The 71,798-nt window shown below is 43.0% G+C and overlaps 3 protein-coding genes and 1 pseudogene across 3 annotated transcripts; 2 read left to right on the forward strand and 2 right to left on the reverse strand.

Annotated features, from left to right (window-relative positions):
* Positions 1-1,076: 1,076 nt before the first annotated feature.
* Positions 1,077-9,011, forward strand: NMS (neuromedin S). Its single transcript, XM_074901119.1, is given in 10 exon segments — positions 1,077-1,182; positions 1,350-1,405; positions 1,799-1,849; positions 2,977-3,036; positions 5,787-5,822; positions 6,254-6,295; positions 7,296-7,326; positions 7,616-7,650; positions 7,652-7,756; positions 8,910-9,011. Coding segments are annotated over 10 exon segments (591 nt in total). The 5' UTR covers positions 1,077-1,109.
* A 15,429-nt stretch (positions 9,012-24,440) lies between these two features.
* LOC141958278 (late histone H2A.1-like) lies at positions 24,441-24,850 on the reverse strand (annotated as a pseudogene).
* Positions 24,851-28,543: 3,693 nt separating this feature from the next.
* On the reverse strand, positions 28,544-28,945 carry LOC141958289 (histone H2A-like). The gene has a single exon (XM_074901134.1). The coding sequence runs from the start codon at positions 28,943-28,945 to the stop codon at positions 28,544-28,546; it is 402 nt and encodes a 133-aa protein (XP_074757235.1).
* Positions 28,946-34,696: 5,751 nt separating this feature from the next.
* PDCL3 (phosducin like 3) lies at positions 34,697-41,728 on the forward strand. Its single transcript, XM_074908810.1, has 6 exons — positions 34,697-34,826; positions 36,284-36,413; positions 37,097-37,187; positions 37,847-37,990; positions 38,835-39,043; positions 41,311-41,728. The coding sequence occupies exons 1-6, from the start codon at positions 34,821-34,823 to the stop codon at positions 41,451-41,453; spliced, it is 723 nt and encodes a 240-aa protein (XP_074764911.1). The 5' UTR covers positions 34,697-34,820; the 3' UTR covers positions 41,454-41,728.
* Positions 41,729-71,798: the final 30,070 nt, after the last annotated feature.

Below are 71,798 nucleotides of genomic sequence, written 5' to 3' on the forward strand. Positions count from 1 at the left end.
CTGGGGTCACTAAGCTGTTCCTGCGCCTCTTTACATACTCAGGACACACAGTTGTGGAGCTGACGGAGTCACATGAAGCCTGGCTTCTCTCTTCTCTGTGAGAAAGCAGGCGTGTCTCCTCTCTGACTGCTCTGAGATGCTGAAATGCTCCCCACCAGGAACAGTCCTGCTGTCACCCTTTTAGTGTGCAGTGCAGCCATTGAGGGACATTATGGGATGAGGTGGGTTGCTGTGCCAATAATCCCTTCTGCAGCTTTTTATGTCTGGTATCCCACGTTGGGACCATTGCCTCCCTAACATCGCTACTACATATGTTAGAAATTGGACAACAGGATATGTATTTGCCTCAGCGGGCCCAAAGTCTATAAATACAAAGAGGCTGGGAGGACTCTGCCTTTCTCAGTCTCAGATCTGATTAGAAAGTGTTGCCCTTAGATCCAGCACAGAGAAAAGCGGGGGTCATTTTCTGAGGTCAAACCCAGTGATTAAATTGGGAAGAACAGAGAATCACCTTTCTGTTATGAAATCTATGTCTTGTCTACACACTTACTATGAAATAATACAAAGAGGTGGATGGCTTTCCTTATTTCACATGAAGGTAAATATAATAAGATGGGCTGGGACTTGTTCGATAGGAAAGTTCACACCCCTTCTAATTAGAAGGTAACCTTAATTTCCCGAGCTGCTACGAGGAGAAGTATTTTCCGAAGACTCAGTAAACTCTACTCCAAGCCTGCAGTTTTTGTCTGAAATAAAAAACCCCAGCAGCGCCGCCGCTTCCCCTTGCACAGCCTCTTCTTTCCTTCCCTTCCTCCGTCCTTTCTGTCACCTCCCTCTAGAAAACCAGCTTTGAGGGCGGTTTCCAAAGGGCGGAGGACGGGGTGCCTGGAGCAGGCGGACCCCGGGAGCCCCCCGCCCGCGGGCGGCGGTGGGGCGGGTTTCTCGGTCCCGCCGGGCCGAGCCGGGCCGGGGGGCGGCGGCGGGGGGCGCCGTGCCTGGCAGCGGGGCCGCCCCGGCGCCCATTGGCTCGGCGGCGGCCCGGGCTCGGCGCGGCCCCATAAAGGCGGCCGGGCCGCCCTCCCCGCCCGCCGGCCGGCCGCTGCCCCGCCATGCCCTCCCCGCCGCCCGCCCTGCCCTGGCTGCTCGCCGCCTGCTGTCTCTGCGCCCTCCCGCGGGGCTCAGGTACGTCCCGCCCCCAGCACCGGCAGGGGGGGGAGGTGGGACCATACACACACAGAGACACGAGAACCCCCAAACCTTGGGGAGGGTGGTCGCCCCTCGAGGGGCGCCGTCGGGGCTGGGCTCCGCGGCGCCCCCCGCACAGCCGTGTGCCCCCCGTGTCCCCGCAGGGTTCCCCCAGCCTTTCTCGCGCTACAGGGACGGCGTGGACCTGCCCAAAAGCCAGGTAGGTCCCTCTTCGCCTTCCCCACCAGCCCCCCCCCGAAAGCTGATGAGCGGTGGCGGGGCCGGACAGACCCGGCCCGGCCCGGGCTGGACGAGGGAGGGTGGGAAACGGGACTCGCCCGTGGCGGGGAAGTGGGGTAGGAAATGGGCAGCCGGCTGGAAATGAAATCCCTGGGGTGGGTGGTAGAGCGAGTGGGGAGGCTGACGCCCTTTGCTGCCCGGGGAGGTGGATGGGACGGGTGTGGGCAGGGGTGTGATGCGCAGCGAGGTGCAGAAGAGGACACCAGACTCTCCGGGCAGGCTAAAAACCAGCTGGTCCCGACCTCCTGAGCTACAGTGCAGGTCCCAAGGTATGACAGACCCACCGTTAATGTCTAACCTTTACTTTTTAAAGCAACTGGCACTGTGTTTCAGTCAGTGGATGGAACTGTCTGACCAACCCCAGGTAAATTGACTTTGGAAATGTGTTTGATCTGCTGGGACTCTCTCTTCCAGACATACTAATTGCCCCGTGTAAACCTGAGCATCAGTGTCTGCAGGTGGCAAAGCCTCCTCCGGAGAGCCGGTGGCTCTGAAGAGCAGAGCGAGTTTGCTGGTGTGTGTGCTCTCTTCCCTGCAGAGTTAGCTCGGACCTAGAGAAAGAAAAAGCTGTGCTTTTCTTCCCATCACAGGGGTAGCTAGCTCTGAAGCAAGAAGTGCCAGTCGGTGCTGTAGGAGTTATAGGCAGGGTTGTGCCTGGTCCCAGCTCTGTGGTGGTGGGTGGATGGGTTTTCTCTGGGGTGCTCAGAGGAGAGGGGTGCGAGGAGATGTTTTCGTATCTCATTTCTGCTGTGGTGTCTCTGACCCACAGCTTGCAAACAGTTTAAAAACTCACTGGCTTTGAAAGATCAGCCCGACTGCATTTGATACTGAGCCCAAGGGTCATCTTCATTTTCAAAGGGGAGAGAAAAATCTTTGCAGGATCAGGAATTATCTGGAAATTTTGAACATTTTGTGCTCATTTTTTTTTTTCTTTCTGATTTTCTTTCAGTTTTACAAACCAAGACTTAGGGAAGATAGTTCCCAGAGCCAGTTATTCAGGTGTCTTAGATTTTACTTCCTTTGGAGGTAGTAATTTCTCATCTAATGTGATTGCATGCATTAGCAGATGCCTGTCCTGTGGCAGTGAGTATGGGACAGTATATTTCAGTATATGTTTAAAGATTATAATACTGATTGTCTGAAATGCTGGTAGATTGAAATCGGTGTAGACTAAATATGCCAAAACCCAAAGCTATTTCATGAATTATTAGCATAGGAAAATGTATTTTAAATAGAAGAAACTGATTCAGATCTCTTTATAGCACAAGACGGTGTTGACAACTTTAGTGGTATTGTGTCTACTCTCCTCATATAAAATATTAGTTTTTCATCTCATAATAGCATCAGTAAGTCTTGACCTGCTCTGAGTGGTTTTAGTGGAACTGTGTTCAATCTAAATTGTGCTGGGATCAGAATCAAGCCCATTCTCTATCAAAGCATGTATATCGCATCCTCTCAATAAATGTATCAAAGTACTGTTTGTTTTTGCAGATCTCCAGCACTGTTTTGGATCTCTGTTATTCCATATTCAACAGCATGCATACAAATGAGGTAAGGTGTAATCACTTCTTTTATTTCAAAGCACCCCCTCCTTAAACTTAAAAACCAACCCCTCTAAAACAGACTTTCTGACACTTCTCTCCAAACAATAATGTATAATCTAGTAGTGTCATGGTTTAGGAGATGTAGGAGATTATATAAAAGATTATTCTTCTCATTAGTAGTTTGCATGTAATTCTTAATGCCATTAAATATGAAAATGATGTTTTTCACCAATTTGAAGCTCAAGAACCAGATCCACTTAGAGCCAGAGTCAGTATTTTAACCTGACCCCAGTATTTAACCTGACATTATTTTGAATAATACAGGGTTAAATATGCTAAAATTGTACATAACATTGGATCAACAGCATACTTAAGATCATGCTGAACATGGAGATGTATGAGATGCTCTACTGATTTTAATACTCGACTTTAATTTATGTTTCTGACTCTGATCTAAAAGATTAAGTTGAGGAGTTATTGAGTATAGCTCTTCCTCATTGGTGTAGTCATATTAGGACTTAGCTCAATGTCAATTCTGCTTTATATCACTTTTTTTATTATTGCCAGTTTAAGAGCCTTTCCCATAAAATTTACTCAGTCCCTGGGTATATTAGAGGCCAGTGTACTTGCGGGTTCTTTGAGTCCTCTGTTTCAAATCACAAGTAGTTCCTTCAAGACAATAATAGAAAGTATTCTGACATGCATTTCAATATCTCTTCTTGCCAGTGTGTTTAGCTTATTATAATTCCAAGCATGCTTTCCTAAAGCAGCCATAAAACTCAACAAAACTGAAGTTGATTGTATAAAAAAATTCTAGCATTTCAGTCTTAAATGTCTCATAAATGTTTTTGAGTTCAGTATTGACTCCCATGCTTCTGCAGCTTAGCTGATGAGGGGACATCCAGAATCATCTGGTAACTTTGAATGGAGCCCTATTTCTGGTTACTATTTTAGTTACTAACTTTGCAAAAAATTCACCTTCTGTTATGCGATCTCAAGACTGGTAGTTGAATCTCATACAGTATTCTTTCAAGAGATGACTAATACCAGCTGCATATCTGCAATGTGATTTCTAGGTGTGGTCTGATTAAGTAGCAGATCAGATATAAATGACAAATATGGAAAAGGAGCTATGCAAAAATTCCAAAATGTTACCCAGCTGGTCAAATCTCATATGTGAAGTTGTACTTTCTCAGCCTATGAGGAATCTTGAGAAGACACTGCAAACATGAATCTTTGTGGTGCACCCAGTGAAAGAGTTATGAAATCCTACTGATTTGGCTGGGCTTCAACTTCCAACATGATACTATATTTGTGTGGATTTTTTTTAAAAAATAAATTATTTGGTCAGATTATGTAGAGAATGTAGATGGTGTTTCAAGAGAAGTGAGGCTTCAGCGCCATGAAAGGCAAAGTCAGTGACAATTTGGGCATTAATGGGACTTGAACTTTTAAAATCTTTTGAGAGAACTAATAGAGTATTTAACTTCAGTGTCTAATCTTTGGGTAAATCTTGCAGATGGTACTTTCAAATGACTCAAAAAGAGCTATCTACACCCAGCTACATTGCAATCACCTCCTTGAGAGTTTGAAATTTCTGTCGTAAAGTCAGACCAGAAGCTCAGTTTTTGCCATGTTTCTTCCACATAGTAAACTATTGCCTGTTATAAATAAGGAAATTTGAAACTGCAGGCTAAGTTATGAGTCAGTCTCTATCTTTGCTTGGTATGTAATACCCATCTAAGAACAGAACTAGCATTCACACTGTCTCTTTGTTGTAGTCTCCTCATTTGCATCCTTTAAGGTTACACCTTGATTGAGCAAACACTTTTTTCCTCCATAGTATTTCATAGCCCTGTAAGTTGATATCAGCTGCTTTATAAATCATTGTCTTGAGACTTGAACCCAGGAAATCCTCACCTGATACCCTGAATTGCAATTCCCTCCTTGCTTGTATATTTCATCTTTTTTAATTCCTGCTCTCCAGTTTCCCACCCACATGCTTTTCCTGTGCTCATCCCCTGTCTTCATGTCCTTGCTCATTACTTGTCCTTGTTTTTCAAGCCCACCCCAGGTAACTAAGTCTGTTCACTGATAATAACTGTGGCACTGATATAATGTGGCATACAGAGCTGTCCCATTCCTGGCTAGTTGGGAGCAGGCAGCCCGGCAGCCGTGCCATGGGCAGGAGGGCTCCCAAACCTGGTCTGTGTGCCAGACTGCAGGTCCAGGGCTTTGTTAGACCCTGAGCTTAGTCTGTTACCATGAAGTCATGAAGGAAGTTTTCTACTCAGCCTTACATCAAGGAATAGAAAATGAGCAATTTATTGAAGAATAAAGGCTGCAGAGGAAGGCTTAAAACCAGTAATCATGTCTGGGTTAAAACCAAGGGCAGTCTGAAAGGTGACGATCAGCCACATTTTAACAAGGTAAGAGCTATGGGTACAATTCAAGCCTGTGGAATGGAACTGCTGCGTTTGCTCCAGGTTGAGCTCTGCTCCACTGCCCAGAGCATGGCTGTGCTTTGCTGTACAGTGAGGGAAGCATGTTGAATGATGGGGTAACATTGGTTAAGGCAAGGTTTAAAACCAACCTTTGAAAAGATCTGTTTGCTGCTGTTCTTGTATCTGTCTGTGGTAAGTGTAAGAATACCTCTTTTCTCACATGGAGTGCAGCAACCTCATCAGTGATGGAGGATTACTGTGACAAACCAGACAAATGACAGCATCTTGTTTAACTTACACTGTCCACTTGCAGGAATCACAGATTGCTGCTACAAAGTTTACAAAGAAGGTATGTAAATGTGAAGACAAGCAAGCAGCAATAGACAGGGAAGTACAGCCCTTCCCCCGTGTCTTTTGCTGCTTTAAGTCAGCTTGTTTTTTCAGTGGTTGGGAAGAGATATATGCTGACCCTGCTTCTGCAAAGCAATTCACCATGTCTAAAGCTTTCTTTTATAAATTTTCTAAAGCTTGTGAATCTTTAATTATGGTATATTTACGCTAGACAGAATGAATAGTTATTGACAATGCCCTTTGGGTATTAATTTTGAATCGGCATTCCAGATGAATGGGCATTGGGGACTATCAACATTTTGTTGTTTGTATGCTGCTGAAAAGGGCCTGAATTATTGATATTCTGATGGAATGTCACTGAAACTTGTCAACAGATCTATGGAATGGAGTTTAAAGTATTTTGTTAATGGTTTGTGTTTTATCTTACAGGATAGTCATGGGACTCTGGGACGGCCTTTTTTCCTTTTTAGGGTATCTGAATCTCTTACTACTTAAAGATTCTGAATCACAGACAATGTTACATATCCATAGACAAGCAATTGTTTGCCTTCACAAATTCTTGCTGCACTTGTTTTGAGTAAAAGCCAAATATCCCTTTATTGAAAGCTTAGGGAGTTATTTGTTTAAAAAGCTCTGGTTCAACTAAAAGACCACAAAATAATGAGATCTGGGGTAGTAATGGATTAAACATTTTTTTGATTTGAAGAGGTGACTGCAAATGTTTTGTCTTGAGCCAAGTCACCCAAAGATAGAAGTAGTACGTGGCTTGTATCTCGGAGACTTCCAAGGTGCACTAATGCTAAATTTGTGAGATAAAACATGTACATGAGCTGAATGTCCACTTGGTCTGAAAGGTGTGGCCAGTGAGGGATGTCACACTGCATAACAGGGTGAAAAGCCAAAGCAAAATTACAGACATTATTTCATGTTTTTCACCTGATTTTCACTCACTGGCTTGCTTAACTATGGCATGGCCTAATGCAGAATATGCTGGTTTAGAGACACTGTATGATTAACACCAAACTAGTTTTTAGGAATATCTTCAATACATTACAAAAAATACTGAAGTATGTTGTAGGAGGTAACCAGGGTCCCAGTTCAGCTGTCACTTACATTTTGGCTCACCTCAAGTCTGTCTGGCCAGGTACTTTCTGTGCTGGTACTTATATGTTCTTTCTTGGGCATCTACATAGTACTTCAGTGAATTGGGACCAAGACCCTTAATGAGAATAATTGAAGTCAGACTGTTTATTTGTTTGGGCAGAGGATGAATTAATATCTTAGACTCAAAGGCAAACCCTCCCCTGCATGGATCCCCTGGCATTTGACCTATTGACCCTTTTAAAGAAATATTATTGCAGCCTTCTTATGTACTTTGTGTATGTCTGCATGATGGGAGATGTATTTTGGTGTGCTTATAAATTTGGTATCTAATACTTCTGCACAACCATATAATTATTATGTTTTTCAGCCTCGAAATGGAAGAACTATTGAAAGCAGTGGTAAGTAGGCATCCAAAAGTGACAAGAATTTTCCTGATTTTTCAATAAAGATGACCCTTGTGGCAGAAGGAGCTACTGAGAAGTATTACAAACCTACATAGTCATGTGGATGTTTCATATGGTGACTGAGAAATGTCTGGGCAGAAGTGCTTTTTATCATGTTTGGAGACTTAGAGTGTATGCTCTGACAAAAGGATTGTTTTCTTCCCTCTTTAAGGTTAAGTAAGGAGGAGTTTTCATCCTCTGCAAAATGATAGAAATGATGCGGAAATTAGAAGTTTAAAAACAGAGGGTGTAAATTGTACTTGGAACATGAAAGCTAGCCAGGTCCTTCACTGTGATAAATGTGGACTCCTCTCTGCTCCAAGAGACATTCAGTGACCTAATCTTGTGTGAGAACCCACTAATGCAGATCTCTGCATGTGGGTGGGTATTGTTCTCACATCAGAATTAGGATCTCTTTTGGGGTAAACATTGACTAGGAAGAGCAACGGTGGATATGTAAGAAAGGAGAACAATGAGATCTAGTCATATAGCTCTTACGTATCCATCTTTGAAAGGGTCTATTAAAGGCCTTAGTGAACTTTAAGGAGAGACAGTCAATGTACATGAGTCTCCTCCTTCCATCTCTTCCTCCAGTCTTACCCCAGAATAAAAGATCACCATTTTCTGTTTGCAATGTAAGAATTATTTCCAACTGTTAACTGAAAGGATTGGGTCTTTTGGAAGAGGAGAGAAGGATAGGATAAAAAAAAAAAACCTACAAAGAAAATTTTGCTGTATATTCAGCATTCAACCATTTCAGAAAGAAAGGAATCAAAGACTGGGAGAGTGTTGTAGAGCAGCATCTCTACTTGCTCTGATCTTGGGCACTGCCCTGGCCATCCATTGCTTCTCAAGGATGAAAGGAAGATAAGGAACTAGATGGATCTCTGGTTTGAGACAGTATAGTGTTCTTGTGGTGTTAGGCCCACATACATGTGGGAAATGTTTCATAGCTATCACAGGTAGGGGCAGGTACTGCTGCCCAGATTTGTTTAGAGTTAACTGGAAGCGTGAGCCGACAACCCCAAAGATAAGCCAAAAAGAGTTCCTGTAGTTTCTGGGTAAAACAGTTCAAAAATAGAGTAAGCTTGTATCAAAGTACTCTATGCAGAGTACTCTAGTGTTAGCAGAATTGCTAGATTGTCAAACAAATTTCATTCAAGTGCTGGTGTAAAAGCCATTACTCTACAATGATGCCATAGCCTTACATACATCAGTAAATTTTATCCACATCTCAGTACCCTGAGCCAACCCAGCTGCAAGATGCACACCATGCCTCCATAACTCTAAAAGAAGGACAATGGAGTTAGGAATGATGGAGGGGGAACTCTATGAAGAGGTAGGATTTGTGTTTGAGTACAAATGATAGATCTGGGCACACTTACTGAACTTTCATAATTTTTTTTGTTGTTGCGCTAAAATTTGAGGCTATTTCATTTCTGACTTTGGGAAGGACCAGACAATACATAACTGAAGACTAAGTTATAGCCAGATCAACATCTCAACATAAAGTATGATACTGTGTTAATTTGTTTCAGAGTACCAAGGAGTATGAAGTTTATGGGTCGACTTACCAGCTCGATGACTTGGTTTATACAAAGAAAAGAGACTTTCTGTTGCACTGGTGGTCTGTTATGTGACTCAGTTGTCTAGAATTTGCTGTTCCATGTAATAAATTTGCAATCATTAATTCTAGTTGTCCTCTTTTATTGAAGCAGGTACTAGACTCCATTGGGCTATAGTGTAGCATTGCATGGTTCCAAATGTATTCAAAGGAAATCAATCATCTGAATATAAAAAATTTTCAAATCCAACTGTGCATTTTATATTTATAATATCTTTAATAGTGTCATGAATTAATATCTTGCCCTTTTGACAAGATAATATATTTTCCTAGCATTTCAAAATACACATCCCAAACTATATTAAAATCATCATGGATATTTTAATGATTTAATTCTTGTCTTGAATAACTAAGGCAATGAGTGTGATAACTGATGAATCCAAAGCACTTTGAAAGTAGTGAAACAAGTACTGCTCTTACAAACAGGCTCTATTTGATCAGATGATGTATCTTTACTAGATATCATAAAGCACAAATGAGTCACTTGAGAGAGATACTCTGAACATCTGTTGCTTTTACTGAGATAATAAATTTAAACCTGTGGTGCAGCCAATTGTGTTTGCACCATAAGGAGTGGGGTGGTTTGTTTTGGTAGGTGGAGACATCTGTGGGCAGAAAATTTAAAGTACTAAGCTGTTACTTCCTTAGGAAGAGCAGAGCATAATAAAAGCCAGGGTCTGGGGATGCACACCAGTTTGGGGTTCCTTAACACAAAGTGTGCCACAGCATTGGCTTCCCCAAGACCTTTGTTACTGCCCTTTCCCCTTTATGGCTACTCAGTCTTAGTACCATGGCATGGTACCATCTCAGTTATGCTGGCACAGCTGTTGTGAACTGGATTTGGGAACTTCTCTGTCTTTGAAAACAAACCCTGAGAAACCTGTGGGGGTATTTTTGTGAGGTTTGGGTTTTTTTAACTGGATTAAGTTCCCAAGTTAGGCTGTATTAACTGAAGTTTGGCTGGGAGATAGAGGGAAGTGATGAGTTATTTGACAATTGTTAGACCACATCTAGGGTAGTGTGTCTGGTTGTGGGCCCCCCCAATGCAAGGAGGGTATGGACAAACAGGAGGGAGCTCATGGAGGGCCTCTGAGGCAGTGGGGACTGGAGCACCTGCCCCACGAGGGGATGCAGGGGCAGCGGGGCTGGTTCAGCCTGGAGGGATGCCTTTAGGGACACCTAACAGCCCCTCCAGTGGCTACAAGGGGTTCTCAAGGAGACAGTCAGGCTTCTGATGGTGAGGGGTGGGAGGAAGATGAACAAGATGTATAAGTTGAAACAAGAGAGGTTGAGACTGGCTATAAGGAGAAACTTTTCCCCCATGAGGACAGCCAGGCAGTGCAGCCGGTTGTCCAGGGATGCTGTGCCATCCAGTCCTTGGAGGTTTTCAAGACCAGAGTATATAAAACCTGGTCTGAATTCCTGCTTAGGATCAGACCAGAGACCTCCTGAGGTCCCTTCCAGCCTCAGTTAATGTGACATGGGTATAATTTCATGCTACGTATTAGTATTCAGCCTGTAACAGGGTCATGTCTGGGGATGCACTGTGGTAATACAAATAAATATGAGATAATGATACAAAAGCACAGTAATGGCACTTCTGGCCTGTTTCACTTCAGAGGCCAAAGCCATACAGCATCAAGTTTTGCTCAGTTCTGCATAAATATTTGTACTGATTTGGGCTGGGATAATTTTCTTCATAGTAGCTGGTATGGCTCTGCATTTTGGGTCTGTGTCCAAAACAGTGTTGTTATCAACAATGTTTTAGCTATTGCTAAGCAGTTCTTGAACAGCGTGAAGGCCTTTTCTGCTTTTCAACCTGCCCTATCAGTGAGCAGGCTGGGGTTGCACAAGAAGCTGGGAGGCGACACAGCCGGGACAGCTGGCCCCAACTGACCAAAGGGATATCCCACTCCATATGATGTCATGCTCAGCAATAAAAGCTGAGGGAAGAGGAGGAAAGGGGGAATGTTTGGAGTGATGGTGTTTGTCTGCCCAAGTCACTGTTACATGTGATGGAGCCCTGCTTCCCTGGAGATGGCTGAGGACCTGCCTGCCGATGGGAAGTGGTGAATGAATTACACATTGTGCTTTCCTTGTGCACGCAGCTTTTGCTTTACCTATTAAACTGTCTTTATCTCAAGCCGCAAGTTTCCTAACTTTTCACCCCTCCAATTCTCTCTCCCATCCTGTCCAGGGGAGTGAGTGAGCAGCTGAGTGGGGCTGAGCTGCTGACCAGGGTTAACCCACAGCAATACTGAAGCATAGGCAGCTCATGCTGTGTGCTTACCATCAGCAGTGATTTCTATCCTGGTTTCAGCTGGGATAGAGCTAATTTTTCTTCTTAGTAACTGGAATAGTGCTGTGTTTTGCATTCAGTAGGGAATTTCCTATGAGAAGAGTGTTGATAATGTACTGATGTTTTTAGTTGTTGCTATGAAATCAAGGACTTTTCAACTTCCTCTGTTCTGCTGGTATGCAGGTGCCCAAGAAGCTGGAAGGGAGCATAGCCAGAGCCCTGGGCCCAAACTGACCAGTGAAATATTCCGTATCATATAATGTCATGCTCGGTATATAGATGAGGGTATATAGATGAGGGTTGGCCAGGAAGCTCTCTCTCCCAGGATTGCAGTGTCAGGATTTTCTTTGCTCTGGGATAGCTAGCTGAAGTACTAAGGCTTGGACAACTGGCCCAAGCCAGAGCTGACCTATAGATGAATCCTGTATATTTTATAACTGAAAAACATTGTGCTAGTAGGTATTGTACTAAATTATAACAACCCACTTATGCAGATGTAAAAAGTGCTACAGCATTGAAATACTGAAGCCTGAACAACAGGCCCCAAGCCGAAGCTGCTAATTTAGTATGTAATCATTAGCAAAGTATGTAAACTCACTAGTGAAAGATGTGGCCTAGAATATAATCAGTAGTGAGGAGAGAATGTATCCAACTTCCCTTGTTTAGCCTTGTTCAAGGCTGAGAACCCAAGTATCTGGCCTTGTTAGAAACTCCTTTTGTCTCTTGCCCCGAGCCCTGGCCAGGCTTTTGGTGGAATCCAACAGGAGAATGAAACCAGAAATTTTCCACTCAAAACAAAGGTGCCAGCTATTCTGGCTTGTCGATCTCTGGTATATAAGGCTGGGCCTGGTTGCAGTGACTTTAGATGCCTCACCTATGGGTGGATGCACTGCGTAGGATTTCCCCCTTGCCGGGACAGGCTCTCCAAACCCTCGCTGTGACCGGGGCTCCCCAACCACTGCGGGTCTGGGTGATGGGAACGTATGCAAGTGGTGATGGATCTTTCTTAATCACTATTCTCTCTCTCTTGTAGTAATGATTTAATGCATTACCCTGTATTTTCCTGTTTGTTGCTTTAGGTGCACTATTCTGCCTTTTCTTACTGCATGTCTTCTGTATTACTCTGTTACATTATTGGGTTATCACCAGTAAAACATGCCTACTCTTTTCACTCTGGTGTCCGAGTTTAATTGGTATCCTTAATAAGCAAAACACTAGCCAGGAACAGGCTGGGCATCAGTTAGTGGGTGGTGAGCAATTGCATTGTTCATCACTCATTTGTATATTCTATCTCAACCTATGAGTTTCCTTACCTTTACCCCTCCAGTTATCTCCCCCATCCCCCAGACAGGGGAGGGAGAGCAAGTGGCTGTGTGGTCTTTGACTGCTGTCCAGTTTAAACCATGACAGCTTCCTCCACCCACAACAGGTTTCAATAACATCTAATTGGACTGGTTAATGAAACTGATAAATACATGGTAATCTGCAGGTGAGGACCTAGCTTAGGTTCTTCTTCTATATTTCTGTAGTAACTGTGGTTCCTCTGTAAAATGCCCAGGAGAGATCTTGTTCACCGCCCAGTGGAAACCTTTGCTCCCAGGAGCAACACAAACGTCACCTGTGGAATAATATAGAAATGTGAAGGTCATCGCTGGCCTGAAACTCTTTCTGAACACCCCACTACAAAACCCACAGGATAACTGAGGACCCCTGACACAGGTGACAACAACAATTAGAAACACAGAAAAATTTCCACAAGAAAAAGAAGTGAAAGCTCAGTTCCCAGTGCCAGCAAGAGAAGACACAAATCAAGAGTGACATGACAAGATATACAAAGTAATGAGTGTGTTTAGAAGAGTAAACCTGATGCTTATCCATCCTCTTGTAATAAGGAGCAAGGAGGGAGACTCAATTACACTGAGAGGCAATACATTTAAGCTGCAAAGGGGAATTTTTTTCCTAACAATCAACTCCTGAAGCTAGTTGCCATAGCTTAGAGCGAGTAGTGAGAGACAGCTCTGCTGGCTCTTGAGAAGGAAGGCATGTTCAGGAGTGCACACCTTCATGCTGCCTAACTTGCCTCGGAAATCACTTCAGGCTGGCCCAGGACCTCCTGCATTAAAAGCCTGGCCTGTTCGAGCTGGGTTCAGCAAGGCATTGCTCAGCAGAGCACACAGCGCGAGACCTGGAAATGTGCTTGCTAGTGGGGGAGCAAGTACTGCCACTCACCAAAGAGCCAGAGCATGAAGCATAGGGGGAAAATCCTCTTGGTGTTTCACTTCACTCTTTCTGGTCCCTCCATGATTTGGTGTCTCGGACAGCCTTACTCTGTTTTTGGCTCCCGCAGGGAAGAGCACACTTACTAAATCTCCAGGAGATGGCAAGCTGGGAGGGACAGCAAGTGCAGGAGGACAGAGTCAGCATTCAGCATGGTCTTGGCAAAGATACATCTGGAAAAAATACATATGGCTCGCTGATGATGAAAGGAAGTTATTACGCATACTGAAGAATAATCAATTGCAGCTTTGCGGCAAAGGGAATGGGTAACTGTCAAATATCACAGTTTTGGGGAGAACACAAAAATACAATGTGAAATGAATAAGAAGTGGTAGGGACTATGACATGGGAGGTGTCACACTGCTGATTATAGGGAAGTTCTCATGTACAGAGTAGCACTGGAGAAGAAAGAGGGGCATCAACAGGACAGAGCCCAGCAGAGAGGAAAGGCAGAGGTCAGGGAAAGCTGGTACGCTTAATGAAGTGGAGTTGGTTTGGTAGAAGGAAAGTTTGAAGAGGGGAATGATGTAATGCTTAATTTTAAACTCATCACTCCTGGCAGTATCTACCATGTCCATAGATGTATACTGCCAGGAGAGGTAAGTGTAAAACGAAGAAAGATTCATATTGAGAGAATGAAGCACTGACTGATAGGCAGAGTTAGCTTTTCTTGGTCATAAATATTCTCCAGGGGGGGCAACACCTCACTTGGACTCTAAGTTACAAAAGTTCCAGCTCTGAAATAATTGCAAGCAGCATTTTCTCTCTTCAGTGTTACATCATGGTGCAATGTTTATTCCTAATTATGTTTCATTTAATGAAAGTTTAGTACCATTGTTTTGTTGAATACCTAGCATACTTCAGATAGAAGTTGCTCTGGCTGCTTCTGGAGAAGTGCAAGGTTTAATCTTAGAGAGCCCAGCACTTACATTTTACACACTTCTATCTCATGGTAACACTTGTTGCACTAACAGCTGTGACAAGTGGCACCTGACTCCCAGAGCTGTAGGGCAGCCCTGAGAAGGATGCTGTCTTTGCTTCTGGAACGCTTGCATAAAATGAGAGAAAACATCCCAGCAAGGAGAAGGAAGCATATGAATTACAGAAAAAATGGAAAAGCCCATTTGTGACCTGCGAACTCAGCCTGCACACAAACTAGAGTCCGCTGAAAATGCAACGGAAGGATTCAGACGACTGACAATGAGGGCTGACCAACAGCCAGTACGATAACTAACTGGCATGTACACATGACATGAAATACCATCTAGGAACTAAAAATACATCAGTTGGCTGCTTGTCTCATCCTCACAATTCTCAGCAGGTAATGAGACAGAAGTAGCTGAAGAAATTGCAAATCTACCTGTTGGAGATTTACATAGCCACTTGGGCAGAACTGCTTGACAGGCTGGCCAAAAGCTGCCAGCATCCCATTCCAGCTTTCCTAGTGCATGTGAGGGTGAGGCTGCCAAATGAACTCCGGCTACAAGATGGATATGCTTATTATTGTAAACACAGCAACAAAATACTTATTTCTTTGCTGAGATCCTAGAGTCAAGCACTGATTGCAGGATCTCTGCTGGCAGCCAAGACAGATGCTTATGTGGAGAACGCTCTGAAGACATGTCTTACTTATCTGTTCCAGGCAACTTACAGATTGCAATTGCCACCCCTCTACCTTATTAAGCAGGGTAGCAGCATATGTTTGACTGGGCTGGACTGCATAAACTGTCTTAATCTATACATCTGTCACCCTGATAGGTGTTCTGCATTGAACGACTAAAAGTAGCTTCCAGGTCTCCAGTCATTTCTGGATTTACTTTTTCCACAGTGCAGAAACAAAAATGTGACTGATCTCATACGTGGTTGTGATTCACCATCTAAAATTTTGACATTTCTCTGGGGCAAAGAACATAGTACACCAAACACCATTTATCTATTAGCCTTAAACTTGCTGAGTGATCAGTAGAGAAAGTCTGAAGGAGAACATATGGCAAACTTGAAAGAAAAAAGTCCTGAATACCTTTACCACAAACCTCTTGCACCCAGGGGTTTCTACACAGCAGTTCAGATAGTGTCTGATTAATTACTGCATGGGGGAGATACATGCACAAAAATACATGCTTCTGGAGTATAGCTATCGAAACATCAGTCAGAACAAGACCTAAATATGGACTAGAACTTCCAACAGAAAAAGCAAAAATGCAGAACACAACATGAACTGACCTCAGAACGCAAAGGACTAGCGATCATGTATGACTCATCAGAAAAGGACCAAAATCCACGAGCCTCGTGCACCATAGGACTGAGCCCACGTTTCCTCTCACAACCCCAGAGTGAAGGGCTATGCCACAGCCACCCACCCTGCTGGGCAGTGTGGCATCTCCTGGGAATACACCACAGATTCTGCTACGTAAATAAACACCAAAAATAGCCTTTGATTATAACTTGGTAGTCTTGTATCACATCTTTGCCTTCATTTCCACAGCTGTGTATAGTCTGTACAGTTCCACAATGTATAATGTAAGATAACCCAAAGTCACTATTTTGTGACTTAAAATAGAGCACGCAGTTGATTTCCAAGAGGACGAGGACGTTTAGCATTGCAATATTGGGACCGGTCAGCAGAGGGCAACGCCAATATCAAATTTGTGATGCTCAAAGCAGAGGCAGGCCGCTGGTGCTCCTTGCTTGATCTGCTCCTAACTCAGGTAACGAATGAGGTCAGACCTTATGCATCCCTTGTGCTCACCTGGACAAGGCTCTCCAAGGCCATAACTTGGGATGTTTCCTCTCCTTATGAAGAAAGTGGAGGTGACAGAATATGGCAAGCTTATAAACACACAAATCTCAGCGCAGAGTGAACGGCAAGCAGTCTGCACAACAGAGACATCCATCAGCAACATCAGTCCTCTAGACAGGTAAAAGAAGAAAAGCTTTTCCAGGCATCATTTCAGCTCCATGCTTCCATCTGCCCACAGCTTCATTGAATTGCGGAGCACCATGTACATGCATTTTCTAATGTGTGTTATTGAAAACATCCATTTTCCTTGACAGACAATTGCACCATGCCACAACTGAGTTAGGAAAGTAATGCTACATCAAGATAAACGTGTTTTGCAGCATCAATAACAAGAGAGGTGCCAGAGGAGCTGTATTTTAAAATTTTTCATTGCTTTGCTTTGCAACTAAGTCATGTACCGGCCTCAGCTACCGGTGACTAGACCTAAGCTGAAATCTGTAGCATGGGATATGGGAGAACAAGTCATGTGCAAAACTACCCTGCAATTAGTGTCCTATTTTACAAGTACTTCTGTGATCAACAGAACTAGCAAAGGTGTTTCTATTAAATTTGTACTTGGAGGAGGATCTCCTATATTGTATTTAATGGAAGATATTTTTTATTACCATTTCATTAGTTTAGTTTCATGCTGTGGCCCTTATTTCAGTCAGGACATACATCAGTGTTCTTTCTTTTACAGAGCTATCTATTTCCATGTAACTGATAGGCATCAGCTTGTAATTTCAGCTCTCCATCATATAGATGCTCAGCAGATTCAGAAATTAATAAATGAGGACAGATGGATAAGCAAGAAAATGGTGTGCTGCCATAAATGTTTTCCTAGGAGGAAGGGCAAAAACTGAAGGGATTAAGGCAGCTGCATAGGGAATGCATAAAATGGGAAATCGGATGTCTGAGCTCTAGTTCTGACTCTCTTGATGCATAATGGTACACCTACATTTCAGTGAACCACCTATGGGCATGATTTTCATACTTACCAAGCACTTTGTAAGAAGAGGGGCTTACCTGTGAGTATGAAGTTAAGCATGTACCAAGATGGCACCTGACTCAGCTTCCCCCTTTGTGAAACAAGGGTATGGTTACTTAGCCTCAAAGTTTTGCTATGATACCTTGTTAATTTCCGTTCAGAAATAGCTTCAAAATCCTCAAGAGTGTCTATTAATCAGCCTGGATAAAAACTCCAACCTTCCAAGGAAGCCAGATGTTGCTGGTCTGGATATTTGTCTGAATTTATTCCCAATCCCTATGTTTAGAATAAATAATGATATTAATAACTGCAATAGGCTAGTAATATTTGTTCACAGGATTTACCTTATAATCAAATGAGAGAATTTATCCTTATATTTAAATTTATCCTCAAATAAAAGCTGTTATCTTATTACCTTAATGCATCATTATTTATCAGTGTAATTAGCCATACTCCAGTAAATGTTTAAGTACTCCTCAATGTACGTATTGCAAAACCAGGTGCCAAAACACAGTTCCCCGTTTGTCCCATTCAGACTGCTAATACCCCTAATGAAAAAAACTTTTCTTGTTATTCTATCCACAGGTTTCTGAGTATCTAACATTTCTCTGCTGATGTGTTGTAAGGTAGCAGTGAAGTGTCATAACTATGTTTGTTTCCTCTTCAGCAGCAGATGTTTGATCTGTTGGTGGCCCCTGCCAGGGCTGGTGCAAAGCTTAATGATCTGCATTCACTTTTAGCAAGTGCTGTGGAAGGAAGAGTATGTCTGGAAAATATCAGTGGTCCTGTTGAGTAGGTAATGGGACAGCAGTTATAAATGCACAGCCAGAATGGCCAGAATGTACCCTGACATTCATCTTGCTTGACAACCTTTATAGCATAAATGAAAGACTATCACCCAGTAATTCCTGCCACGAAGGGAATTATTCTTTGTTTTGTTTTATTCTGTCATGAAATGCTACTTCCCACAATAAATTTTACATTCACTTCCTGATGATGTTTATGCTGCTCTTTCCTTCACTGTCTATGTCTCTATTTTTACAGAATTTTCATCTCCATTCTTCCTTTCATATCTGCTCTTTCCTTCACTGTCTATGTCTCTCTATTTTTACAGAATTTTCATCTCCATTCTTCCTTTCATATCTTCTCACCACTTCATTACTATTTCTCCCAACAACAACTTCTACTTTAGCCCTTCCTCCTCTAGTTGCCTTGGCACAGAGTATCCTGGTACAGTTGAAGGAGGCAATGGATATGCTCTAAGGAGCAGGTACCAGAGCAAGTTTCCTCTGAGAGGAACTGTAGATTGCTAATGTAGTGCAAGTTAGTTAAACTCCCCTGGATGTGGAAGAGTCATTTTCCTATTTTAAAAATGACAAACATTACCATTAAAAAAAGTTTATGCATCCATGGAAGAAAAGAGATGGATTACAAGGGGTAGGAGGGAGAATAGATCCCTTCTTAAGTTTTAATAACTTGCATACTCATTTCTGCCATGGACTGAATTTGTAATCTGTGTTGAAAGAGAAGATGTAGCTTCACCACTTTCTGGATCTTTTGCCATGATTTCAGAGGAAGGAACACTAAGTCTATCTGAAGAGAGAGTGATCTTCAAAGAAAACAGCTTAAAGACATGAGGAATCCCAACATGCCCATCTTTGAATTTCTTCGAAGAATGCTTCAGTTAGCAGGATTAACTGATGGTGAAGCACTCAGTTGTTTACAAGGATATTATTTTACTAGGATTTAGTATTGCTGCCATTGTATTGTCATGAAAAACAGCCCCTTACTTCCATCAGGAAGGCACAAGGGAAGTGCTCAGCCAGAAGTAGGCCATGATCCACATCTCAAAAGAGTTTCACGCCAGTTTCTCCACCAGTCCAAATGTGGAAACATAGTGAGAATTGAGCCTGTGTGATAACATGTAGAAAGAAGCTCCCAGACTTGCAAATAGGAAGCACGTTGAGGCAAGCTTCCTGGTCTACTACTGAATAGTGGCCCAGTGAGCAGGGTACACATATAGAATACCCTGGACAGGTTGAGTCCCAGGTCTGTTATCTGATGGGCTACAATGACCCGATAGGAGAGATCAATAAGGGAAAAGTAAATCTGAAATAAGTAAGGATGTTAAAACTTGGGATGGGAGAGGGACTGGGATATGTGACAGATGCTTAATGTTTCCTTGACAGATGAACGGGCTATGCTTGAGTTCCCTTACAGCAGCGAGCGCCTTCCTTGGTGAATTCAGCTAGCAAAGTATGATTTAGCCTCATCAAGCAACGGCATGATGTTTGAATGAATAGAGAAGCTCAGAAGAAAATCTGGTTCCTAGTTCAAGCAGCAATCTTTGCTGTCTTCTGGGCATGTTTGAGACTCAGCCCTAACTGAGTTTCAAAAGAAAAAGTCGGACAAGTGCTGTGACAGCTTGACACAACCCCTCACTGTTTTGCCCTTAATTCCAGTTTAACCAGTGCCCTGGATTCAGTGCGTGCTACAAGGAGAAAGAGCCAAGTTTCTCCTCTGACCTAGATGAAGGACAGCTATTATCAGGTTACTAACTTGCACTTCTGTTGCATTCTGCATTACGAGGCAGGCCTGTTGACTCTGTCTTTATCACTATATGGCATGATACCTAGAATTGTATTCATGGGCTGAGATCACATCTGGACTAGACATTGCAAAAAAAAGGAAAAAATAAATGTCAGTATTCTTGATGATTTATCTAACCACTGAGTAACAGTCAGGCTACCTCTTTCTGTTGCTGTGCTGGCTGGCTCTGTGTGGTACCTTCACTTACCATGAGATCTTGCTGGCTGTTCAGAGCCCTAGATTCAACGTGCTAAGCACAGTGCTGGGGTAACGTGGCTCCAGGGCAAACTGTTAGCAAACAGAGCTTGCTAATGCCTTGGGCCGGCAGCAGCAAGTCCAAAAGAAAGTACAGTGGCCAAATCAAACCTTAGGCATCTTCATGAAAACCTCCTGGACCAGGGGCACGTGTGAAAAGACACCTAAATTCTGGTGCTTAAGAAGAGAGGTACAGCCAGAACAGGCAAAGCCTGAGAACACGTGTGTGCCTTCCTTGGCTTGGCAGGTAAAGAGCTTGCACTCTGACTAAGCATGCAGCTAGCAAGTTGATGCAGTAAATACTTTTTCTGGGTCTGCCACTTGACAAATGCATTTAAAATCTAACTCAGCCTAGTGATCACATCTCCCATTCCCTGCTTTCAAGCAAGATGAGCGTACACAGATAATGCAGGCTCAGCTTGTACATTTTGCTAGTTTATTGGTTACATGTTTCTAAGATTATGACTGACTCCTCTCCCCAGCTACCAAGATGTGGCAGGCATAACAAATGTTAAAGTGGTTACTCGCTGAATTTAAGTGGACTTGTCTTTTTCTGGGTAGAATGATTCAGAAACCCCACCATGAAACTGCTGGCAAAAATATTCTCACAGATGCTATGCACAGCACTGCAAAGAAAGCCACGCATAGTTGGAGCAAGCTGGAAAGAATACATTTTTCATCACAATGCTGGAGAATGTTGTACTGTTCTCTCCCACACACTGTCTTCATATAAGCCCTTGTTTGGGAGTCTAATGAGCTGCTTGTATAAGCAAACCAATTTCCAGTAGTTCTATCACTCAACAGCCTCAATATAGAAAATGAATATTTGTCCCCGGAAGTTAAGGACGTACACAAGTTGTGCCATGAAGGAAAGCTGAGGAATCCAAGAAAGAAGTGAGGCTGGCAACAGGAGCAGAATCTGTCCCCACTGCTAGGATAGCCTTCACAAAACATATGCTTTACATATTATCAAGGTATTTATTTAGGCTAGAGTAGTGCACAACCTGGTAATGAACAGAGATGAGGATACACTAGAAGACTGAATGTATGTTTTATTGTATGTTTAAACTGAGACTGGATTTTTAAAAATCAAAGATTAAAAGTATCCCGTTGAAGCATATGTAATGTATCTTCAAAAGAAAGACATAATAGGCTTTACAGCTGCAAGAGAGAAACAGAATTGGGAGAATTAACGAGTTCCTCAAAATTAGTATCTTAACATTGGACATTATCTTTTCAACTGTCTTGAGACTTCACAAAAAAGGAGGAGTGAATGCACTGGTTGTTCTACATTTAGAAGTGCAACTGAAAGACTGTAGTCATGAGCACAGGGAACAAGAGAGCCACAGCAAGGCATATTTCAGGGACCAGTATGTCTATAGGTCAGCTCTAATTATTAAAGACAGAGCAGAGCTGTATGATAGCTGCTAGGACTCCTGCATACTTCAGGGATGCTCTTTCCCTGTGGTTCTCCCTGCCCTCTCCTTGTTCCAGTATTCCTCCAATTTGTTCTTATCTGTTGAGTTCTGCCAAGAAAGGGAGGGTGAGCCACTGATGAAGGTGATGCCTTTCCCCCACCTTGCAGTTTAGCAGATGTGAGCTGCAGGATCCCAGGGCACCTATTGAGCACTCAGCTGTGACAGTCCACATCTTCCCAAGCTTGCTGCTTCTGGAGCAATGGGATGCCTTGAGCTTGCCAGCCACCTTGCGGTCACACTTAAGCCTATGTAAACTTTCTGTTAAAGCTAGATGAGTTTAATATAAGATGTATTGAGTTATTTGTTTGGCAACAGAGAGACTAACCAGCACCACTCCTGATGGCTGCATTCCCTCTGACCAGGTCCCAGCACAGGCCATACAGTTCCTTGAGATGGGGGCATTCCCTTACACAAGCCAAGGTCAAGCTTTGCTTCCTCTGCAGAAAAGCTGAGACTTAGAGAAAAGTCTCCATTAATTTCTACCTAGCCACCCTCCCCTTCCCCCCCCCCCTTTTCTTTTTTTGGGTAGGATTTCTATAGGTACAGGGGTCTGATGAAACCTCCTGTTCCATGGGTCATAGCTCATGTACCTGTTATGATACAGCTGTCACAGGCCTCTGACATTCCCATGGGGCTTTACAATCACAGCCCACATTATCAAGGTATTGAAAATCCTCTCCCTCAGTAGCTCCAGCCACCATCCCCTCCTCCATCTCTTCTTCCTGCCCCCATGGAAACTTCCAAGTTATGCCAACACCACTCTAGAGGGTGGTGTTTTACTTCAAGAAAGAAAAGAAAAGAGGAAAAAGACAAAGTTTGACACATAAGCCCAGCAGTCTGGTTCACAGTAGATGCTGTGAGCGGCAGAAGAAGCAGTACAGGATGGCAGGAGCTACACAAGCCCATGCTGCTGCAGGGGCACCCATGCTGTGGGCAGCTGGCTTGGACAGGCCAGGAGCAAGCTTCTGAGCCAGCACAGCATGAAACGTAACTGTCAACTTGACGGGAGAACAGGGGACTGTTTTTCTTAAAGCACAGCTCGTATGGTCAATGTTGATTGAAACTGCTGTAAAAAAATATCCAGCAGTCCCCTAAAGAGCCACTGTTGCTCTCCAAGATAAAGTGTTTTGCTTGTGGTGCAAGTCAGCAGCATTTCACCCTCTAGATCTCAAGCCAAAGGTTGCCATGTGTACAGATAGCAACAGCTGATCTGATGGCTACCCTCAAAACATTTCTCTGTTATCCACACTACAAACTACTACTCTCCAATGCTCATTGCAGACAGTTATAGAGGTACTGACCCGATACCAACAGACTCTCTTCCCTTTGTCTTCTCATAGACTAGCCTCTAGTAGGTGTTTTCAGCTTACACACATGCTAGAGGTTTCACATACAGAAAGTCCTCTGGCTACACTCCCACAATAACTCATTCCTGGCTTCTTGCCCTTCATTTAAATTACCTAGCCTGCCTATACAAAAAGAGAGGAGCTCTCTGCAGCCCGTTCTTCAAAAGGTCTCAATTCTCACAAGACCAGAAAACCGGGGAGATATCTGAGTTACACTACAGAAAGCAGCAGCATAATCCAGATTATTATAGGTCAGATATGGGAAACAGAGTCCCAAAACTTTGCACTAGTAGTGTCAGTCTTGAGCTAGTTTTCTAAATAGCTTTTTTACCTGGGATGAATACATCTGAAGCTGGTGGACACTAGAGCATTTCTGTTGTTGTGAATAGAAACATTCAAACACCTAATAATGCAAAAACCTAGTAAAGAGTTAAGGCTCTTATATTTGAGTGGCATCCTGCTGGCAAAGCTGTTAAACAAAATCTTCTGCAGGACAGCAAACAAATTAATACTAGTGTGTGTCCAGCATAACATTGAAATCCAGAGTGCAAATCTAATAGTGCTTAGGTAGTCTTTCAAGCTGCACAGGTGTAAGATAAGAGTTTTGGGAGGTCCTGGAAAAGGCCACTTCCTGGATTGTCCTTTAACTCACAGGTTTCCTTGATCTGGATCCTGATGGAACAAGCCTCAAAGCAGCTAAGGAGATTCTCAGTACCGGAGAGGTAGAAATTAAATTTGGATTCATTCTTAAGGGTTTCTAGATGATCTTTAAGGCTCAAGAACTGACAAGGTTTATATACTGATTGTAGAAGGCTCCTTGGATTGCACTCCAAGGCAGAAACTCAGAGGACTAATCCAACACCATCTTTGAACCAATGTGTGTGCAATGATACTCTGAAGTTACAGCACAGCCCCGCTTTCATAATACAAATGTTAGACAAGATAACTCATCAGCTTTACGATCATTATAAAGCATTCCAGTTTAAGTTTCTCAGGTGTGTCTACTCACACTTAATAGTTAACTGTGCTCATGAGATCTGAAGCAGACCTCTATCCATACTGAATAAGGAGATTCCAGCCACTCACGGAGACACAAACTTTAAAGACCATAAAGCAGGTTTCCTTCGATAACTGCACTGCCAAAGAAAATCTTCTCTTTGGTGCAACAAATATTTTCTAGAAGGGAATGATGTGGACACAAGTCCTCTGCACACTAATTTATTCATAGAAGTAGCCTGTTGACTTTTTTTTTTTTTTTGAAGGACGTAGCTAGGGAAATCTAACTAGCAACCCTGTCTTTAGCAGCTTTTTAGACATGCACACAGGTAGACATACACATGAATTTAGGCCAGATACACCAACCAGCATGAAAAAATCTGAGCTGTGGAAAAAGCCTGTGTTACCACCACCACCAGATCAGGACCCTGATGGCAGCTAGAACTCCTGTGACTGGACATATTCGTTTGGCAATTTAAGCAAGACAGTCTTCTTAGGAAGAAGTTTGGGAAGAACATTAGGCAACACCCCTCCTTGAGCAATGGTCACAGAGGAGAAGAGCTTGTTCAGCTCCTCATCATTTCTCACAGCCAGCTGGATGTGCCTGGGCAGGATCCTGGCTTTCTTGTTTTCCCCTGCAGCACTCCCTGCCAGTTCCAGGACCTCTGCAGTCAGGTACTCCAGCACTGCAGCCAGGAAGATGGCAGTGCCAGGCCCAATCCTGGAAGCATAGTTCCCTTTTTTAAGGAGCCTGTGGACACGACCTGGAACTGCAGACCAGCCCTGGCTGATATGGTTTTTTCTGACACAAGGAGGAGCTCTGTGGTTTTCTTTCCATGTCCAGACATTCTAACATCAGCCTAGCATAAAGAGACAAAAATTAATAAACCAACACAGACAGACATAGAAACTGAGCACTTAAGTCCTTTCTTCCTCCCCATTTCATTGCCTTTCTAATTCCCTTACAAGTCAGTTTTCCCCTCTCAGAAAGTTTGCTAGTTGTTCATACTTTTGTCTGAAGGAGCAGATGGGTCACACTGCTGCTCAGAGAAAGTCTGACAAGTTTTCAGCCAAGAGGCATCTACAAGCTCAGTCAGAGCCATCTGCTAGACTTCCAAAACTTTTCAAGAGAGAAAGGTAGAACTTAGGAGCAAGGTCTTCTGACCAGGTATCAAAGGAGGACTGTTGTCAAAGAGAAAGGTTAAGTAACCTAGGCTTCAAGATACTTACAAGCATTCAGAAACCCTGCAGGGAAGCTTCATTGAACTTACCCCTGGTAAGAGCCTAGGCAGTTCCTGCAATAATAGCCTTGTGAGACCCAGAGCTAGTAATTCATAGCTTTGTCTGAAGTAAAAACAACAGAAAAGAACATCTACTGGAAACTATTTCAAATGCATTTTTTGTCCTAGAGGTGAGGGGAACATGTTGCTGCAAGATAACAGGCCACAATCAGGAACAAGACTTATGGGAAGAAAATAAGCTTTATTTTACATCAGACAGTAAAATTGCTCTGCTCAGCACACTGTGCAACAGGCTACTACAAATGCACAAGTACCATCTTCTGGTATGGTGTTGCATCGATTCTAACAAGCCTCATTGCTTATTCCTGACATGAAGTCTCTGGTACTGAATAGTACCAATTACTCTTCAATACATAACACAAAGCAACTGGGAAACAAACACAGGAAGATTCTGTTCTTGTATACAGAATTATTCTTAAGTTTTAATCATGTTTTCAAGTAATGAGAAGCTCTACCCAGGTTTAGGGATGAACTAAATCAAATATTAAGTTGAAGCACTTAAAAATACAATAAAAATTTCTATTGAGAGATTTTTATACACCTTAGAAAAATGTTTTAAAAAATTATCTATACAATTAAATAAATTTGAAAAATTTAAAGGCCCCTTAAACAGCCTTATACCAAACACAGAACTTACAAAAACTTTTTTTTTTACATACAAAAACTCAGGAGTTTTTCTACCACAGAAAAAGCATACTATCATTTCTTAACAATAAACTCTCATGTGAAAAGGCTATTAATACCACTACCCAAACCACAATTTATGGCAAGAGCTGCCCCCTTTTAAATGCTACAGCAGTAGCCATGTCATTACCAGCTCTTACACTGTTTAATTCCACCTGGGTGAGCAATAATTCAGCCACTCAAAAAACAATCAAGGTCCCAACACAAGAGCAACTCAGTATAGTCCCTAAGAGCATGAAAATTTGTCACTACTCTTTGTAAAGTTGCTTAGCACCTTGTTAGCTGATCTCCTCTGGAAACAAGCCTAGTATTTACTGCCTCAGAGAACTGCAGTATCTCTGATTGGTAGTTCATTTATCACAGCTGGAAGGGGGCAGACCTCACCTTGCTGCAGTCATCAAGAATTAAACCCAGCAACCTTTACCACTGTTCTTTGTGCTATTAGCAGTGACCAAGCTGCAGAGCCTAGGAAAGCTCAGGACCTTTGACATAGGGTTGTCTCTCTTCTAGGATGTGACTCCATCTGTCACACAGTCCAATTTTTTTCAAAGCCACACACAGCAGTGTTGCAGGGCATCTCCTTTCTAGGGTCAAGGGTGGTGACAGCTGAAGGATTGTTTTCTTCAATACATGAGTGCTGGGAAGTTGAGCCCTGGCCCAACAGAAACTTTTGCTGAGCAGCTGAGTTAGGAGACATCTACTCTCTGTTACTGTGAAGCCAGAGGGGTGGTTTTTCAGATCACTATGCTATCTGGTTAATTTACAAGCATGTTGAACTATTGGCTAGAAGAAAGCAAACAGTATTGTTCGTGATCAAAGAAATGCTTTAAAAATTAACTTTGAATTGGACCAGTACTTCACCACAAACTCTATCTTTGGGTGTAAGTAGAGGTAGGGCCACACAGCTCACTCAGTATCTTTTATCATACAGAAAATGGCAGCTGGATACATTTCCAGGAGCTACTTGAGCACAGGCCATGCCTTGCAGGGTCTGTTTGGTGTGGTGCAGAGCAGGTTCATGGGAGTAGCTTGTATCCAGGAGCAGCACAATGACTGAGACACAGTTCTGCAGATTAGTAAAGGGTGCTGTAAATGCCATGCTTAGAACTGCACAAAATTTGTACCTTGGTTGAGTCTTCTATCATTACTACACACCTTTAGATTTTTGCTTGGTCCAAAGAAATAATCATTCTCAAGTTTGCTTTCCTTTGCCATGGTCAAATGAAGGAAATAATTTGAGTTTCATGTGTACTTCCATTAAAACTGCCTTCTTGTTTTTTCCATTTACAAGTGCAAACACTCAGCATGACTAATTACATACAGCATATATTTACTATATGCACAAAGCTTAAGATCTCCTCTCAGACATTTTTACTTATTGCTACAGCATCCTCCACTTTTTCTCACTTCACTGAGTTAACTGCAGGCCAGCCGAGATCTCACTAGATTGCTCTTGAAAATCAGGCAACGTACAACAACTGTTCCAGTGAAATCACAATGTCCGTTCAGTCAAGTATCCTCTTTTCCCATTTCTGTGCAAGAACAGCTTGGAATGAGTCATTAACACAATTGCACACAGCTCTGACGTCTGTCAGCATCACAAAAACCTGTCCAGTAGGCTCTGGCACTCTTGTGCCTTGAGGGGGCAAAGGAGCTAGGTCAAACTCAACAGGACAAGCAGATCTTTTTCAAATAAGTTCATGCTCCTGCTACAGTTTAGGAAGCTGGTCCTAACAAGCTCTTCTCTGTGTGAAATGCTATGAAATCTGTGAGATACTGCCTAAAGGGCAGACTGATCCTAATGCAGCTGCAGTAGATACCTGGTTTCCAGTTCAACAGCAAGATTCAGCCCCTGCTATGAACAGAGAAACCCCAGCACTTTTCTGGGGGAAGACTTTCAGTGGTTTGGTCAGTAAAGGCCTGGGGGCTTGTTTGGATATGGACACTTCTGTTTTTCTGCACCAATAGAAACAAAACAGTCACCTCTACCAACAGCAAAAATACTGTGCCAGGTTTTAAGTAAACTACCTATGCTTGTTATGAAAAGATGAAGGAGATAGAACAGTCTAAAGATAGGTAGTTGTTCACTAACAGCTTTACAAGCAATAATAACCCTGTGCTTTAAAAGTCTTAACTGCAACAGCAGAGTTAACCTCTGAGGCACTGAACTAATTGCGCTATGGATCGGTGATGGAGGAAAAATTCATATGAACATGAACGGCAGTATGTATCTTGGCTCCTTTACCAGCTCCACAACAGTTGTCTGCAACATGTTTTCAAAAGTAAAAATGTATTTGACTTTTAAAAAGTTATTTGGGTGGTATGCTAGACTTTTTTTGACATTTTCTGTGTTCCCCCATCCCTGGAACAGGAGCTGAGAAAAAGAAGAGTGTTGCATTCTAGAAACTTTATTACAAAGTTTAAAAGTAGATTAAAATTAGCAGGAAAAATAGTTGACAAAGAAGCAAACACATACAAGTTAGTGCTACCGAGTCCCATCATCCATAAGTGCACGCACCAGACCAGGAAAAGCAAGTTTCACTGGCTACCACCTTGTTACTGAGAAGGAGCAGAATTTATGACAGTTTTCTTGGGAATGAGCTGGGAAAGGATATTTGGTATAACCCCTCCTTGAGCAATGGTCACAGAGGAGAAGAGTTTGTTCAGCTCCTCATCATTTCTCACAGCCAGCTGGATGTGCCTGGGCAGGATCCTGGCTTTCTTGTTTTCCTGTGCAGCATTCCCCGCCAGCTCCAGGACCTCTGCAGTCAGGTACTCCAGCACCGCAGCCAGGAAGATGGCAGCGCCAGGGCCAATCCTGGAAGCATAGTTCCCTCTTCTAAGGAGCCTGTGGACACGACCCACAGGGAACTGCAGACCAGCCCTGGCTGATTTGGTTTTCTTCACTGCAGCTTCAGTTTTGTCAGCCACTGCGTGTTTCTTTCCACGTCCAGACATGCTGATGGGTGAGGAGACATGAAGAGTTGGAGATCTTCAAATTATCCACGCTCTTGGGATACAGCTAACTGATAGCAAGAGAAGACAACAGTAAGGTGAGTTACACTTTCTGCTCTTCCACATCAATGAGAAAGCTTGTTCTTTTCTTAAGGAAAGAGAAAGCCACACACCACAGTTCCTTAATAACAGAGCTAAGATTTTAACTATTACTACCCTTTTACAGCCTATCTTTTAGGAGAGAGGCCTTGTTGTAAAAGCAGAGTGGTCTGACAGCCTGTCAAGAAAGTCTTACTGAAGTAGATATGAAGAGGTCAGAGGAAAAGAGGTTTTCCTCTGCTACTTGGAATGTATTTAGTATTGAGGTACAATGGTTCTTCTTCAGTAAGACTTTCTTAAACACCATAACTGTTACCTCAAAGCTAACTTGAGACCAAGCCTGCCTCTTCTTCCAAGAGGAATCTATATTCTAATTTCTTCCATTATCAAGTTAGACCTTTCTTCCATTTTAATTCTAAAAACTGAAAAATTCCTGCAGCCCACAGCAGCTTATACCCAAAATACTCCAAGAGGTTTTCATACAGAGTTCTAAACTGATTCCCAGAGGGATATTCTCTGGCTGCTATAAGAGTACTGGAGATGTTCTACACCAGGAAAAGGAGGAATTGACTCGGACAGCAAAACGCAGACTGAAGAACAGAAATTACTGTCTATTTACTCAAGATGAACGAAAATCAGTCCTGTTAGAGTATTCTTGCAATTGAAGTGGCAAAAATACCATTTAAATAACATTTCTAATCTATGAGTAAATAGGGCAGTTAGCTTCCAGCACAGATGTTTGCAACATACAAGAATATCCATCACTAGATTAACATATGGGGGTTTTGCATATTTTTATAGAGATTTAAATATTTCAGAAAAATCAGAATAAAATTTGGGACAGAGGAACAAAAAAATCCCAGCCCATAATAAAATCCAAGCATACCATAACCATAACTCTCTATCTCCATTATCAGACAATAATTTTCACGTCCTGATTACTGACATTACAGACATGCTGTGCTACAAATGCAGCTAATTTACAAAATAACACAAAGTCCACGATAACCCCAAACCTTTAACTACACATTAGCATTTTAAAAAAAAAAATCCCATTACCTTCAAAAATGTTTATTTTTGTCTCATCTTTGCTACAGGCTACACTCAAAGGCAAACAAGCCACACAACATCCTGGAGCAGAAACTTTTTATTTGCAAATTTTTCTCCTCATCAGTGGGTCACCTGGACACTTAATGACTCATTCTTACATGTGGCTCATCTTTCTTCTAATCCCTGATTTGAGGGGAAAGGAATAAATATGTTACAGCTGCCCAGAAGCAGATTCTCTAGGGAGGGGAGAGAGAAGCTAGGCTGTCTCCAAGGTCTGACCCACTGCTGTATTTTAGTCTCACTGTGATACTGCCGGTTCTCATCCACTCTGGCTGGCATATTTCTGTCCATACACCACTTACAAAAATAGTCTTTTCTTTCCTGTCAAAACTTGATTAAAAAAGTACTAGGGGGAAGGTGCTCTATAAATAAAATATATTTTTAATTGTGTGTGAGGGGAGAAACTGTGTATTGCTTTATGAGTGTTCTCAGCAGAGAGAGTTATGCTTCATTCACATCCTGTCTGAGTCCCACCAAGTAATGTGATTGGGGCTGTTCCTAAGATTTGGGCTTCTGCCTCTTCTTCTGGTAACTCTCTGCCCCAGATGGGGCTCAAGGTTTACTGTGGCGACAGAGAGGTTCTAGTGCCAAGGGACCTGGGCTAGTTCACTTGCACAAAAATCTTACCTAATTCAAATTAATATTTTTGAGCACCTTTTAAAAAATTAGTCCACACTCTCTGCTCATGCTCTTTCTGTGTTTGTTTTCTGGTGTTCAAAATAGGTTCCAACCAGCAACATAGAAGAGCCATAGGTGTGAATGGTATTTCAGCCACAGAAGATGACTATTAAACAAGCAGGTCCTCAACCCAAGCTCCGACAAAACATTTGTACAGCAAAACTGGCACCGACAGCTAAGCCTTTGGCTCTGCATGCTGGCTACTTATGGTGGGTCAGAGCCAAAAGACTTTGGAGAGCCTGTGGTGTGGTATAGTATACTTCACATTTGCTAGTAGCCATGGTTAATAATTGTGCTAGTAGCTACAGTTACCACACATATGGGGACAATTATGAGATTTTGAAGCTTGGTCGAGTGAGACTTTGAAGTGTGGTCAAGATGACCTTACCTAGCGATAAGAAATTCATAAAAGATAGATTTTGATTTCTAAGCCCTAGAAAATAAGTAGAACACACAGAACCATAAAGAGAGCTTCTGGGATTGTGTTGAGGATGAGTTATTTGACAATCCGACAAAGTGACTATTCGAATAATTAACTTGGTGATGAAACTAATTTCTGAGTGTCCTGAAAATGAACTACCTTCATTATAATACTAAAAAACACACCCACAGGTCAAAAAGATCCCCTGCCCATGTTATGACCCTTTCCCTGAGCATGCCTAGTAGTGGGATCATTATGTAAGCCATATTATAATTGTATGTTAATCACTAACCAATCAGTATCTAATAGGAATGTTCAGAAAAGTACGAACCTCTGATTTTTGTGTATAAAAGAAGCATGAAAACTGATGTTGGTGTGCTTGATTTGTGGAAAAGTCCACTGACCACCCAAGCCTAAATAAATACAGTATCTCTCCTGAGTGTGTTAAGATTGGTTTATTGTATGCTGGGCACAAATCCAGTGTTCGGATAACACCTGCAAAAGACTTCAAAACTGTGGTCTCAAAAAACTTTAGCTCACATGCTGCCCTGATGGAAGGCTCCATAACCTTTTATTTTCTGATTTAAAGTTCTTGCGTCATCTGTATTTGTGGCTCCATCTATCACTCAGCCATCCATATTTCCGATAAGGATGAGCATTTAGTCCAAGCTAGGTTGGGCTCACTCTTCCTCCACCTCAGGGCCCTGAGGGACATGTACCGGGCACCCTCCACATGTCCAAATATTCACCATAAGGACTGATGTCCTCTCAAAGAGCAGCTATCCATTTCTTTTTAACTCAGAGGCAGAAAAGCTGGCTGTGCCTTCCCTTCAGTAAACCAGACTTAGCACAGAGTAAATGCCCCAGCACGCTTCAGGATACATGGGTGTTAATGGGATGTCCGTGATGTTATAACAAGGCTTATGAATTTCCATTTCAGGCCCTTGGTGGAGCAGAGAACAGTTGTTTCTCCACATGCCTGGAACAAACACACTCTTAACGCCTGCTGGCAGGTGGCGTGGGGGTGCTTTTCTGGGCACTTAGGGCTGGGGTCTCCCTTTCTGTGTGAGTATGCTGACCACCAGTCTAGAACATAAAAGGAGGGGGAAGTGGGAACAAGCCTTCTCCTCTGCTGTGTCTTTGAGAAGAAAGTGCAAGATCTGGTCAATTCTTTGAAAGGGCAGAGCTGCCCATTTTTAGGGAATGGGGTTTTGATCCCAGATAGAGTGGGGTCACCACACTCAGCCACTCCTCAGTGTTTGCTGAGTGATGCTTCAGTACAGACTAAAAAATAAAGGTAACTACTGAGACACAAATTTCTTGTAATGGTAATTGGCTATGACCCAATCCTAACCATACTTGAAGTACTGACAGTTAGATCTGGTAAGAATAGATAATATAGGTTTGATTGGGTTTTTTTACTTTATAACAGAACATGGGAAAAAAAAAGTGAGAAGTGAGTGGAGAAATAAAGCAGGATATGAAATGCAAAGGGATAAAACAAGGCTCAGTGAAGTGGAAAGAGAAAAGTTACAGAGAAAAACTAAGGCAGAGGAGAGCCCAGAAATCCACCAACAGTATTTGAATGCTCCTAGGTGTTGAAGAATGGCTTGCAGAACAAGGCCATGGGTCTGTGCAGGAGCTGATTACAGCCATCTGAGGTAAATAAAGGAAAAAACCCAGGGTACAGTTATGCTAACAAGGAAGAAGATTCAGGGCACAGTTATGCTAACAAAGGGAGAAACTGAGGTACGGAGCGGCCTTTATTATAATAGTAAACAACCTTTGGGAAAAAAACAAGCCAGAAGAAGGAGGATGTTGTGACATACCTGAAATGCTACAAGGGGTTGGGATATTATAATGTGACCTTTTAGATGTATCCAATAGATTTGTGAGTAGTATGCATGATTATAGTAGAGTGCTTATATAAGGTGTGATTTCTTGCAATAAAGTTGAAGCTTGCTCTATCATTCACATTGAATCGACTGCTTGCTTCCTCCGTCCACTGCACCTAGGGAAGTGTTCCCTATGGCTGACAATTTATTTGGGGTGTTTCTATGACGGTGCCCAGCTTGGTTTATGTGTTCAGGTTTACAGTAGCTCCAGGATGCTGATTGGGGAGTGTGAGGAGCTGAGTCCATGCCCAGCTCAGCACGCTGCCTGGTTGGGATCCCATATCTTATGCCCATGCTGCTTCCCCTGTGTGCCCTACAGAGCCACACCATCCAACAAGGACAAGCCACCTGGGGCTGGACAGGAGGAGAGGGGCTCATAGCTCTGCTGACACACTGCAAGGGTGCGGTGAACTCATTTTAGCAGGGTTGACTCACAGAAAATGTGCTTCTCTTCCTGCCTGATTGCTTCACCAGTGAGAAAGGAGTGCTGGAAGGTGCTAGGAAGTAGTTCACTGCTTCTTTTTAACTTCTGAAATAAGAGTTTCAGAATATGTCACCTATTTCTCAATCTCATACCAAATTCTTTGTTTTGCTCTCCACTGCATAACTCTTTTCCAGGGTGTGTTTAGCAGGTTACTTTTAGAGGGCTGTGATTTTGCATCCTTTGCTCTGCTGCTGAAACAATGATGAAAGGGGCAAGGCAAGAGCAGAGCTGCACAGCCAGCCTGGCTGAGCTCCGATGGTGAGGGTATAGCGTGGGAATGAGGAAAGGTTTCTTACAAGGCTGTGCCAACCTGGAAGCCAGACAGAAATTCCTCTGTCCTCCTTACATCCTGCATCGTTTCTGAGCTGACGCTGGTTTGAGGGGTATGAGCGGAGGGCAAGCCATCCCTCCAGAAGAACGGTACTTGTGTTAAAGCGCTGCTGAGATGGGCTTTGGGCAGGGGCACAGCTCCCACACAGCCCCGCCGGGGCCGTGCAGCCTCATGATTTACATGACCGAGCTTTGTACGAAACCCCTCCAGAAGCACTCGAGGGGTGGCACGCAGGGACGGCTGCTTGCAGGCCTGGGGACCAGCGGGTGCCCCCACCAGGGCCGCTGGAGCTGCCCGTCAACCCCGGGCTGCTCCATGAGGCACCCTCCGCCGCCTTCCACCTGCGGAATAAAGACGAGGAGCAGCGAGGGCCCTTGCCGGGACAGGTGGGACAGGCGGGGAAAAAGTTTCTAAATCCCGCTGCCCTTCCCGGTGTGCACGCCGGGGCTCCCCGCCCGGGAGATGACGCGGGATCCCCGTTAGGAGCTGGGGTCGGACCTTTTAAAATCCGGCGCTGTGGCGGCTATGGGAAATGCTGACGGCAAGGGTACAGGAGAGGGCAAAACCCCACAGCCAGAGCGGAAACTCGCGAACTCTTCCAGCCGGCGCGGCCCGGCCCCGCTGCTGTCAGGGACTCGCGGCTCGGCGGGGCTCGCCGGCGCCCGCCGCTGCAGCCCCACAGACTCAGGCCGCGCCGCCGGCACCGGCCTTATTAGGCGGCACGGGAAGAGGCAGCGGAGCTGCGCCCGCCCCGCCGGCGAGCGCCGCCTCCTCCGGCCGCGCCGCGCACGCCGGGACCGGCCCTGCCCAGCTCAACCCCGTACCGCCGCCCGGGCCCCGGCCCCGTCCCCGGCGGCAGGATGCAGGTGAGCAGCCGGGGGGCCCCGCGTACCGGGCCGATGTGCGGCCGGTGCCGCGGGAGCGGAGGGGGAGCCCGCCCGGACGAAGAGCAGGGGCTGGGCCCCGCGCCTGGTCACAACCGCCGGGGCGGCCTCGGGCCCCGCCGGCAGCCGTGGGCCGCCCTCAGCGGCCGAGCGCCCCGGGGGCAGTCCCCGGCCTCACCCCCTTTCTGGGGATGGAGGTGCTTGTCGTGTGGCGGTCCTGTTATGAAGCCCCATGGCATGCGTTTGCGGCGGTTTGTTGGGTTTTTTGTTGGGTGGTTTGTTGGTTGTTTTTTTTTTTCAAGTACGATATTTATTTCGGTACTGTAGTAAGCAGATGGGTGGGTGGGTGTTTCGGGCACTTCATCAGTGTGTTGATAAACGACAGTAGATGCTGTGAAGAGCTGTGTCGAGGGAAAAATGACCACAGTCAGAGACAAAAAAAAAGTAATACGGCATGCCACTTGCCGAGCTACTTCGTTTTCTTTTTTTGTTGGGTTTTTTTTGTTTGTTTTTTTTTTTTTTCCTGATAGTCTAGAAGTACTGTGCTGTGGTCTAGAGAAGAGATATGGTCTCTAACAGACCTAGTGTAAGGTCTGTTGATACAAGTAAAGCAGTAGGTGCTGTATTCAGTTTTCAAAGTGAGCTCAGGTCAAGACAATAAGGCATCAAAATCAGCCTGTGAATGCTTATCACTGAATTTTCATGCATTTAAAAAAATAAAATTGTTACCTAACTTGGAAGAACTTCTACTAAGCTTCTCACCAATACAAATGGGTGCCTCAACAAAACAAAATGGGTGCCTGTTGGTCTTGTTTTGCCGTATTATTGTGACTATTTCACAGTAAAGTCTCTTTTTTTCAGGCACAGCCTAGGCATAAGTTTTGATCAGATTCCTTAGCCATGGGCTTGTCTGGCAGAAACTGTGCTCGCTTTTCTCTAAGCACTTGTGTAGTCACACTGACTTGAAACTGCTAAGGAGACTTCCCATATATCCAGAGTTAGGTCTGCAAGGCTGGTGCCTGCGTGTCTTCTCACCAGTGCTTCCCAATGCAATGGCCGCTGATGTGGTGACCTGTTGTTCTTCTGAGGCTCTGTACATGAGCACTGTGGCCAGTGTGCTTCCCCATCACCCAGCTGATTTCCTCCCCTTTTACCTTGTGAGAGCTGCAGTGGTGGTTACAATGCTTCAAACTCTACAAGACCTCCTGTGTGTGCTGTGAGTGGGATGGAATAAAGTGAAGTCAGTCTTCAGGGTATTGGTGTGGGGCTGCAAAAAAGCCTCAGCTTCAGGAGGATGTGCACTTCAACTTTCTGGCGCCATCCAGATAGTTAACCAGTTTAGCCGTGTGCTGTGTCTCTGGGAAAACCTTGCTGTGTTGAGTTCAGGAAGTGGTAAAGTTCACCTTGAATGCACATTAACTTTCCTTGTTCTGTTCTAGGACCCAAATAAAGACACAGAGTGGAATGACATCCTGCGCAAGAAAGGTATCCTTCCTCCAAAGGAAAACCTGGAGGAACAGGAACGTGCAAAGGAGGAGGAGCAGCTTGCCATCCTTCAGAAGTCTCTTGGTGAGTGACCAGCCAACTTGGGCGGCAGCAGCAGCAGGACAAGTCTTGGAATGGCTCATGGGGAAGCTTGTACAAAGAAATGGCGAACAGCAATGTTTATACACCTGTAAAGCAACATGCCCTTCTCCAAGTCTGTAAGGGGTACCAATGCTTCTGACATAGGGTGATCATCTGTTAACAGTATCAAATGAGCACATTCTTGAACACATGGATTCTTCCAGCACAGGAAAGCTTTCTCGATGTGAACTCCATATTCTTACAGAAGTAAATGTTTGAAAACTGAAATAAGAACAGTGCAAAGGGAGTCTACCATGTGAATGTGCAAGTAAAAGTATCTCATGACATTACCTGTTGTATGCTTCCTTCTTCCTCAGTTGTTCAGGCATCCCTGCTGATTTGTGTGTGTATTAAGTATGTTTTTGCTGCAGCCACCAAACTTGAAAGCTAGTGCAGATACTCATGTGCTAGTCTAGACACCCTTCAGCTCAGAGTACTTTACATGATCTTTCCATCTATAGGTCTAAGGTACATAATACTTTCTAAAAATCTAGTAATAATAATACTTAAGCCGTATTTACCATAATTAATCTGACTTTAAATAAATTATGTTGGACTGATAAAAGCTGATGTTTTAATCTTGGAATGATTTTTTTTTTTTTTTTCTGATATGATGTTTCTTCTAGTGAAAACTTATGAGGACATGACTCTGGAAGAGCTAGAAGAGAATGAAGATGAATTTAATGAGGAAGATGAGAAAGCTATTGAAATGTACAGGTTAGAGCAGCATGCAGAATTTAATTTTAATGAAAATTTGAGGTTTTATTTTCTTTTTTATGCTGTTAGATATTGTTGAAGAGAGGAATGATTTTGTTAGGCCTTATGATAGAAAAAGTGGGTTGTGCTTTTGGTCTCTTGTAGAGCTTCTAAGTGTCTTTAATAAGATAACTGGGTTTAAATTCAGTGTCTTTTTATCTACAACCTAGTTTTGCAGAGATAATATGCACCTGCTGAGTGCATGGCTGGGAATTCTGTAAGCTTTGAAATTCACCTTCAAGATTTCTCAAGTTTTTGCATGAAAGAGATTAACGTATTGCAAATTTACAAAATTGTGGTGATGGTTTTCCATTATCTCTCTATTTCTACCATCTATCATGGTTTTTGCTACTTAGTTTGGTAGTGTAGTATCTGCGGAAGAAATATCTGCTGAGGTCAGAAATGAGGAAAAATGCATGAAAGATAGTTGTATTTGCATGTTGGCATCTGATGCAAATATAAAAGCATCTACTGGCTATGTCAGCTGGCTTTTGCTGCTCTGGGGTTTACGAAGTTTGTAATGTGCCTCTGAAATTTAGGTTTCAACCAGCTTCTTTAAGTGTTGTTCTGTTAAAAATGCATCTATTCTCATGATCTCTTTCCCATTCTTTGCTGTTCAGGCAGCAAAGGTTAGCAGAAATGAAAGCAGCTCAAATGAAGAATAAATTTGGAGAAGTTTTGGAGATTTCAGGGAAAGATTACATTCAAGAGGTAACGAAAGCTGGAAAAGGAATATGGGTAGTTCTGCACCTCTACAGACAAGGGTAAGAATTTGTTCTTAACCTTTAAACCTTTGCTGTCTATACCTGAAAATACTCTAGACAAATGTGTAGTTATTGTGGAAATTAAGGAACTGATTCTGGAGTTCTAAGAAAGAAAAAATTGAATTAGTAATTTCACTACTGTTGACTCAAGACTGCTGAATTTAGCTCTAAAAGGATGTTACCTGAAGTGGCTTTTTTATACATCTGTACAGCACAGCGTGACTAGTACTATACAGCTACCACAGAGGTAGCTGCTGCACTGAAATATCCAAGCTTTGGTAATTATTCTGGCTAAAGTGCAAGGGGCTGTGCATTTGAAGGATCACTGTGTGATCCTTGTTTTTAGAGGCAAAAATGGAGCGAACAGGATTTTCAGTCCTGTCAACATGATGGAAAAACTTGTTGAAAAGATCTAAGTTGATAGAATTTTCTGGAAAGGGTTAGAAATACTTGATTCTGTTCATTGTCTCTAATTGCCGTACAGGTGTTTTCATTGTCATTTGCATAATTTTTTTCCAGGAACTGCTTTTCTCTTTACTTTGTCCTTGCTCATGTGTTTCCTAAATATCATATTTTCATAAACCCATTTCTCTGTATGATAGACGGGAAGACTCTTAATATCTTAAAACAAAAAACCCATCCACCAAAACCTCCACTGATGCTGTTTTCCTTTGAATGTTGGAATACTGGACAAAAAAAGTATTCAGGAGTTGCTTCTGGTACACTGGTCTTTCCATAAATGCTACTCATCAAGCTGATATTTCTGGCCTTTCTTCTGGAGCAGATTACTGTCTAATTTGTCTTCTGTTTTCTCCTTATGTGTGCCTGTTGGTGTACTTCACAGAATTCCACTCTGTGCCTTAATAAATCAACATATGAGCGGGCTTGCAAAAAAGTTCAGAGATGTGAAATTCATCAAAGCCATCTCTACGACCTGCATTCCCAACTACCCTGATAAGAACCTGCCTACAATATTTGTTTACCTGGAGGGAGACATCAAAGCTCAGTTCATTGGGCCTTTGGTGTTCGGTGGCATGAACCTGACAAGGGATGGTGAGTGTCTTCATTTTCAGTCTTCCAAAGGAAAAACAAAACTGCTTTACTGGGAATGAGAGAAGTGAGGATTAGGAAGAGAAGGGAGGTACTAAAAATCATATTAGATTGATGGTGGGATTTTTTTGGGGTTTTGGTTTGGTTTTTTTGCACCCTTATGGCTCAACAATATGTGATTAAGGCTATCTTGTAAAAGCCACGAGTGACTGACTAGGCCAACATATAGATGTTTATCTTATGTGTGTGCAAATATTCACACCCTCTGTTGGGTGAAACAAATTTTCCTGAATATGTTAAAGGGTAAATAGTACCCATGCACATTCTTTGGGGCTTTTGTACCTGAGCAACTGACCTTGCCCCCAGTTACTTGGTAATCTGTGCAGTTGATAACTGGTGCTTGCCTTGCATTGTAGGGCTTGTTTCATTTTCAGGCTGATGGCACATATTTGTCTGTTGTACCTTCCTGACATCCAGACTCTGCTCCTTATGAACCTTTAAAGGCAGTCTATCCACGTGGGACTGCTAGCCTGAAATTGGGCTGCTTTCTTTTCCTCTTGCCATCTCCTGGAGATGGCAGCATGTTAAGCTCCTGCCTCAGTGGTTCAGGGGGCACAGGGCTCCACGGGGAGAGGCTGTTACCTTTCCTGAAGGTCGTGGTTTTCCCTAGACCTGTTTCTCCTTGCCCATTGCAGCAGCCTGGAGGCAGGCTGGGTGGTGCAGCCTAGTCGACATGATGTGATTCAGGAAGTTTGAGGGTGGTGATGCAGGTCTCATGGAGCACTGTGGCTCTTCAGTAAAAGCTGCAGTTTGGAGGTGTTTGGTTGGGGATGGTATTCTACAGCAGTGCTTGAAGACAGAAGTCAGTGAAAATGGCTCTTCTTGGAAAGCAAATGCAACTCAGATGTAACCTAGTGGATTTTACTTCAGTTAAAAGGATACTTACCAGCTTTCTGAGTAGGCATATTGGTCCAGATGCCTTCAAACTTTTTTAAGGTCAGGCTTTAAGGGCATCTTTATCTGAAGTGAACCACCGTTAAGCAGCATTTCAGGGTCCCTGCTGAATGATATCACTGCCTGTGCTGCGACAGAATGCAAAGGGTATTTTTAATAAAACCGTGAAGTTTACGGGATACCTTGAGCATATGCTGTAGAAAAGGCTTCCCTGCTTTGAACTCTCAGAAGGGGAAAGGCTCACCAATGAGATGGCCGATTTGAGAACAGCTAACTAACTACAGATGTTGCCTAATTCTACAGCTAGCTTTCTCCCATTTTTAGTATAAATAAATAATTGACTTTGTGAGGGTCCAAAAGTGACGGAGCCAGCTTAATTCAGTCATCGCAGAAACCTGGGCTCTGAAATTCTGCACTTTTATTTCTTCTTTCCTTCTGCTGTAAGCCCAGATGACTTCCACTAGAGATTAAAGAAAGTATGAGGTTGTATTCATTACTCTAATGTCTGAAGAAAATTAGATTTAATGTTAGGGTTGCCAGCAGAACTAAGGGGAAGGTTTCAACTGAGTGTGTTGTACTGACTTTCTACCACTTCTGGAAAGCAATCCAGTTTGGCCCTATATAGTAATAGGCCTTCTACTGATGATGCAGTCTTCTTACTGTCTTGCTAAGGAACTAATAATCAGTGCAGGGCATAGTGGGAAAGGGTGAATTGCGTTTACAGAGTACATCCCTGAAAAATACCTATAATTCATATGTGTAAATGGAATTGCTACAGTTTTTTGGCTCCTCAGCAAATATATTCCCTGCCTCTTCTGATTGTGATGAACTCAGTGTATATGATGGAAACAGCTGTAATATAAGAGCAGTATTCCTTCACTGGCAACAGATGTGAAAGCCTGTCTTCTGCCCTTACGTGGTTAGAAGGAGGTGGAATTCACTTTCACTGGGAGAGTTACCTCTAAAATGCTGCTCTGTATTAATCATCTCTCTTGCACTCCTGGTTGTAAAGGGAGCAGGGAGGCACTGGGGATGCCCACTGGTGGGCTGCAGAGCAGTACCCTGAGCTCTGCTTCCTGGGCTAAAACCTGTGTCAGCACTAGCAACTGTGAAGGGAGGGCTCTGCTGGAGAGGGTGCAGGAGACAGGGCAGGGGCTGGGACCTAGGGGTGTAAGAGGAGAGGGAGGAATAGAGCAGGGCCCTGGTTTTGGTGGTGGTGTTGCAGGGTGGTAAGAGCAGTCAGCTGGGGAAGCAGGGGTGGTCTTTTTCCAGTTTGCTCCTCTGCATTCATGGCTCTTTTGTTTTGCTCTGCACAGAACTGGAGTGGAAGATTTCAGAGTCTGGTGCCATCAAGACAGACCTTGAGGAGAACCCCAGGAAGCAGATCCAGGACCAGCTCATGTCCTCAGTCAGGGCATGTGTCTCAGCCAGGGGGGAGAGTGACTCAGAGGATGACTAACTCCTGTGACTGCATCAAGATTGATATAGTACACTTGCAGCCAGTGTTCCCATCTAGAGCACGGAAGATGCTCATCAAGATCTTGCTGAGCCACAGAAGTGTAGTATTTCAAGACATCCATTTATCTAGAAACTAAAAAAGTTTCTTTTAAAAAAAACTTATTGCAGCTTCACTTAAGATCCTGAAAGACATTTTATATTATGAAGCCTGAGTAAATATTACTCAAAGTTTTAAAATATAGACATCAGTAGAAACAGAGGTCTCTTGTTATTATTTTCTTAGTAAATTGCTGACTTCTTTAAAAAAATCTAAAATATGAAGTGGCCTTAAGTGCACTCTCTTTGACAAGCCTAACACGTAAATCAAATCTAAATAGCTGGTCTTAAACAGTTGGTTGTAGCATTGGGCCTTTTCTTAGCCCATAGTGCATAGACATCTGTCAGTCTGGACTGTGTGGAAAGACCCATGATGTGGGTGGCGTGTGGTCCTTTGTAGAGGCATGCTAGTGTGGGGAGCCAGCATGAGGCTGTGAACAGGGATTCCGGACATCTTGAGAGAGGCCTTGGTCACAGCCAGCATCTCCTGGGATCTGCTGAGTCTGGAACTCCCTTTCATTTAGCAACAGTATTTTGTCTTTCACAGGGGCTGAGCTTCCTGCACCATCTTTTCTGCTAATTGGGAAAGAAAATTCAAGATGGTGGTGCTCGACTGTGAAACTGCTGATTTCTTCCACAAAATCACAAGTCTGATGTGGAAGGGAAAATAATGTCTAAAGATCTGTTGTCTTTGTATATTAAAGCCTTCTATCTTCTAGGTGCAGTAATAATAATTGAGGCCTTAAGAGAGGATGAATGAAAATACCACCATAATTATAGATCTGCTGACACTTGGAGCTGCTTGCTTATTTTGGGTTGAATTTAATGTCCACCTACACTTGCAATTTGTCTACACTTGGGCTAACAAGCTCCAAGAGCTTTTGCTAACAAGGCTGCCCCAAGGACATTTTGTTATATTGTTGATGGGTTCTGTGGGTGGATGGTGCAGAATGCAACACTCAATAAGCAGCACTTTTTTTTTTTTAGTTTTGTGTTAGTTCATAGCAACTTTTAAGTCTGTTTCCTGCACTCTGTCTCCTCAGTCAAATCAGTGTGTAGTTCAAACAAGTAACTGTCCCTTAAACTTAGGGTGAAGTTACAAGATCGTGATGGAGACCTTCCTCTTTGAGATCTGAATGGTGATTTTAGTGTCACTTAAGTCTCCTTTTCTTTTGTGTTATTTTGCAAAATAGCTAAAGCACTACCATTGTGCAAGTGAGCCAAATGCAGCAGAATACAAGCTGATAAATCCTGAATATTATTATTGGACATAGCACCACACCTCTCGACACTGGGTTATTCAAAATGCTATCATCCCTGATGCATTTCTGTACGTGCCTACAACTTACAATCTAGGAAGGGGACAACTTTTTCTTCCCACAGAAGCCTGCACTGCATATTTTGCTCATCTCTTGCTTGTCCTCATTTAACTGTGCTTTGGAGTGACCCTGAGCACATGGACTGGGTTCCTTTTGGAGGAAACTAGAGGAGCAGTCCCCAAAGGGAAAGTCAGTCTAAAGAGCTAGGCTAAAGCTAACCTGAAATAAGGCCCTCTGAAATGTGTGTAGAGTGGATGTCGCATCTTCAGCCTCTCCCTCCCAGATCTGCTGTGGCTAACCTGTCTTGACTGCTGATGCAGACACAGCTGCCATACTCTTCTCAACTTGTTTATCATTTAAAGTTTATGAAAATTCTAGGAAGGGAAGGTGGAACCTGCAATCCATCTTGTATCATTGCTGTGACAACTTCAATTTGAAATCTAATTTAAAAAGTAGGTAATGTTTTGGATACTTTTTTATTATTCCCTCTTTTATTGTCTCCCACTTCATTGCCTGTATGGAGGCAGAGAAACAGTAATGTTGCAGCTGCTCTTTCACTGTCTTCTAGACCATTGATGATTCATGGACCGCACCAGGAGAGAAGCTCAAAGTGGGATGACCACTGCATTTGGATGGAATTGCTGAGGGCTCTGTCCTGAAGGATCTTGAAAACATCTAGGGATGAAGACTTCTCAAATTGGAGCTTGACTAGCTCCAGGGCAGCCCTCTGTTCTTTGCATCTGGCACAGGGCAGCACAGGCAGCAAGACTTTGAGCCAGAGTAACTACAGACAGAGCTTGATCCAAAGCTTGTTGTTCAGTCGGGATAACTGGTGTCTCAAAGACAGACAGACACTCTTAAGATACTAACTGTAGATCTGCTAGAGTGAATCAACAGAGAAAGCTGAAGGACAGAGTGCATCTTTTGGCCAGGCCATACCAGGTTGCAAGGATCTTGGCTTCCAGTTTAGAGTGTGTGACTTGAACATCCCCCTTCTGGAATGAGCCCTCTACTCCAGCAACTCTACAAGTCTTCTCAAAAGCTTCCTGCTTTCTCCTATCCACACTGGCATAGTGATTCTTGTTCCCTAATCTGCAAAGTAAGCCATTTTAGATGGTGTTGCCTCACCAGAAGGGCTCATGCCTGATGAATGAGGCACTGCCTTGGTGCAGGTTTGAGCCCCACAGGCAGAAGTGAGAATTGAAATGAATTGCTTATGCTCTTGGCATGTGGTGTGATAAACCCTTGGATAAATAAAAAGGAGAGGTGGGACTTTGGGCTGTTTTCCATCACACTCTTCCAACAGGGTCTTAAAAGAAAACCACAGCTGCCCTCCCCTTTTGTATGGAGTCTGATGAGTTTTGTGGGCTCTGGGACCACCAAGAGGACTGAGCTCCCAAACAGGACTAGGGCTGTGCATGGGCAGCTGGTTGCCCCAAGCTGCTCAGCTTCGGTGAGTCAGATACCTAGTGCCTGTGAATGACACTTGCAGCACCTCCAGGCAGTAGTTATGTCTTTTCTCTACATGAAGTGAACCAGACATGCCTGGGACATTTACCCAGGAGACTAGATAGGGGAGGGTGAGGTTGCCTATTCTAGCCTGCTCCATGCTGTCAGGATTACAGCAGGGGATACCTTGCCATTTGATAGGCAGCACTGAGCAACATAAAACAACTCGGGAGAAATGGAGACAGTTTGAGTTGTACTATCTTACATACAATGTACACTTAATGTATTGACATGTTTGGGGAAGCCATTTGAGGATGCCATGCTGAACGGGGCAGATGTGAGAATAATCACACACCAGAAGAGACTGAATGTTCTGCCCAGCTGCTGAGACCCATGCGGAGCATCATTTCAGATGGTCTCTGTGCTTCTTGGTATTTGGCTAAGTGTGAAAACAACTTCTTGTAATCTTATTATCTCTCTTGCCAATCATATTGCCCTGCTCAAGGCCTTTTGTAGAAATTAGGTCTCTGCAGGAAATGGATAATGAGGTCTGTTTAACCTTTCGGCAGAGCAGAAGCTGTGGAAGCATACAGTTAAGGCGAATGAGCCTTAGCTTAAAAGGAAGCTGGCTGCAAAATAGTAAACTAAAACAGCCAATTAATACACATAGCAGAATGAGGCTGTATAATGGGAAAAAATAATTGGAGACCATGAACTCTCATTTGCCAAGATTTTGGGGCACTGCTGCTAAATGCACTGTCGGTATTTTTGCAGCCTGTCAACAGTTAGTGTCAGATCAATGATCGCTTCTCACCAGTGTGAGAACGGTCTTTCTGTCAGCTATCATGGGAGTAGTCAGAAGCAGCTATCCTGTAAACAGTGCAGGGGCTTGTATGAGTTACTGTCCTGTGTACTGCTGTGAAAGCATCCCTGACTCATGCCATGCTGCAGTGGTGCCAGCAGGTGGGGTTGCAAAAAAAAGTAGCAACTGCGCCATAGACAGGGGCAGATAATTTGCCATTAGTGGACAGTCACTCTGGGTTTTTTTTGTGTGAACCGCTACTAATAAAAAGCATTTTCTCCGTGATACAGGTCTGAAGTCTACTGCTTACCCAGGTTATGTGAGCAGCCACATGAGGTTTGTGGCAGGCTGCCCTGATCTGTAAAAGTCATCAACTGATTTTCATTTACCCAGACCTCCTTGCATTCACAATCTGCATTTACCAAACCCTGCCAAACCTGGAGGGTGATGTTTTACATCCACTTCACATGCGGAGGGAGAGCCAGGCTTTGTGCAAGCAGGGCAAGGCCATGGAGGGGCAAGTTAAGCTGCCAGTTTTCAGGTACTTAGTCTAACCATAGTCAGGGACCTGCACATAGGCAGAAGCACCTGCAGGACTGTGATTGCAGGAGGTGAAATGAAGGAGTGTCCTTCAAATACCCATGCTGAGCCATAACTGTTTTGGTCAGGTCCTCCTTTCCCAGAGCTCAGCTTAGTCTCACCTGCCTCCTCTTTGGGTCTGGCCTATGACCTCCTTTCCCAAAGACACTTAGGTGGATATTTGGTTGGTCTTACTGCCAGAAGTAGTTTAACTTAGGTGAGGTGATTCATTATGAGAAAGCTGGGTGCGTGCTTCCAGCTCTGCTGGGTCATGGTACAGAATAAACACATGATGTTAAGCCTTAAGTTAGCATGACATCTGAATGCAGGTATTTGTCTTTATAGAGTTCATGAAGAAAGTAGCTCTGATCTACAGCAATTCCCATGGAAGTAAAGGTGTACTTTTTATTCTTGTATTATAAACTCAAATTCACAATAATTTGTGATTATTCTCTGGAAATCTGGGGACGTTTCTGATTTCACAGGCTCTGTAGCAATGGGAAATGAGACTTCTAATGGAAACCTCAGTAACTTAGTTTGGACTAGCTCTTGTTTTGTGAAGGGGGTAGAATAAGCACCATTATATGAACCTTTTGCTGAATTTTTCTTGGTATTGGATCATGTCTAAAGAAACTTTGCTCTCACTGAGATCAAAGAGGAATGCTTTCCCTTCTTCACTCTTTTAAATCACTACATTGCTGAAACTAATCTATTCCCTGTCAATTGTTTGGGAGGTAGTTGAACACATTTCTCATTACAGCCCATTATAAATCACTCCTCATTTCCACCTCATTTAGCTAATTCAGCCATCAAAGGATTGCAGGGGGCATAAAGTATTTTGTTGATGCATTTAGCTCTTCACAGAATTATAAAAAGTATTGAACTTCTTAGGTCTCTCTATTTGCAGATGGCTCTTGTAATGCAGGCAAAGGCTTCATTCCCTCCTGTGGAAGGCAGAAACATTAAAAAAGAAAAACCGAGCAGCGACTCTCTCTAGGCTTGTGTGGGAGATTGATGAACGATCTGACTTGTTTTCATATAACATGTTAAAACTTTCATCTCTTGACACCATGCTGAATTTTTCAGGACTTCACCAAATTAATTTTAATTTACAGAGCTGACTGAAGGGTTTGAGTCTGATAAAAAATGGCAGGAAAAATATCAAGTAATTTTGAGGTTGTTTCTGTTTAACACTTCAAATGTTAAATAAGCAAGGAATTCTATGATCTAAGGCAGAACAGTCCATGTAGCAGATGTTAATGGACAGTTAATGAGATGAATGTAATTATGCATATTTGTGAGCCTCTGGTTCAATATATCCACTATAAGAAGTCATATTTCTCCCAGTATATTGAACAGCTTGAACTGAAATATGCTTCTTGTGGAGACAAAAGTTACAGCATTTACTAGCGAGAGCAAGTCTTGATTTCCCAGACAGCTGTTGCCTACCCCCAAAGTGACACTGACTCTTGCTACAGCATGTGTCATCCTGCTCCCACTCCCCTAAATATCCATAGGAATACTTTCATTCACAAGGAGGACAGCAGAGCCAGCTATTGAAATTTTCTTCTTGCCTGATTGCAGTTTACCCTTCTGTGAAATAGTCCAGACTGTCTGGGGGTGTTGGAAAACTTCATTAATTTTCTGCCCACATGCAGATCATTTCTGTTATGTAAAGATGAAAGTAGGGATGTCCTGGATCCTTCAAGCTGGCTATCACTTTCTGTTGTTTAGTTGTTGCTGGCCTCAAGTGATTAGAGGAAAAATTGTGAGGGCCACCTCTATGGCAGCAGTAGACTAGCAGTAGACCTTGCAAAGACTGATCCTGCTGCAGCACCAAGGCATCGACTATTTTCTTTAGCAAGAAAGTGCTGGTGGTAAAAGGGCGCAAAGTTCAGTAGGATGAATCAAAACCAGGAGAATATGCAAAATGTGGAGTTGGGTTTCCCGTTCTGGTAATGTTCCCAAACTTCTTCAGCTGAGGTGTATTCCCTCTGATTACATTTAGCTAGCAAATTTAATAGTGCTGACGAACAGGATTTGAACTGGATCCTGTGGGATGAGCCATGTCCAGATCAAAGGGCTGATCCTGGAAGTGCTTGAAGAAGTTTCTTGTCTTCCTTTTTCCTCTGAGAAGAGAGGGAGGGTGAGAGCCATCGAGACAGTGGAAGAGATGAAGGATAACAGGCACAGGCAGGTAAAAAGGGACTCGGAAGGCTTAAATAAGTCTGCCCATTGTTATAGAAGTGTAGGGGTAAGGAAGATAATAAAAATTTGAGACCTCACATTATAATGAAGATTCAGGGATATTTGGTGTTGGGATACACTAGGAGAAGTACTTTTCTTCTCAAAGGATAGGCCTCATGTAGCTGGAGACTGTGCACTGAGGATAGCAGAGTGGATGAGAGCATTAAATCACAGGCCATGAGGAGAATTTTGGTGCAGTCCCACGAAAGCTTCATCCCTGATTTCAGTGTATAGGAAGAAAAAAGTCGGATAAACATGGATGCTCTGATCCACAGAGAAATGTTGACTGTAGATAAGTGCCACTATTAATGAGAGCAATAATTACGCAGGTTTTCAATGAGTAAAATCGATTGGCTAAAAAAATCATGTATAATTCAAGACAGGAAAAGATACTGCTGTATTATTTGCATACTAATAATCTGTCTTTAGCAGCCCAGTGGATAAGCTGAGTTTTTTCTCTACATTAAGATGTCAAATGGTACTTTCAATTTAACAGCACTACACTCTCATTTTCAAACTTAGATACTGCCCTGTGGATTTGTGTTGTATTATAAAATAGATATCAGGGCAATTTTAAAAACAGTTCATTAAGAATGGCATTGCTAGCTTATCGGTGGCAGTCCCACTTTGAATGCAGGTATAGAAAAGGGAGGAAGAGAGAGCAAACATATTTGTCCTTTTGCTGACTAGTAGCTGATACTTCAGGCCTTACAACCTCAGGATGCTCCTGATGAGAAATGGGTGACCAAGAGCTTTGGTGGCACCTCTACAAAACATGCAAACCCCAGTCCTCCTCCTCTCCTGGTGGTAAGATAACCAGCAAGCACGTGGATATCTTCCTAGCTAAAACAGTGGCGTGCTTCTATCGCTTTGGGCTTCAGGCAGGGGAAAGGCTTTCACATCAAATCCGTGTTAGCTGGAACCATCACTCCAAGTCTGCATGGAGCATGTGGGATTTCCTTAGGAAGTCATGCAAGAAACTGGCCCCTGCCATATCCCCTGAGTTGTGCCCCGTGCCCCTTTTTCTGAAATGTAGATAGTGCCCTGGAGATGTAGGTGCTCAGCTGGATACAGACATTACCTTGCTTGGTGAGCAGGCAGAGGGAAATTGAGACTCTTCTGCAGACACAACTTCCCTCCACAGAGGCCCCCTCAAAAGGCCAAGCAATTTCCCCCCGATGCAAAGGACCCCTTGGAACAGAGCATCTCTGTGCAGTGACACAGAAGTCATGGGCTCCTTGTTAGTGCTGGTGAACTTTACTCCATTACCCCATCAAAAGGGGAACATGTGCCAGCCAGAGCATATCATGCTCTGGTGACAGCGTGGTGGTCAGCGCAGATGGGATCCTGGCTGAGGGTGAGGAGCTGGTGGGGTTATGCAGGATGCTCAGGCCTGCCAGAATCCAGGGAGTGCTTGGAGCTACCAGCTCACCCCCCAGCTTTGTGAGCAATGAGACAAAAACTGCTGCCCACCTGCAGGTGATGATTAAAGAAATATAGAAGGAGGCAGCATAGTGTGGAAATCCTGGGCATGGACTGGATTTCATGGGAAATGGGGTGCCAGGTCTTTCACATACCCCCACAGGAAGACTCCCAGGATACTGCAGTATACATTGCTCTGTATTTTAGCAAGGATATGCTCATGGACAAGGCATGGAAATGGGATCAGCTGCTCCCTCTGTGGCTGTGGCACCTTCTCCTTACATAAACAACATGGCTTCACTAGGCCTCATACTCCTCACCAGGAAAATTAATATTTGTGTTTACAGACCATATACTGGTGCTTCTAGGTTTTTGTAATTTTATCTGCAGTCAGCTATGAAACACTATGAGGGCAATTGCTACACTAGGGTAGTCATAGTTTTGTCTATTTGCCCATCTATGCCACATTTTCCTGTACAGGAGTTCTCTGCTGTTGCTGTACTCACTGTGCATCTGCATGGCTACCAGCATTTGCAGATAGTCTGGAGGTAAATGCTGCTATTCCACTTGTTCAAGAGTAACAGACTTTTGTAGAACTTTTTTAGCCCTGATTTTTCCTGGTTTTATTGATTTCCTTGCGATACAGCTGGCTTTTTTCATTAAATATACTTAATGAAGTGCTTTGCAAGATAAAAATGAAAAATTTGCTAGCCCAGAAAGCAGTTCAGATCTTGTTATCCTTGCTTGAGGACTGGAACAAGCTGATGCTATTTAGGGAGACTTCTCCATTCAAGGACTTGGATGCTGCTTCAGGCATCCTGGAGTTTTCAGGATGAAAGGATGGCATTAAGAGAGGCATTAAGGATGGAAACTTCTACAGTATCACCTGTCACAAGCATGCCCGGCGCAAAGTAAATGCAACTGTGCACAAGATGGCAATGTTCTCCACGAAAAGGACCTTTCTTTCCTTCCTTGCTACCATCTGCCTGTGTACTTATAAAAATAATGCTGGTTTCCGTGAAATGTCAATGGCAGCGCTTGAGATGCTCAGTTCTGCTGTGTGCAGGATTGAAGTCTCTGTGAATACATACAGTGAGATATGAATGCCAGCTGTATGTTCAAATACATGTCACCACAGGCATGTGTAAATCTGTCCCACAGGTTTCTAACAATTTTAGCTCATGCACCAGACAGCAGCTTGTTTTTCCTGTGTTCTGACCTGACTATTATTGCACATAAACATGGTGTCTATAGCATTAACTTCGCAGGACTGTTTTTCAGGAAAAATAAATATGTCACCATGTTGGTCACAATAGCTGGCCATACACCCTTCTGATTCACCCATCGTCATGGCTCCAGGCGTCTTGTCCACAAAAACATCATATCTAAATCGGTCTCCAGAAAGAACTTGGATCCAAATTCAGCAAAGGCTGAGGAATGGGCTCAGTCTGTCTGTAGCAGTGCAGTCCCATCCCAGACCATGAGATATGTAAAAGTCTTCACAAGACGGAAGTGTGCCAGTTCCTTGTTGTCATCCCTCTCTGAGGTAAGATCATTTCCATGCTTTTCTCTAGGATGGTCTACTTCTCTTTTGGAGAAATGCCTACATAAGTAGATGGCTTTTACTGGGTGAGCTACATGGGTTAAACATTAGGACTCTCCTGATTTAGAGAGTAGAGAGCACCCTGGACCAGGAACACACACCTCTAGGCTGAGAAAACTGTACTGAGTGAAGAAGCTGAGAGTAGTATCTGTCAGTGATGTTAAGAAAGACCCAGAAACTTAAAAAACAAAAGAGTTTGTATTGAATACTATATTGGTTTGAAATAAGAATATTGATAAAATATTAATCCCAATTTATTATGCAAATATATGAGGGTTCCTTCACAGATCTTCAATTTTCTGATCTGCCTCAGGAAAGTCCCTGGCTTGGTACTGGTCTGGGTGGGTGGCTGCCACACCAACAAGACAGGCAGCCTGGGAAGAGGCATGAGGGCCTCTTCCCAGTCCCTGCAGACATCTGACTCCTTGGTAGCCACTACTGTAGAGCAGCAGCACTCAGTCAGTCTGCTTGTAGCTGAGCCACATGTGAGGGTGTTGCCCCACAGCTGCCACTGCTGCCTCTCACTGCTGCAGCTCTGCTCCCTTGTTTAGCTGTGCAGAGACACCAGAGAGGGCTCTTCAGGAGAGCAGCAGAACTTACCATCTCTGTTAGCAAAAACTGTTTTCTAGGCTTGGTGAGGGCACATTCATGCACAGTCCTGTGTGTTGCTCAGTAAGTCATGCATCCCCCACCTGAATGAACAGTGGTGTATAATCAATTGAGGAGCTTTTCAGTGTCTTATCACTCACTGAGCAGACTAGGAGGGATTTTAGCCTTAAAGTACTACTTCTTATAAGACTCTTGTCCCAACTCTCTGCTACAAGTGGTGATTCAGCTCACCTTCATGGGTTCTCCTTCCTCTGTTCCTGAAGACACATTTTTGTATGACAACATTTCTTTGATACTTTGTTTACAGAGGAAGAAACTATTCAGGTTCACCCTCAGTTTTTTATGGCCAAAATCCCCTCAACCTCACCATCAGGTATGATGATGAGGAAAGCAATAGCAATCTGGACAGTTTACAAATCAGAGCTGGACTCTGGTTGGACACACTGAGTAATGGCCAAAGATCTGCCTGGAACTACTGGAGCACACAGCATCCAATATACTTGTTAATAATGAGAGTGTCAAGGTGGACATCTCTCTTTACATTCAAGGAGGATGTGGTGTCTCTCAGGTTTTAGGATCTAATGCTGTACTTTGCAAATCTGTAGTGCTGTTCTGTGAGATTTCAGGATCCTGTGTCTTGATGATCTACTTAGTGCTTGAAACTTAAATAGTCACTTAAAACAGAACAAAAAAATATTTTACCAAGCAGTAAATGAAGTTCCTTGAGATGGACTGGCCACTGGGCAGTTTGCCTTCTCCTTCAGAGCCCTGCCCTATTAGAATTCTGCAGCTTCATTTTCTAAGTTTAGTTTTCTAATCTCAAGTAGGCACAATCCACAATTTATGCTTTTCACATGGAGCACAAGGGCTCTCCAAGGGCAAGTGCACAGCATGAGTGTGCATGTGCACAGTGGGCCAGTAAATTTCTGGGTTTGGATACATGCAGGGCCCATATGAGCTTACTGCCTGTGCCGGGTGGGCAGAGCACCCCGTACATCTCTATTCCTGTATGTGACTGACATTCTGTTATTAGAACCTCCATAGAGCTTTTCAAACCTTAAATAACCCAGCCTCATAATCACTCTGGGAGGTAATTAAGTCACCCGGTTATCAAGAGTGGAACTGAAATGTGGAGTTGGGATCTAGATTTTGGATGAGATAGCCTTTTCTGTTGCAGGCCGGGTCACGAAACATTAATACAAGTGGTGTGGACCAGGATTTCTGCTTCTGCTGTGGCTCATCACCAATGCCTGAGTTAGGTGTTTAAGAAGCTCCAATTTCCCAGCCCTGTTCTCAGAACATCTTCCCATAACACAGAATCCCCATGTATGTTGTTACAAAAATGAACAGAACAGAATGTTTTAAAAAGTCTAAGCTGTACCTAGATCATGGTAATTTGGAAAACATCACAGACATGTTTCTGTGTCTTGATGCAATGCTAGTGTCTCTCTTTGTATCAGGTTTTAGCCTAATCTGTGATGGACTGAACTTTTTTTCTTTTTTTTCTTTTTACCATGGCAACCTCACTATGGTGATTTGAGGGCTAGGGAGCTTTATATTTATCTTGACCAGCATGAAGAAGTCTGAGCCTCATTAAGTGAGGAAGGTGGATGGATAGCATATGGAACACATCGCACACGAGATGGCACTTCCCTTCCCAGGGCACCTGGGTCATTCGTATTATCTACACGAGCTGCAAGTTTCCTTTTGGAAATACTGAGTTGCTAACTGTTCACTCTGTCCCAAGGGAAGAAAATCCAGACAGATGGCTTCAGAGAAACCTTGCATCTTTAAGGGAAGAGATCCTCCTGGAACAATAATTAATGCTGGTGGGATCTTTTTTTAAAAAAATTTTTTTTTTGAGAAACTTGGAAAGAATTCAGTATCACCAGAGGGCATTAACACAGAGCCTAGCGGAGGACAGAGAAAGATAAAGAGGGGAAAAAATAGCTATCACAAAACAGTGATCCTATTAAAATGACATTGAAGAATTCTATTAGTGCTCTTTGCCCCCTTGCCTGCCTGCCTTCGAAGATTCGAGGCGAAACACAAGTGCTTGTCAGTCAGACAAAGCCTACTAATAATCTCTGCTAAAAGGTGACATTCACACATTGTGGAGGGACATACGGGGCTCTGGGTTGCCCATATCAGGAATCTGCCAGCAGAAAACCCGCACCTGGCTGTGGGTGCCAGCACCCCATGTTGCAGGGAAGGGGATGGTGGGGCAAATGTGGGCTTGGGCTGCTCACCCACCTGGAGGCTCAGCAGCTCTGCCTGTATGAGTGGGGCTGAGCTACTAGAAGAGCAGCAGCAATACTATGGCAGCGTTGCCTCCATGGGAAAGGAGGCTGGTGTTATGCAGGCTTTATGTGGTACTGGGCAAGTTGGGTGGACTTCATCCTCACTACACCCCAGATGAAATGCCTTGCTATGCTGCGATCCAAGGGTCTCTGGTAAAACCACATCTATATTTAAACACCATTGTTTGAGCTTTGGATGTGTTGACTCTTATTGTTGGTGAGGATCATTGGAAGTACACAGGTATAGAGGAAGAAATGGATTCTAAGATAGCAGTCTTTTCAAAAAAACCCCTGTAACTACTACCTTAGATGTGCTGCTTAGTTTTGTACTGTGTGCTATATCCCAGGGTTCCACAAAACAGTTGTGATTTTGGGAGCCATGCAAACTGAGACTAAAGATTGCTCTCTACCCAAGATAACTGAGAAAATGCAAGACCTCTTTCCCCACTAGCAGCTAAACCTTCTTATTTTCATTTCCTGAGCTTGTTCTGCCAGTACGTTTCAGCAAATGTCTGTTTATGCAGGTGTATCTAGTGCACTGTGCACAGGATTAAAAATGTATTCTTAGACACATTTAAAAGAAGTTTTGAGTTCTATTAATTTCTCTCTCCCCCAGTTTTTTTAGTAAGAAAACCTATTTGAATCAGGATCAAAGGGATAGTTTATTGCTTTTTGTAGAAAAACAGATTCTCTTTTACCTTTGGAAATTACTAAATGCAGCACAGAAAACTCATACACCATCTTGTCTGTTTTACTCAGCAGAGATAATGTCTCAGCTGGAGGACTTTGTGTAATGTTGGGCACCACATTCCCAGAGAGATCTGGAGGGGACCTGCAGGAAGGATCAGAGGGCTGGAAATCACGACCTACCAGGAAGAATGACTGCATTGGTGTTGCTTCGCTTAAAGGAAAGAAGATTAAGGATGGGGGGAAGGGAGAATGATAATATTCCTCAAATATGCAAAAGACTGCTGCTGAGAGAAGAGGAAAAATTTCTTCTCCCTGGTGGAAAGCAAAAGAAATAATGGGTTCAAATTGCAGCAAGGATAACTTAAGTTAGGCGTCATGAAAAAGCTTTCTAACAGGAAGAAAAATGAAGCACTGGACAGGATTGTCTGAAGAGACACATTAGAGACCCCATTGGGAGTCTTTAAAACCAAATTAAGCAACTGTTCCTCTTGGGCAAAGGAAAGGAACAGATGACCTTGAGAGTTAAAGGGACTATTATGACATTTTAGAGGGAAGTAATTCACCTGGAAATTCAGCTACTGGTAAAGAGGCAAGATAAAAAAAAAAATTAAAGTTTTTATTAATGCTTTTCTACATCTTATAAACTTTAAAAATCATCCTTTCAAGCCTTCTAGGATTTAATAGGTGTGTCAGTATTAAAACATTAGAGACACAAAAATAATAAAATGCAAAGGGGAGTTTCAGTACTGGACTGCAGCTGGCAGCTCTGAGCCACTGACTTACCCAGAGGCACTTGGAGCAGTATCGCTCTCTGGAAAGCTCATCTCTTTCCAGATCATTCAAGTGAGGAAGGCAGATTTTCCTCCTGCCTTCTTCAGGGGGCCTGGCACTGCCAAAGGTGGTTTGGAGAGTATTATCGGGGCAATGCAGGAAGGAGAATTACACCTGCTCTAAATGGCGGTTGAACACTGAGCTGGGTACGTAAGAGGATGGAAATGGAAAGAAACGATAAGAAGATTGCCAAGTTGGCCACTGCATCTGAAAACATACTGGCAAGCTTCCTCCCCTGCCTCTCTGCTGCAACTTCTCAGTCACCCTTGGCACAGCCCTTGTAATGCTGTGCCAAATAGGATTACACTCCAGCAGAGGGAGAATTTACACATTCCATAGGACTTGATGAAATAGCAATTGATAAGGACAAGCCACTGTATTAACTGGAAAAAATTACATATCTATTAGGGGCAGAAGGGGTGGCTGAGTGGGAAAAGGAGAGTTACACCCCCTGTTTGGTTGGTTTTAAGTCCAAGCAACCTTTGCCTGTGTGTAGGGAGTCCTGTAACAAGCCTTGTGCTTGTTAGAATTTAATTGCTTGCTGATCATGCTGCTGGTGAACTGGTGCAAATAGAGATGATCGCTCATTAATGCAGAAGCTTACATGAGACCAGCTCCAAGGAATAATTTCAAAAGTGTCTAAATACTGCCTGGTCCAAGTTTCCTTACACCAAAATGCCATTTTAATAACATATCCAACAGAAAAAATCAGCAAGAAGTCTATCTGGGAACTGTTTCCTCACCCTCTAGATATTTTTAAAAACAGGTCTGTGAGTTTATCTTATAGGGATTTGTGGCCTGGAACTGTATGGAAATGCATTTGGAGACACATCACCAGTCAAGAGGTCAGAGGGCCAACAGCCACTATTAATTGCCTTGCAGCTAGGCAGGAGCCGAAACGGTGCCCTTTGGCCTCACTCAGCTGGAGAGAGCATAGCACAGCTGTAAACAGCTGTAAAGAGCTGTCAGGGAAGGAGTAAGCTACACCTACCTTTTGCTTTTTGCCTTCCATGGAAAAAAAAAATAAAGGAAATAAAAAAATCAACTCACAGGAAACTACGCAGGGATTACTTCTTTTCATCTTCTGGAGCCAAAGACATCAGTCTTCTTTTGCACAAGACATGAGCCGCACATTGAGACACCTTGTGATTATAAACTCTCCTCAGCAAAATTACTGAGGGTCAAAGAATTTTGGGACTCGTGGGATGATCTGATTGGCAGGACAATTAGGTACGGGCTGTGTTCTTTCATTTCTGCTGGAAACTTGGTGTAATTACAGCTCCTGTGTCTGGTCTGTGTGATGCCGGAGGTCAGATGAGGTGATCAGGATAGTCCCTCTGGCTGTAAAAACCTATTAACCTTGCTTTGCACCACGCATAGCTCAGGCACACAGAAATTCAATACCTGTCCACCATCTGAAAGTTCTCTTGTCAAAGAGAAAGAAATAGAAGTACTGAGGTGATCAGGGTTTCTCTCCAGTTTTTCTATTGAAATTGCTGGAAAGAAGCTCCCAGGTAAAGGGTTCAACTTCGAGGCGCGGCTGGATTTTGGGGGCTTTGTGACAGGCATAGCTGAGCTGGGAGCCTTGGGAGGAGTGGGCCCCACAGCTGGGACGCACTGCAGAGCTGCTCAGTAAGTGATGGACAACCGTGGGAGAGGCAGGCCGCAGGGATTCCTGTGCTCACTGAAGGTGCCGCTTTCCTTATTTAAAGGGGATGGAAAAGGAAAATCTGCTGAAGGCTTGTTACCCTTTCTTATAAAAGGGAAGGTCTTGAGCACAGGAAATTAGGCTGCCCCAGAAACACACCAGAAAATCACCGTACTCCAGAGACTGTAATCTTTATTTTTGCACATATAGGGCAGAAGGATTTTTTTGAGTGAGGATCCTACTTACTTATCAGCTTTCTTAGGGGATGTTTTTTGGAGAAAGTGGCTAGTGAGCGCTTCTAGTTAATTTGGTAATCTGCTTTACTGAGTGGGAGACTCATCAGCCTTAAGTTAGGTATCTAAAATTAAAAATGTCCAAGCCTGAGCCAGCCAGACTTTTACTTACTTTGTAATTGGTAGGAAAACCAGAAGAGATGGCAAAGGCAGATCAGACTAATCAGCCTCTGGAGATGCCCATTTTCCTGCATCATCTATGTATGGAGTCTCAGATGACCACTTCAGGCTTCAGCACCTGACTTACAGGAATCCAAAGTTAGGTGAGATTCCCAGCAGCCATCCGAGTAAAACTGCAATGCTTTTCACAGATGATGTAAATGGCATTAGAGAAAAAAAATGCCAGCTAATAATCAATCATTAGCTTAATTAGCTCCAAGCTATGAAGTCAGACAGTTCCAACTGGAGGCCAAATCCAGCCTGTGGGCTGATTCCATCTGGCTTAGCTCTACTTCTGCCGTGGCTATGTGGTGGGATGGGAGGCGATGGGGAGCAGCTGTTAGCACCCTGGGTGAAGTCCAGCAGTTCCTCATGCCTCCTACCGTGCTTGAATGCAGCCAAAACCCTCATCCTGGGGAGGTGCTGTGTCTACATGGCTCACGAGGGGAGTCTCCAAATGGGCATCTGGGCTCCAGGAACACAAAACAAAGCTTGGACCACCCTGTGAATTAAGTCATTCTTCTTGGCTAGAAAGAGACTTAGGAAAGTAAACATCTTGAAGCTTGCATTGCACAGCACTGCTTTTGAAAGCCCAAATTAAGTGCTTGGATGTGCAGCCTGTGCTGAGAGGTAGCATTTGTGCAGTTGGGGTTCATGCAATTCCCTTTGGAGGCATTTTCACAAAGAAAACAGGACTTTGTGTTTTCTGACATTTGCTTTAACTAAAAAGCATTGTGAGGACTCTTACAGAATACCAATTAGACTCACAGGTTAGCAAGCGAGAGCTGTGTACTTCATGTTGGCTTAGGTCACTGCACAGCAGAAAAAAAAAGCAGAGCTATTCACAAACAGCCTATCCCAGAGCTGAAACTTCTGATTTCTCCACTTTAGCCAGACAAGGGTTATTAGCAGAAGTAGCGTCTTTCCTTACATCATCTCATCCAGTTAGGAAAGAGTAGGCTAGCTGTTGGGCTGTGAGCAAGGTCTGAAGCAGAACCTGGCAACCAGAAGAAGGGCTTCTGCTCCCAGGGGCCCATCTGGGTTTTCCTTTCAGCTACATGAGCCGGTCTAGGAAGAAATATCACCTCACTATAAATCATTACTTACTTCTATCTCTGACAATCACAGCTACTGCAATGTTGCTCTTAATTCCTATTGCTATTCAATGACTGCATGGCTTAGGTCCCTCTTAAAATATCCTTGATGTGTTCAGTGGTTTTGTGTTTGTTTAAGTTTTACAGGCACTGCCTGTTAGTATTGGAGCCATTGGTGTCATGGGATGGGTTGTGCTCTCAGGTCACCAGGCAAAATCCAGCTGCCCTGTGCTGGGATCAGGGAGAGCTGGGCACTCCAACAGGTCCTGGTATAGCCCATAGGTTTTTCATGGAGGCAAAGCAATCCTATATCCCAGGGAAAGCTTTCCCTATCATTCCTCTGTCTTGAGAAAGCTGTAGAGCAAAGTGTAGCCTGTGTGCTGAAGCTCCTTTCCTCCATGGCTACCACACAGCAAACACACCTGTCTGGTGGAGGATTGGCACTCACAGCACAAAGCAGGAGGACAAGAGGGGTTACCTGAGGCAGAGCCAGGACTCACTACTCCTTAAAGCTACAGGAAGGACATCCCCTAACATTCATGTTCCTGCCTGTATACAGCTTCTCGATCACCTAACTGCTCCAAAGGCCACCCCTTTCTGGCCAAATGCAAGGTTAATCCTCTGGAGCAGGAGGCTGGCTTGGGCCACCTAGTCTCATAGCGTCAGGGTGAGAGGAGAGAGATAACTGGTGGAGTGCTGTTATTTCCCTTGAAGCACAGCTTGGAGTTCTTTTATGAACAGCCCCAGAGGCATGTCCTCATGGTGTCTTACGACTATTTTCAGTGTGGGCATGAAAACATGCATGAGGAAGAACACATTGTGATGTTATAGCACATCTTCCCAGTGGTATGGAACATGAAAACCCTACTTTTCATATGGCAGTAATACACAGCATTTAACAAAAATATATAAAGTAAAGCCAAGGTAAACTGAAACTATTTAGTCTGAATTTTTACTCATGTTACCTCTAATTCAGCAGGCAGGTTTACTTGCTGTCTCTCTCTGGTATGAAACAAAGGGAATATCTGTAATAGTGATACAGCCATACACAACAGAATTTAGCCACCTACACAGCTTTAATCAGAACATCTTTCTCTTCTTGTAAGGGGAATTTATCCAAGTAACAGCTTTTAAATTGACCATGCTAGTGTTTCTGGGATAAGATCTCCATCATTTCTCAGCATTTGTCTCCATCTGTCACATTAACCTTGCTCTGATTTATCTCTTCTAAATGCCAGCTAACCAGGGTCAGAGACAGCCACAACATGGTCAGGAGGACCTTGAGGTAGTGCAGCTCTTTCCTCATTACCTGGCTTGGCACACATGCATCAGGAAGCACTTATGTGGCAGCTGAGACTGAAGCCCCTGAGAGTCCCGCAATTAATCCACCCCTCAAACAGAACACTGAAAAATATCATCCTTCCTGATGGATGTAGTCCTCTCACAGCTGATCCAAGTCCCAGTCCTGTAACTCCTCACAAGTGTGTATTATCACTCTCTTTAACATTTCTATTGCTCTCCACCATGGTCGTGTAGGCAATGTCTGTGCTGCAAACAAAAGACGATCAGTTACCAATGCCTGGCCCTAAAGCCAACTGGCTCATTGGGTACAGCTCCTATAGAAATATACAATTCCCATCCTGAAAGTCTACTTACCTTTGGTTCACACAAGATGAAGGAGAGGGTAGCTAAATTTTAGTCCACGTGGTCTTTAGCCTAAGTAAATTGTTTGAAGAAATAGTTGCTTTACTCAGGTTGATATGAAGCATAGTGTATGGGTATACCATATAATATAAAACTTCTCATTGAACTCATTATTAAAAGAACAGCTTTCAGTGCTAGGAAGAGTTCATTGTCAATTAATGACAGTGTTGTCTCAAAACAATGTTTGGAAATTACATACAGACACGTGCACGTGCATGCACACACCGTCTGGTTCATGACCTGCTCTTTCTTAACTTCTCCAGGTACTACATGCAAAATGGAATCCTTATTTCTTTAAATAACTCATTTCTTCCTCTTTCAATGAACTTACTCATGCTCTTTGAACTTCAAGGTAGAAAAATCAAAGACAGTCACTGTGTCTCTTAGGAGTTCTTGACCTAGTTTGTACTGATCAGTTCTCATCTCCTACAGAAATGTGGAAACTGTGTCAGAAGGATTTACACAATAAGCTGTCAAGACTGTTTCTTCTTTTAACTTTATGCATTTCAAGGAAGGGAACCTGAAAGGAATACGCACAAACTTTAGGTACAATTGTAGGAAAAGTGTCTGTGCCAACAGATAATGTGAAAGATACCTCTATGGGCTCAAGAGGCTACTTGAATGTGTTGTCAAGTATAATTCAGAAAAGTGTCTCTAAATTCTTTCATGTTGGCAGTAAAATCAGAACTATTGCAGAGTGATTTTGCTGGCAGAGAAAGGGGAAATTTGAAAACTTGGGGGAGGGGGGGGAAAGGAAAATATTTTCCCACTTGAAGCAAAAAATTCCACTAATCAGTCATTGTTCAATGGCATGAGATAAAGGCTCACGATAAAAAGTAATGATACATTATGAACATAGGACTTCATATTTTAAACATATTGTCAAATAATCGGAGGTCTGATTAGGTACCTGTTAGACCACTCCTGAGTTTGGCAAATGCCTATTAAATCAGTAGTCCAGGGCACTGCTATACAGACACTGGCACAGATTAGGTTTATTCATGAGATAGCCTTTGAATTCTCCTTAAAACAGTGAAGGCAAACTCGTTACCTTTGCAGCCTTATTCTGTCCCCCCTCCTCACCCTCTTCACTGGGACTTTCTGCCTCCTGGCAGGATCTGAGGACCGTATCTAGGAATGCAACAAGATATGAAATGACAGTCTTACAGCTTGGATATGATGAATAAACAACCTTCTGAAGAAGTGGCACCTTGCAAGAATAAGAAAGGGTTTTGGTCACTGTCATCAGGGACTTTGCTCAGTGTCATTAGGGGTCAGCCTCACGGTTGTCACTGTGCACCCAAACACAAGCTGGTCACATCAGGCAGTGCTCGTCACTCCTGTAAGATTCGTATGGTTCTGTGCTAAAATGTATAACAGTGCATTTGTTGCTTGGAAATGCCTTTGTTTCTGGTAGAAAACACTTCTCTATATGGTTAGTGGTGTAAGTGTATTGAATACCACCATTAAAACGCCACTTTTTTGAATACAAAGAATTTCATTTTGATATGTCAATTAAGAGGTTCAGTAGCTTTTTGTTTCAGTATCTCTGTGGCCACGTGTATGTGTGTGTGTGTATTCATATATGCATATGCATGTGTCTGCTTTTTCACAAGCCTTTACTGTGGAGACTGGACACCTGTATCTATGTTTCACTTAAGCACTTTGTGGGGACAAAAGCAAGTCAAACCTACAACATTACTGTAATCTATCCAGTATTTTTCCGTTGAGCACTGCCAGAAAAATGCCTCCAGCTCAAGGGCAGAGCTTTTCTCAGACTATATGGGAGAAAGTCTGCCTGTAAGAGAAAAACTGATTTAAAGGATGTTGAATCCTTCAGTGACAATCAACTTAAAGCTACAGCGGCAGTGGCATTGTCAGATGAGTAAGGAGTACTAAATGCAATGTTGATCTCACATTACTCCTTTAAAAGAAGAGTGACCTGCCCGAAGCACAGAGGGATTTAAATGCCCCGTGTTCCCTGCACTGTGTGGCAGTTTGCCAGCAGGTTCCCTGAACAGCTTGGTTTAGCACCAGTATATAGCAGTTTCCCCATGAGATAACATGGGTTTGCTGTGCCTAGAGCTTGTAGCTCCTTTGCTCCGGGCCACCTTCCCATGCTCTCCTCAGTCCACATCTCCTGTCCCCATAGCTGCTACTGGGGCTTGGTTTGGATCTTGTTCCTTTCAGCAAAGTTTCCCTCCAATTTGGAGGTGATGTACAGGGATGAGAGGGACTACACCATACCTCCTGAGGCTGTTTGCTGTGAGCTCCTTCAGACTGTTGGAGCTGGACCCCATGCTAGAAAAAGAGGTGCATGACCCAGGCTAACCTTCCTCCCAGCTGGTGCGATGCCCTCTCCTTCCTGCAGCCAATCTGCTCCACCGCCCTCTGGAAAGACCATGAGCTGCTTCTCTGGAAGGAAAATGGGTATGATTGATAGGCAACATCCATTTGAAACCTGCTTGTGGGAATGCTTCTCATCAACATGATGTTGTAAATACAGGCGGGCATGTTCCCATGCACACAAATGCATCACACTGCTGCGTTGTTCTGAGCACAGCTATTAAAATAAGGGCATTTTGATAGATACTCACCACCACACATTAAACCTAGGGCCCACTAGAGCCATCTCCTCTCCATTTTGTGCATGTACCAGCAGTAACCAGGTAACAGTAAACTGATTTACATTCCAGGGCGATTATCCGCAGTGATGTACTCTATTAAATGGGCGGACGGTGGCTTACTTTTCATAATCCATGGTGACATACTGGAAATGAAAATGACAAAAATTATAGATAGCTATTTGGCTGAAGATGTGAAAGAAAAGGCGTGGAGGAAAGAGAGAGGCCCAGGGGCTTTTTCCTGCAAAATGCCAAGCCAGGCTGAGATGTACCAAGTGCCCCCATCTCCACTCAAGGGTTGTGAAAGGAGACTACTGAGTCCCTCAGAGGAGTGCAGGATGGAGCTCCCATTTGGGAAGTAAACACTCATTTCTTTAGAAATACCATTTTCTGCGGTTCAAGGAACATTAAACCAAGTGCAACCTTTGAATGTGCTACTTTTCAAGTACTTTTCTATTTTTTTATTAAGGAGCATCTATGAATGTGTGTATGCCAGTGTGTATTTGAGGATTTAGCTCAACACAGCCTTAGTTTGAAAAACAAGCCATTACTGACCCAAAGATCATGAAGGCTAGTAATGAAGACTGAGATGGATGGAATGAATAGAAATTGCTGAAAAGAATCTCAGATGCCTGAAATTTGTATTAGGCTGCAATTTTTTTAAGCCATAGGACACTTGAACAAAGATAAACACTCAAATTGGATCAGCTCGCAAGCATTCAACAATTCCACATCTTTCTTTGACAGCTGCTTCTTTGGTCACAAAGTCCAAAACTGCACAGTTAAATAAATAAATAAATCAGGGCATCATTTGTGTCTTCAAGTTTCCGAGGTCAACTGTTGGCACTCTGGGGTATTTGAGAGTTTTGGAAGAGCCATGGTTTAATCCAGGGATACCTGAAAAATTGTTTTACTCAGAATTAGCACCCTAAAAAAAGACTTAAATCAGCCACATATCAAGACAGCCTTTAAAATCAGAAACATAAAAATAATCCCCTACAGACTTGCCTCAAAAGATAGCTCCAAACTCAACAGCTCTGAAGTCTAATCAATGCAATATAAACATCTTTTGAGCAAAACGTACTGGTGAAAAGAATGTTTATTGTGTTACAAAAATCAATGCAATCTGCAGGGACTGAATCAAATAGCTGTACAGTCTACCCTGTGATTCATTTTGCTTTCATGAGTAAGGGATGCTAGGATGAAATGGAATATACATGTAGCTGGAATGGTTGGAATATACATGGTGAGAAAAATATAATCACTTTTTTTCAGCTTGGAATCTGACAGTGACATATGTTTTTCATTGCTTTCATTAATATATCAAAATGTTTCTGCCACGTGGTAAAAACCACTAATTCATGAAAACGCAGATTGGATGCCACAACCCCTAAACTAACAGAGAACCTTTCATTTAGGTATATTTCTGAAATACTACCATCAGCCAGTCTTCTGCTGGCATGCAAGATTTGCTATCATCATTCACACATATATTTTTGTGTGAGTTAGACTTGCAGTTCATATTTTCAAAGTATTTGTGTCAGTCTCTGGGCTCCTTTGCTTTAAATTAAATATATAACTGCATGAAAAGATTGGCAGTGTCACCAGCCAGCATCTCTTCACTCTAAAGTAGAGATGAGTCAAGCAGAAATTAAATTATAATCAAGTAATACCTATTTCACATGCAACTATCAGCCTCTTACTTGCCAGGACTGAGGTAGATAACTACTTTTTTTTTTCTGTGTTTTGAACATTAATTTTTTTGATCTCCTAATATGGGAAATATGTTCCTTGTGTTTTGTAAGATCAGTCTTTGCCCCATGACCTATATTCCTGCTAAGGATATGTCTGTAGGAGAAAGCAAGCAAGTCCTGATAGTGCTGAGAGCATCCTTGGAGCTGCATGAGTTTAGTGTTTAATTCAATGTACCCCAAAACACAGCGAGCTGAATGGTTCATACTTGGTGCCAGGCTGGCTGTGGTCACTCTGATTTTACTTCACAATGCCACACATCTGGCGTCTCTAGAGCTCAGGCAAAGCAAGACTACTTTTACCTACAAAGTGCTGTGGACATATCATAGTCAGCATCTCCCAGGTCTTAAAGAAATAAAGTGCACCTGCACAGAGAGAGGGGATGGGAATGTGGTGGTCATGGCCCTGGACTGAATCTGCATTTTTCTGTGCAGCCCTGGGATAGTCATTCCTTTTACCACCATCTTAACTGCTCATCTGAAAAACTGGGATAAAGGTACTGGCTTTTGTATAGTACAAGGATGACTTTCTAAAGGGTCATGACAGGTTTGCGTACTAGGGTAGTGAGGGGCTGTATAAGTACCAAGCTGAAGGGATCAAACCAGAAAGGTTAAAATGTTAAATAATATATTGCAATAACAGTGGTTTTTATTTATTTTTTCTAACTAAGAGAATTTCTAAAAGGACAGTAAAGTGATGACAATCAGCTCATCACACCACAGCCCATCACAACCCTCATTCTCTCCTGTGCTGTCACTGTGCACCCACTGAATGAATAGGCAAACGCAACCTCATTTCGGCTTGGGACACGGATTGTCAGTCACTTCTGACAACAGGCATTTGGTGCCCATTTTTAGCAGGATTTTAACAGATCAATCTTTATCTGGTGGTTCAAAGAAGCAGTTCCATCTGCGTGCAGCTTGGTACTTGCAAACGCTGTGCTTGATCTTTAAACGTATCATTGTTCTGAGTCACCGGCTGCTTCTGTTTTAATGTAGGTGATCTGATTCACCAAAGTGAGTTAATAATATAACTGGGGAAAATTAAGTTCCTATTTCTATGAAAGCATAAATGTTATCTGAGATGGTGACATTTACAATTCACTGAAAAATATGATTTGTTTTATATGCAGTTGTTGAGCTGCCAAGGAGCTTTTTTTATTTCTAGCAATTTAAGCTTCTCTGTAAAGTAGATGATTTAAGACAGGCAGAAGATGCCTTTTCCTCACTGATCCATTATGTCTGCCTTTTCCCTTTACTCTTGGTCTGCAGCAGACGAAGAAGCAGCACTGGTTAGAAATCACTGGATAAATGTACACAGTTCATTTTTCTTCGTAATATGAGGGAGGGAGAAGAAAACCTTATAAAGCACAGAGCCATTAAAAAAAATAAACAGACAATTCTATCATGATGGATAACACTTACACAATTAAATAAAAATACACTTGCAATACCAAAGAGCAAAGCACATTTCATTTTTATCTGCAGTGTCACTCTCCTAATGGTTTCTGTCACAAAACCTAAACAAAACAAATCTGCGAAGCAGACAAAGTCTCAGGTTTCAGGGATTCAGAGTTCTGCCAGGTGGATCAGAAAAGTAGGTCAGTGGGTCATTAAGGCAAACCTGACAGGAAATAAACCCCGACCCACTGAAAAGGAAGAGGTTTAGCACATTTGTCCATTCGACACACTCCGTGCATATCGTTTCCTCTAAATAGGCATTGCAGTTCAAGCACTGCAAGGCAAAACGCAGATCTAAGGACACCTCAGAGACTGAAATACCTTCATCCTCTCATATTGTGCGGACCTCTCAAATCACACTACATAGATGGTGGGAGTTTCACATTTGGAGCATATCTTACTGTTTCTATGTGCCTGAGTACACTGCAAAACATTTTCAGAAACCTATACGGCCTTGTTTCTGTTACTGACCAAGTCACTTAATCCTTAAAATGTTCGTCATCTTTCTATGTCCCCTAAAAGTATTTTTGACATTTCATATTCCGAGAAGACATGATAGATGTGACGTCGGGAATTTCCACCTGCAGCCTTGTACCTTCAGCTGCTTTGCAATTTTCCCCTTAAACATGGTGAGGGACATGTGGAGCCAGAGACAATGAGTCCCATTCCCCTGGGCACAGGGGGGACAAAGCCATACTGAGGTCCCTGGTGCCCCTCTTGTGCGACAGCCCCCTCCGCAGCCCTGCATCGCTGCCCTGCTCATCAGGTCCCCACTGTTCTCACACCTGCCCTTGTCCAGGCCACCCCAACAGAGAACCATCAGTGGCAACCTTTGCCTTCTGGCTTTCCAAGTCTTTTTCTTCTTACTTAGTTTACCTCTCTTGGTATAGACTGTCTTAGGTTTTTTTGTTGTTGTAAGACTAAGTCAAACAAGTCTACATTTCTTACACATTTTTCTCTTCTGATCAAGGAATCAAGCGCTTAGGTAGGGATTTTTTCCCATTGTTAACTTAATCAGAGTTTCTCGTTTTGTACTGTTTCAGTTTGGCACCAAGTTTCTCAATCTTTCTCTTTTTTTTTGCATAGGAATTTTGGATTTCCCCCCCAAAAAGCCCCTTTGAGGAAACCCAGAGCCAGCAGTTAGGAAATCTGCTGCAGCTTGGAAATCATTTATGATGCATTAGTTCTAGGAAACATCTGACAAACAAATTAGTTCTTTGGTGGATAGAGGCACTAAAAAATTACATGTAAGCAAGCACAGGAATTTGGAGTAAAGATTTCTTCTTTCTCTCCCATACAGTAATTTTCTCTCACTTGTTTGACTTTTCTTTTGGCTAGCATTGTATCTTTTCTGGGCCACTTGGAAAACCTGAATGCAGACATGGCATCATAAAAATCTCCACAGGACACATGCCATATACTGTCCTGCCTGGTTTAGCTCAAACTTGTCTGAAATGAAAAGTAAGATTATAAACCAAATGACGCGTACAGCACCAACTGATAACTGCACACATTAAAGCACTGTAGCATATCTCTACTCGATACCAAGATGGTTCTGGGTGCCTACTAAGATTGTAGACCTGAATGTCTTGTCCTGACCAGGACAGATTGTGATCCTTTGAAGGGTGAAATAATTCACCTGGCAAAGCCAGTGGATCTACAGCAGGAGAAAGGATGCCAAGCCTCCTTGTTCCCGTGCATGGCCCTCACCACTGGATTACATAGTGGATAGTGTCTTGAAAGAGGTGGATAAACTAGTGGATACGTACAGGTTGTAGATACAGATTTAAATCAAAGTGATTTAAGCAATTGTTTCTAATTATGATTTTAATCTTTATCAGAGAATGGCTAACCCTTTTTTTGCTCCTTGCTTTAAATTTGTACTTCTAGAATATTTCCCCACACAAAGGCCTGTGCTCAATGATTGATGTGAATTTTTTTTTTTGCAAGACTAGAAGGTAAACAAAGTCAACATGAATTTATCTGTAGAGTTATGGTTTACAAACATTTATTCAGATCCTTAATTTTTAAGTTACTTAATTTTGAAATACCAGACAAAGCATCTCTTATTTATTAGATGATGTTTCCTTCATACTTACAATTTGAATGAGAATGGAAGTAATTAAAATATGTAAAAATCAACATTTTGTTATTGTTTGTATTGTCTCAGTAATGCTAACTTAGATGTACTGTATGTGTGGGACAAAGCAAATGTGCCATAGCACTTTAAACAACTAAACGGTTTTATTAAACACAGGAGGTAACATTTCTGTTTGTCTGATTAAACTGATCTTTTACAGTCACCTGCCTTTTGATTATCTTAGAACTAGTAGATTTCATACTCTCACATTATTTTTTACACACTAATTTTTTGGTGTTTTAAGTGAGTGCTTGGCTTTCAGTTTAAATGATCTAGTCCTTGACCAGAGCCACTTGAAAAAAATATAAGGCAGAAAATATTCCATTTGTATTTACAGCAGAAGTTACCTCTGATGATTAAAAAAAAGTTATCTGTCACTGTAGCAAAGTCTGCTTCCAAGTGTTTACTGAATAACTACCCCTGGTTGTAGGATGACTTTCTTTAAAACTGTGGCTGCAAACATATAATACTTTTTACTTTTAATGTAATTTATATTATTCTAATATATGATAATGATTTAGACCTTCCCTTATGTTGTCATATTTTAGATTTTAGTTTTAAACAACTATAGTTGATAAGATTTAATTTCAACTGTAGTATCCAGAGTTTTAATGAAAAGATTAACAGACTTTCCTCTAATCAGTAGAGCAAGGTGATTACACCAACAAAACAAATTTAGCACCATTACTGTTGCCATATATGTCAACTTATTTTATGCAGTAATAACTTGAAAGCATAATTTTATTAATTACCTCTCTAGCAGTTGAAAGTGCTTCAGACATATTCTGTTGATGAAGGGACATACTAAGAGTGGAGTCTAATTTATACTCAAATCCTGTGTTTAAGTCCTTGTGGAAATCAAATAAAATGAAGCATTTGCTGAGTATTTTGTTAAATTGAGAGCCAGAAGAGGGATGCCCACCAATTTAAAGAGATTAAGGATCACTCCAGAAAGTCTAAGTATTTATTTGACATCTCCAAGTAACATGAAAATAAAAGTTGGAGGAGTAGTCAAACAAAAATTAAAGCTTCTTTTTAACTAATGCGTCACAATGCAAAATAATAGTGATAGAAGAATGATTTGCACTGAGGTGCTGCTATTGATCTTGGCTTTAAAGGTCATCCTGGACTTCATATGCCAATCCACTCTTTCAGTGCCACGCTCAGACAGGCAGGGCCTGTGAGGTATTTTTCCAGTAGTCAAGCTCCAGGTTGTCATCCTTCTCCCAGCAACCCACCCAGGGACCATCTCCTCTATTGCTCCCCATCTGGGGACTCATGAGGACAGATCAGCATGGGGTGAAAAAGGCCCAGTCCAGATGGAGCCAACAGTGATTTACACCAGCTGAGTACCTGTCCCTTAACTTGGCGCATGGCCTACTGGGGAGCCAGCAAATGTGGGTTATACAGGGGGAATTATCTTTGAAATGGATTTCTAAAACAATGCGTTTAACATATGAAAGCCTGGGAATCCAAAATGAAAGTTTTTACATACTTGGCATTCATTTGTAAGTTGGCAGTGACAGCTTTCATCCTACAGAAAACATTTTTTATCTCATGAAAGTTGAAAATAGCTTTGTGCAATACTGGAGCCTCTTGCTAAGATGGGGCTTTTCATCCGTGACCTACTTTGCTTTCTGCACAATATACCTAATGAGTAATAATGACTTCGGAAAGGGCAGCACCAGAGAAGAAGTTGAAGTAACGCCTTAAGATGCTGTCTGTGAAAACATCAAACAGAATATTTTTCATCAGGCTGAATAAAAGAATCTTGTTAAAGTACACATAAGTTTAAGAATTAAACAACACTCGGCTGATGGGTGAAGGCTCTTAGCACAAAGTGGCTGTCGCGGTGTGGGGCTGGTGGTCATGCTGTGACAGCACAGCGGTGGTGCTGCTGGGTGTCCCGGGGGGCCGTGCAGCACACAAGCATCCTTGTGAGCAGAGCAGCGTGGGAACCTCCCCCAGCTAATGCGTCTTGGTAGCAAGTGTGGCACCCACGAGGCTCTGCATCTCGCAGCCCTTTTGAGGGGGGGAGAGACCTGGAGGGAGCGAGGACCAGGGGGGAGCAGGTGGGAGATGGAGCTGGGGGCCACAGAAGACAGGGGTAAGAAGCTCTATCCACACTTGTAGAGCTGCTCAACCTTTTACCTGCCAGTCACTCATCAGTGTGCCCCAGTCCCCATCTAAATTTGCCCTTCTGTTCCACTGCAGCTCTCCTTTACCCTCCACCACACTCCAGCTGAGGCCAGTGCTTTGTGACAGCCACCTGCCTCTTCTCAGCAGTGGAGTCAATCCACAGGACCTGCTTCTTCAGCCTTCATCAGGTCCCTGGGTCTCCTTCCCTTCACAAACCCCCATCCTGCAAGCCATTCCCTCCCATTCACGAGGGTAAAGCTCTGCCCCTTCTCACCCTCCCTGCCTCATTTATCCTCCTGTACCCTAGACAATGTTTGGTTTCACTGCAGTAATATTGGTTAGACAAAAATGGTAAAATTCTTCTTTCTTTATTATTACTATTATCATTCTTGCCTTTTTAGACTGGGGTACTTTGATTTCGCTGGAGTGGGAAAAATATACTTTTTTCTTCTTGGGTGACTGAAACTTTGTTAGATTGCAAAGGTAATTTATTTTATTCTTCTCAGGTGAGATGAGAATACTCTTGGCAGCAAGAGTACTCCTTGTGAAACTGTGTAGAAGGAAAAGGATTTTATAGATCAAAAAATCCATGCAAGTCTCTGTTTCAAAAATCCATACAAGCCACAATGTTGCATCATTTTTCTTTCTTTCTTTCAGCAGATGCCTATGAGTTTTCACACCAGGCCAACTTCGAATCGTATTTTGCTTCTTTGCCCATGGAGCATAATCAGAAACCTGGGGAGATTTCATGAAAAACACAAAATGACTCCCTGAACAATGAGGAGTAAATAAAGCAGGCCAAATGCCAGGCAGCTGAGAGGAGAGATGAGCTGCAGAAGAAAGATGAGTTGTGAATTTCCTGTTGGCAGGCGAGGAGAGGACGAGGAGGGGAGTTGTGGCCTCCTCAGCCTCTGATCCTGTGTTAAGAAAGAGCTTCCCGCTTCAGGCACAGCTCAAGGTGAAGGTTGATCTGAAGAGTTTAACACACAGGTGATCAGCAGGTCCAGACATGAGAATAAATTCCGTCCCATACTAATTAGTATAAATGGGTCTTGAGGTAAACTGAAAGCCATGAAAGCCATGTAAAACAGAGAACAACAGCTGACACAATACATAAAGGAGTATTAAAATACTTGTATTCTCAATGTTCACAGTAGCTGGAAGGCCCCTTTATAATACTGACATGATCTGAAGGGGTGTTTGTTTAAGTGAAAACCATATCCAGTGTTTTAAGTAGGTCAAGTTCAAAGCCTAGTCAATATTTGAAAAATCTGTGCAAGTTAAAAAGGCAATGAGAAAAATTAGCATGTGAGCCCACTAGAGCTTTTCTTCCCAACTGCACTTTGCATGGGGAAAATGAGGACAGTACACAATGAATTGGTATTT

The sequence above is a fragment of the Athene noctua genome, chromosome 1 (genome assembly GCF_965140245.1).
Source record: "Athene noctua chromosome 1, bAthNoc1.hap1.1, whole genome shotgun sequence".
In the NCBI taxonomy this organism is placed as follows: Eukaryota; Metazoa; Chordata; class Aves; order Strigiformes; family Strigidae; genus Athene; species Athene noctua.

Excerpts from the sequence above, each read along its gene's own strand:
- PDCL3 (XM_074908810.1), top strand. Across the intron at positions 37,991-38,834 it reads CTGCACCTCTACAGACAAGG|AATTCCACTCTGTGCCTTAA; the intron begins GTAAGAATTTGT and ends TGTACTTCACAG. Across the intron at positions 39,044-41,310 it reads CATGAACCTGACAAGGGATG|AACTGGAGTGGAAGATTTCA; the intron begins GTGAGTGTCTTC and ends TGCTCTGCACAG.
- LOC141958289 (XM_074901134.1), bottom strand. The coding sequence starts at position 28,945 with ATGTCTGGACGTGGAAAGAAACACGCAGTGGCTGACAAAACTGAAGCT.